Source organism: Ipomoea nil, unplaced genomic scaffold (genome assembly GCF_001879475.1).
Source record: "Ipomoea nil cultivar Tokyo-kokei standard unplaced genomic scaffold, Asagao_1.1 scaffold2144, whole genome shotgun sequence".
NCBI classification, from domain to species: Eukaryota; Viridiplantae; Streptophyta; class Magnoliopsida; order Solanales; family Convolvulaceae; genus Ipomoea; species Ipomoea nil.
Window position 1 is genome coordinate 618,286 of NW_017618572.1, and position 58,649 is coordinate 676,934.

The 58,649-nt window shown below is 33.5% G+C and overlaps 3 protein-coding genes across 4 annotated transcripts; 1 reads left to right on the forward strand and 2 right to left on the reverse strand.

The window, feature by feature from the left end:
* Window positions 1–826: 826 nt before the first annotated feature.
* On the reverse strand, window positions 827–10,186 carry LOC109148838 (60S ribosomal protein L44-like). Of its 2 annotated transcripts, none has more exons than XM_019296584.1 (4): window positions 10,080–10,186; window positions 9,156–9,335; window positions 1,181–1,255; window positions 827–1,074 (listed from the first exon to the last, which is right to left on the reverse strand). In XM_019296584.1, exons 1-4 carry the CDS (start codon window positions 10,080–10,082, stop codon window positions 1,015–1,017), a joined length of 318 nt encoding a protein of 105 aa, XP_019152129.1. In that variant the 5' UTR covers window positions 10,083–10,186; the 3' UTR covers window positions 827–1,014. The 2 variants fall into 2 exon arrangements, with proteins under 2 accessions (XP_019152129.1, XP_019152128.1); XM_019296583.1 differs by lacking the exons at window positions 827–1,074; window positions 1,181–1,255 and adding exons at window positions 8,541–8,793; window positions 8,904–8,978.
* Window positions 10,187–16,234: 6,048 nt separating this feature from the next.
* On the forward strand, window positions 16,235–28,299 carry LOC109148837 (disease resistance protein RPH8A-like). Its single transcript, XM_019296582.1, has 2 exons — window positions 16,235–19,213; window positions 28,288–28,299. The coding sequence occupies exon 1, from the start codon at window positions 16,501–16,503 to the stop codon at window positions 19,126–19,128; it is 2,628 nt and encodes an 875-aa protein (XP_019152127.1). The 5' UTR covers window positions 16,235–16,500; the 3' UTR covers window positions 19,129–19,213; window positions 28,288–28,299.
* Window positions 19,796–22,232, reverse strand: LOC109148583 (probable disease resistance RPP8-like protein 4). The gene is made up of 2 exons (XM_019296319.1): window positions 21,626–22,232; window positions 19,796–21,579 (listed from the first exon to the last, which is right to left on the reverse strand). Exons 1-2 carry the CDS (start codon window positions 22,230–22,232, stop codon window positions 19,796–19,798), a joined length of 2,391 nt encoding a protein of 796 aa, XP_019151864.1.
* Window positions 28,300–58,649: the final 30,350 nt, after the last annotated feature.

Consider the following 58,649-nt stretch of genomic DNA (forward strand, 5'->3'; position numbering starts at 1 on the left):
AGTACTATTAAACACAAAAAAAAAAAAATTAAAAATAAGTAAAAAATCAGAAAAAAAATAAACAAGAAAGAAAGAGTTGGTTTGACCAATAAATAGTAAGTAGGACAGATAAAATGGGACGGAGGGAGTAAATTTTAGATCTTAATTCTAAACTTAATACTATGAAAAAATAAATTATAAATAACTTCAATCAAGACTCGTTAAAAGAACCCGACACATAAAATGGAACAAAAGAAGTAAATAAATAAATAAACATTGGACTCTCTAAAATAGTTCGGTTGTTAGTTCTTTCAATTATTAAATCCCTTGTTATAAATTTTCATAATTTCAAAGAACTACAATGATATTAGATTTGCAGACTGAGATTTTTTGTGCCATAGCTATTAGTTCCTTGCCATCCAAAATTTCCAACTTACCATCACAAATAAACAAGTTTCATCATAAAATACTCTCAGCCAAACCTTGAAATGTGACACTATCATCCCTCACCATCTGACAATTTAATCAATTGCACACTGTCGAGTAACTTCACATTCAATCAGCAAATGAAAGATTGATTCACTTTATAGTCTATAAACTTCAAATAAAAGGGCATGGTAATTGATAGATAGTTGATCTATACTGTATACACGTAATAATAGATAGATCAATTTGTTCTTCTATACCATTTTCTTTACTCATAAATAGTTAATGCAGCACAAAGGTACATACACAGATATCTTGCATACATAGATTCTAGTTCATACAGTTAACACAAAAACAAGAACAAAAAAAACAAAACAAAACAAAAGGCAAAACCCCAAATATGATAGGGAAGCTAATTAAAGAAACAGCAATAACAAAACTATATTTAGATCTTGAAAGTTGAAACACAGATAATAACTGTCATAATAAGCAGCAAAGAACATGGGCATGGCATTCAATTTGCTACAACTAAATCCCAAGCCATGGGAAAATTCAACTGGGGTATAACCATAACAAAATAAGAACATTCGAATTGTTCTGATTTCCAAATTAGAAAAGTGATGTTCCCTTTCCCTTCTTATCCCCACCAATCTCAAAATGCTTGCATCTCTGCACAAACAAATAAACAAAAACAGCAGTGATTCATTAGTCAATATTAAAAAATGAACCAATGATGGGTCAATCAAAAACTAGACATCATAGTTTAACAACAAACCTTGATTGCATGTTGGGAAACATGCTTGCACCCTTGGCATTGCAATCTCAACACAATCTTCTTCGTGGTCTTAGCCTGGTTTGATGCAACACAGAGATACATACACAGATATCCTGCATACATTGATCCTGCATGTACCAAAGGTTTATCTTGCTTTGTAGTTTTTGGTCTAAAAATAATGTGTTACGATTGATATATTTTGTACATGTGATTAACATTTTATATGCTTGTAAATAAATTGAAAACACATAACATGTTAACTACATAAACATAAATTGCTAACAGTAAGGTTATTTTTAAGGTTATTTTGGACCAGGGTCCACAATGCAAAGTAGACTCTGGTCCATGCAAAGTAATTCCATGAATCCTTTTTTATATTTATAAAGACCTACTAATTTTACACACGCATTGCACGAATGGCTAATGTCTAATGTTTATATTAATGCAAGATTATATATGAAAAGTTCATACATAGGTAATTGAATGTCAAATTTCTTTATTTAAATATGTAATTCAAAGTATATGAATGCAACTATGCAAGATAATATAGGAGATTCATTAATTATAATTGTAACTAAAATAAATGTTTGCAACATTGTAAAATCGATAGTCTAAAAACGATAGTCTAAATAAATACTACTTTTGGTTTGAATTTTTCTAAGTCTTCTTAATTCTCTTTTAAGTAGCATTGTCATTGTCTTCATCTTCACTATTTGTCCTCATCTTTTTTCCTGATAGTATGTTATTTGCAATTGGGTTACTGGTGATAGCATAGATGACAGCGTTATGCAATGAGATTATGGAGTAAGAAGCTCTGGATTTGCCTTATGTATATGGCTGATATCTTAGTTGTACTATGAACTCTTGATCATGCAAGCGCCTATTGATATTTTGCAGTGGTAATTTTCCCCCTTACATGTTTGATGTGAAAGTATTGAATAAATATTAATATTTATTATATTTGTATTAAGGTTCATAAGTACCTCTTGTTCTATTTTCATAACTTGTTTACTTGATAGTAACAACAATAACTTTACAGGTAGTCCAAATACTGATGCTGCAACGTGTCCAATTTCATCAACAATTTCCACATCCATTTTGCACATGTGATCATTTTCAAGTTCATATATTTTTAGAATTAGTAGGAATGAGTGTAGTACTTGATTTGTGTGTGTGTGCGCGCGCTTTTTTTTAATTTTTTATTTAATTGATGCTAACCTTGGAGTTAAATTGGTTTTCACTTTGTGCATAAACCTTTTTTAAAAATAGTGATTATATCCTATATACCAAGTGTTTTTGTTGTCAAGGTTGATGCTGATTTTTCCTATAATCTAAGCAGGTTGAGTCTAGAAGATGAAATGAATTGTAAATTTATACTGGTTCTAAAATATTCAATAAACGCACAATAAGTATTTTACATACAGGATCAATGAATGGATCAACGGTGGATATTTTGAATTGTATTCATTTTCTAGGTTTGCCAAATTGATTGCAGCATTGTTGTAGTCTCGACATCTTTTCAATACATCAAGTGTGTTATGATGTTATATTGTCCTACATTAACAGTTTTAATAATTAGTTTTGAATGTAGCTACGTAAGATAATGATATAATTAACATTTACATATTCTTATCAATATAAAAGCATACCAGTCATTTATTTGGTGATCTGCTCGGGGTTCATTTAATTAACATTTACATATTCTTATCAATATAAAAGCATATCGATCAGTCCTTTAGGTGTTCTGCTCGTGGTTCATTTAGTTCAACCATTATTGTTAAATGAGTTATTGTGGTTAATGAAATCCCTAGTTTAAGCAATTGAATAAGATTAAATAAGGTAGTAAAAATTTGAACATTTTAAATATGATGTAGCCCAAAGATATTACGAGGTAGTTTTCTACTTCAATTTGTTGGGTTATTTGAATACTCTCTTTGTCAACAAATCCCCAAGTAGTTAATATGATTGGCTTCAAACTATTTTTTTATTTTGTTTATGATATTAGTAAAATACTACTCCCTCTGTCCCATTTTATGTGTTTGGTTCGGTTAACGAGGTTTGACTGAAGTTATTTTTAATCCAATTTTTCACAATATTAAGTTTAGTATTAGTAAACAAAATTTATATATTTAGAAGCTACACTAAAAGTACTATTAAACAAAAAAAAAAAAAAAAAAAAAAAAAAAAAAAAAAAAAAAAAAAAAAAAAAAACAAATTTAAAAATAAGTAAAAAAGACTAAAAAAAATAAACAAAGAAGAAAAAGTTGGTTTGACCAATGAATAGTAAGTAGGACAGATAAAATGGGACAGATGGAGTAATTGGTAAATAAATATATGACATTATTTTGTATTATAACTTTGTTATTTTTTTTTTTTTGAATGCTATAACTTTGTTATTTAATTAAAAGATAGTGTAAAAAGAAGACAATGGACAATGTAGTGAATATAATCAATTGATGAATTTGAATGTAAAGAATTTTTGTAATGTTGAAAATAAAGACAATATAACTAATGAAATTATTTCTCTTATTTAATTTATTAATAATGATTTTTTATTTTTTTTGAATAAAGGCATGGTAGACACATAATTCTAAATTAAAGAAATGTATATGTATTATTTTGTTTGTTGTAGCTACTAATTTTTTTTAATTTAATAAGAGTAATAGAGTCGAACTTAATTATGCCAAATTTGATTGGGATAAGGTTCGAACCTAAGACCTTCCTATGAAAATCAATGAGTAAGTTAAAGAATAATAAATAGTTAACGGAATACTCTGTTACTAAAGTTTATACTAACGGAGTGTATGAATATTTAGGAAAAGTAAATGATATAATAGAGGATAAAGTAGAAAAAAAAAATTAATTCCATTTTTTGTTCTAGATTTATAGGTGTCAGTCCACTTTTAGTCCTAGTATTATTATGGCATGACCAGTTTTAGTCCTTCTTCAACAAAATCGTTGAAATGTCGTTAAGACATTTCAATCTTTTTTTTATATATATAAAGTAGGTTGAACCCGATATATTTTTTTTTTGAAAAAATTCATAATTAAAGACCGAAATGTCTTGTATTTAGCGATATTTAAACTATTTTGCTGATATATGACAAAAAATGGTCATGCCATAATAATACTAGGACAAAAAATGAATGTACTAATAAAAAAAAAGAATTAAAGTGAATTTTCACCTATAAATCTATGACCAAAAATAGAATTAACTCATTAAAAAAATACTAAAATCAAAATAATCTGAACCATACATTTTATCAAATAATTTGACGGACATTTTTTAGCTCCCATTATAAGCCTAACTTTATTGGCTTTTTTTAGTTCCCAAAGTCTAACTTTATTGGCTCTTATTTATATAGTAGATGTAACGCCCATCCACCTTTGCTACACATTTTCGAAGTTTGCTACATCATTCTATACTTCTCTTCAACTTTTAGATAGCTTCTCATAGTTTGTAGAACTTTTTAGGAGCATGTACATAACACTAGAAGTAGTAAAAACTCAAAATATTCTAAAATCTTGTAGAATCCTTAAGTTTGTGTAGAGATTTAGAGAGAATTTTAGAAATTAATTAATAGCTATAAGATTAAATAAATCCTCACCATCAATTAAGGAGGTGGAATGATTATAAGTAGCCCTCAAAGAGACTCATTTGTAACAACCCCTAGAACCTAAAGAATCCCGGAATTTAACCGATACAATCTTTATCTGCCTAGCAGTAGGCAGGTCAATGCTCAGGGTCATCTGCGCAGCAATGAGCCCAGCATAAAATTAATTTATTACATTATAAAAAACCAAAAAGAGATGAAAAAATATATATTTAAATGTAGCAGTTGCCACAAAATTTATGCAAAACTATAGATATGCATCAACGGTACACTATCTGTACAAACAGAAACATGATTGAAGTTATAGGTTTTAATTTAGAATACCTAAAGAGCTTTAATAATGCTTTATTTAGCAATTTTGATTTTCATCAGAAAAAATTTCTCGTATGTTTTTAAATATTTAAACGACGACGTGACCAGCAACGCAATGCTACCTTTGGTCAGATTGTCTCACAGAACTAGAAATGTCTCACAAAAATAAAAATTGCCAAAAACAATCACGGTTGCACCCACCATCGCAATTCCAGAAAAAAAAATTCTTGCCACCGAATTACCAATCATTGAACTGATCAACTAACCGAACAACTACAATGTCCAATCATTGAACGGCTCACCATCTTCGATCAGCATTTCTCCGGCCTCACGAGAAAGACAATCGAGAAATATTTTCAATGTAAAACACAATATCAGCCAAATTAGGAAGACGAACAAGCGAAAAAATGCAAAAAAAATTTGTATTAATAAAAAAGGGAAAAAAAATCTTTTTTTATTTTTAAATTAAATACATCTCATACATTTAATAAAATCTTCTACTATAAAAAAGAGTTAATTTCATTTTTAGTCCTAAATTTATAGGTGACAGTCCACTTTTAATCATTTTTTATCAAAACATCTTTTTTTAGTCCTAGTATTATTGTGACATGATCAATTTTAATTCTCTATTTACAAAATCTTTAAAATTTATTAAATTGAATGACATTTTGATCATTTTAATACAAAGTGCGTTGACCCGTTATATTTTTTATGTTTAATTTTTTGAAAAAAAATCATAATTGAAGAACGAAATACCTTGTATTTAACCAAATTTCAATAATTTTTTTTATAAATGATCAAAATTGGTCATGTCACAATAATACTATGACCAAAAATGAATATTATGAAAAAAAAAAAAAAAAAAAAAAAAAGCTAAAAGTGAATTGCCAGTTGCCACCTATAAATCTAAGACCAAAAATGAAATTAACTCATAAATAAATAAATGTTTGAACGCATTCAAAAAAAAAAAAAAAAATGTTTGAACTCTCTAAAATAGTTCAATTCTTGATTTATTGAGCAAATATCAATTTTGGTCCCACAAGTATTTAGCAAAATGACGGTTTTGGTTCACATGTTTAATTCTTACCAATTTTCATCCACGACTATTATTTTAGTACCAAAAATCATCACGCCGATCAGCCCTCTATTTAAGACATCCCGAAATCTAAAAATTGTAAGGGCATTTTCCTCTTTTTCAACATAGGGTTCTAATTTGAGATGGAATAAATAGATTTATTTAAGCCTTAAAATCGATCACTTCGCAGTTCTCCTCCTCATCCTACCTAAATTTGTGGAGAACTACGGATTGGATAGATCTTATGGCTTAAATCCATTTATTCATGCTCAAATTGGGATCTTAATTTGAAAAGAATGAAAATACCCTTAATAATTTCATTTTTCGGCATGCCTTAAACGAAGGGGTGACTAACGTGATGAATTTTGGGTCAAAGTACCTATGAGGTCCCTATACTATAGTATTTTGTTCAATTTGATCTTTTTACCTTAATTTTGTTCAATTTAGTTCCTGTACTTTTAAAAGTGAAACACTTGAGGACAATAGCTTATATTTATGTATTTATTTTGGACATATTAATGTAATATATCAATCGTTATACCCTACACCACGGCGCGCATAGCACTGTGCGTCTCCCAAAACGACGTCGTTTTGGGAGGCGCAGTAGAAAGTTGCTGTGATTATGTATATTTGTTCATACAATTATGTATATTTGTTCATTCAATTATGTATATTTTTTATACAATTATGTACACTTTTTTTTATTCAATTATGTACATCCGAATCAGGAAATTTTTGTGTATTATGTTAAGAGTTGATGTGTATTATGTTAGAAGTTTATGTTTATTATGTATTATGTTAGATTATGTGTATTATCTTTTAAAAAACGGTATGTATATTTTGTTATACAATTATGTACATTCATGTATACAATTATGTACATTTTTGAACATGAGATTTTTTTTAAGGAGAATTAATTGCCAAACACTGGGTAGCGAAATTTCAAAAAAAAAAAAAAAAAAAAAAAAATTTGAAACAACTTCGTTTTGCATCTGGGCGCACAATGCAACGCGTGCCGTGGTGCAGGATATAAATTGCCATAATATATTGGTGGTAAAAATAATTAATTTAAAATTTTTTTAAAATAATATATGAGTTGGCATGTAAGTATGATGACATGACAGATCGCTACATCAACTATTGTCCTTAATTGTTTCAAAGTACAGGGACTAAATTGAACAAAATTAAACAAATCACTGTATCACTGTAGTACAAGGACCTAATAGATACTTTAACCTGAATTTTGACACTAAAACAATAATTGTGAATTAAAATTGATAAGAATTAAGGGCTCGTTTGGTTCGCGGAAAATATTTTAAGGGAAGTGGAATTGGAATTCCATGGAAAATAAATTACTAAGAAAATGAATTTCATTGTTTGGTTGGTGAAAAAAAAATTACTGGGAATACTAATTCTATTGTTTGGTTAGATTTGGAATTGTAAGGAATAATGAGTATAAAGACTTATATACCCCTACAAATTAATAAAAGTAATATAATTAAAAAAGAAAGTAAGGATAAAATAGGCAATCTATTCACTTTTTCTTCCCATCTTCCATGGAAAACAAAATCCTTGGTCCAACCAAGGATTTTGTTTTCCTCAAATTTGAGGAATTCATTTTCTAATGGAAAATGAATTCCATGAACCAAACACTAGAAAACGACATTTTCCTTCACTTTAAGGAAAATGTTTTTCTTTGGAAAACATTTTCCATGAACCAAACATCCCCTAAACATGTGAACTAAAACTGTCATTTTACTAATACTTGTGGGACTAAAATTGATATTTGCTCTGATTTATTCTTTCAATTCAATCCCTTTGTTGTGATAAATTTTCATAATTTCAAAGTACAATGATATTAGATTTGCAGACAGATTTTTTGTGCCATAGCTCTTCGTTCCTGGCCATCCAAAATTTCCAACTAACCATCACAAATAAACAAGTTTCATCATAAAATACTCTCAGCCATCCAAAATTTCCAACTAACCATCACAAATAAACAAGTTTCATCATAAAATACTCTCAGCCAAACCTTCAAATGTGACACTATCATACCTCACCATCTGACAACTTAATCAATTCCAATACTGTCGAGTCACTTCACGTTCAATCAGCAGATGAAAGATTGATTCACTTCATACTTCACAAAAAAGGGCATGGTAATTGATAGAGTGTTGATCTATATTGTATACAAGTAATAATGGATAGATCAATTTGTTCTTCTATACCATTTTCTTTACTCAGATAGTTAATGCTTTACAAAGGTACATACACATCTTGCATTCATAGATTCTAATTCATACAGTTTACACAAAAACAAAACAAAAAGCAAAAAATGCAAATATGATAGGGAAACTAATTAAAGAAACAGCAATAACAAAACTATATTTAGATCTTGAAAGTTGAAACACAGATAATAACTGTCATAATAAGCATCAAAGAACATGGGCATGGCATTCAATTTGCTACAACTAAATCCCAAGCCATGGGAAAATTCAACTGGGGTATAACCATAACAAAATAAGAACATTTGCATTGTTCTGATTTCCAAATTAGAAAAGGGAGGTTCCCTTTCCCTTCTTATCCCCACCAATCTCAAAATGCTTGCATCTCTGCACAAACAAACAAACAAACAAAAACAGCAGTGATTCATTAGTCAATATTAAAAAATGAACAAATGATGGGTCAATCAAAAACTAGACGTAATCGTTTAACAACAAACCTTGATTGCATGTTGGGAAACATGCTTGCACCCTTGGCATTGCAATCTCAACACAATCTTCTTCGTGGTCTTAGCCTGGTTTGTGGATCAGGATTAAAAACGTCAGAAGAGTCAGTCCATGAAAGAAATTCTTTCTTTGACTATAAAAAAAAAAGTAAATTTTTGCACCACAAGTTTACTTAAATCCATACATAGTGGATAGACATTAAACATTTCACCGAAGCAAGAATAACTGTTCTCATATAGTTTCACCTTTTTGTGGAACACTGGCTTGGTCTGTCCACCATAACCTGACTGTTTGCGATCATAACGACGCTTTCCTTGAGCAGCAAGGGAATCCTTTCCTTTCTTGTATTGAGTAACCTTGTGCAAGGTGTGCTTCTTGCACTCCTTGGACTTGCAGTATGTCTTCTTAGTCTTTGGAACGTTCACCTGCAAGAGACAAACTATAACATAAGTTTCCATAACATACCCTCTAACTAAAGGAGCTTAGTTGAAATTAGGGAAATAACAGAGGGCATGACAAAACAACTCTATACAAATACAATGCTGAATTATCACAATTCAGAAAGAAGGGAACAGGCTGAAATCCATAAATATGAGATATGCAAGAATCATAGATTGATTCAGAAAGAAGGGAACAGGCTGAAATCCATAAATATGAGATATGCAAGAATCATAGATTGCTTATTTGAGAAACAGCTTTTCCCATAAATTTGAAATGTATCAGAATAAGAGAAATCAAAAGCAAAACTGCATCCAAATACTAAAACCACCAAAAAGATGAGATATAACCCGCTATATCCTTTCAAACCCTATCTGTATACTTCATCAAACTCTAACTCTAATATTATGCAAAAATTGAGGAAAATTGAAACTTCATCTGAAAAATATGCCAAAAAATCATCAATAGCCATAGCACTATACATGAAACTCAAATCACTATATACCACACTCACAAATAATGTTTAGGTCAGAATAAAATCTCTCGTTTACACTCCATCTTCTGAATCTCTGCTCAGTCCAGATATAAAAACGAAAATAGCTAATAAAACAAATCATATCATGCATTTATAACGCCACAAGTAAAATGAAAAACACAATTCAATAGAAAAACAAAACCGGAAAAGCTATGTGCCGATCTAAAAAATTGAAGAAAGAGGGGGAGGTTATTACCATGGTTGAGGGTGGGAGAGACTAAACGAGATTGCCGTTCTGCAGACCAACTTCCGGAAACCCTCAGCCGAGACTCAAGAGAGCGGATCAGGATTTAGGGTTTGGCAGTTATATATGATTCTTTAGGGTAAAAATGTTTGGGCTGAATCGTTTCCTTATATTGGGCCGTAACATTTCTCTCGCAGTTCAAACAGTATGTTGGGCCATAACATTTCTCTCTCAGTGTCCTTTTGAAAGAATCAAACGTTTTATTTTAATTTTAATTTTTTTTATCAAAAGGTGGGAAACCACACAATCGTTATATCGTGCATCAGGGCGCACAATGCATTAGGGAAACCACACAATCGTCATTGTATCCTTAAATTGAAGATTTTTAAGGTAGCTTAAAATATGATTCCTTAGAGAAGAAATCTCATGTTTCTTGGTCTCACATGCATACACTTTTGCACAATATATACATTTTCTTTTTATGGCAATGCCCTCATTGTCTTTAATCTTTTCAAAGTAATCACATTCTGGAGATCTGGTGGTTTCAACCTCTTTCCTTTTCTTTGGAACATGTGGAGGCAAAGGCTGCTGAGACTGAGGAGTAACAGTCTCTACAGCTGGTGCTTCAAGCCTTCAACTCAGGTTGGCTTCCAGATAGACCACTAACACTTTCCATCCAAAAAGGAGAAAGTATCAGTGAATGCCTGAATGGGAAATCACTCATGAAAAATCATCAACAATTATGGACTAGGTCTTTGTCACACAGGCAACAATTACTTAAAGTTTTAAACAGACAAAATTCAGTTAATTGGACATTTCATCATGTATGCAGAATTGCACATAAATGATTTAAGGGTCACATATCCATAAACTTAATTACTTAATACTTATAATTTCACACTTATAATTTACAAAGAAATCCATAATCAGGCATTCAAGCTAAGTAGATGTATGCTACTTTATAATGCTCATCATTGTATGAATTTCAGTCACACACTCACACACATGGTGTCATGGTGACATGGGCTAGGGTTTCCACCAGAATACCAGCATGCTTAACATTTATATGGATTACAGTATTTCACACGCAGTGCCACAGTGGCTAGGGGCTAGGGCAGTAGGGCTTCCACGAAATGACAAAATCATAAAAACCAACTAAGTATCACTATATCAGAAATTTACACTCAAAGGACTAGTGACATGCAATCCGGAACTTCTCAACAAATTGACAAGTATCACTGTCCACATAATCATAGCAAATTAGAAACCCTAATCAAAGTATCAGAAATTCACACTCAAAGGACTAGTGACATGCAATCCGGAACTTCTCAACAGATTGACAAGTATCGCAGTCTACATAATCATAGCAAATTAGAAACCCTAATCAATAAGACAATAATCTATAACAAAAATGTAAATAGGGTTTAGCAATTACTTCGTTTCTAAAAAGTAATCCCTCGAGAACAGAGAGCTTCGATTCCAGCGTTCCTGGTGAGCTGTCGTAGGCTCCCAAATTAGAACCTTACAAACGTAGTAGTGGGAGTAAGGGTCGATCCCACGAGGAGTAACTAGTTTAACTTTTGTGCTCAAATTAAAGGTAGGGGGGTTTGGAATATATCGAGAATAAAGATAAATTAAAAAAGAATTTAAATAAATAAGTAATTTAACTGAACGAATAAAGCAATGAAAATAATATATCGAAACACTTATAATAAGAAACCTTGGTTAGTAAAGATCCACCACCAGAATTCAACACTGATCATTGATTAATAAAGTAATTAATATGCAATTGAATATTTGTCGTGAAATGATTTCATTTCTGTTTTCCCTTAGTTATAGATAAATAAAGCACAAGCGGTTTAATTACCCCTAACTACTAAATAATCTAAGACAAGCGCTATAGATTTAATTTAATAGCAGCAATAGGAACTAGGAAAACCGACAAACTAAATAACACAAGCACAAGCGGTTGCATTTAACTTAGGAAAATATTCGACCCGAGACCAATTATCACTAAGCCGTCAATAATTAACCTCAGTTGCTACTGAATATTAGAATAATTTGTAGCACAACATTAACTAATATAGCAAATAATTATATCAAATAAATAACTAGTAGGCCTCCCTAGCAATTAAATGATACAACTATTCAAATAATTTAGAAGAATATTTAATACTCAAATGCATAAAAATATATATAATAAAAATAAATAAATAACCTTACAGTGTAATGAACTCCGGGGCTTCAATTCACTAAACCAAACTAGAAATTAGCCGCGAATGGACATTGATAACAACCTTAAAGAATATTCGAGAGGGGAAGAATGAACATTTTACAATAGAAAACCTTAACTATTTATATATTTTCCCAATCATTTTCTACCACTCATTTTTCCTATTATTTTGCCTTATGCCTGAGTCTTCCACAATTCCAGCCATGTTATTATGATGCATGCCTGTACAAAAAGAAAAAATCAATTGTAAAGTTTAGATTTATAATATATATATATATATAAAAGTAATTATAATGTAGTACGCATTATATGCATACTATAATGCATTCTATATTATATATATTATATTATATATTATATTGTATATTATATATATATAGTATTAAGTACGTAGTATGTACTCTTATAAATTATATATTATATATATTATATATAGTATAAGAATAGATTATACTATGTATATAAAAAGAACTAATTATTAGATAATATTAAATAATTAATATAAAAATATTATAAAGATGTACCTAAAATATGAGCGTAAAATATGCCCATCAGTTCCACAATTCCACCGGTGACTGGACTAGATTCCACCACTCCACCAGACTAGCCGATTACTCGTATACTTCGACTAGGGTTTCCACCAGAATACACCAGAGTAACAGACTACAATGCTGAGTGTCTAAGAGACTGAGAGAATTAGACTATCAAAGATTCAGAGAAGTGAGAACTCGGAGAGTAAGACTCAAAGACCAGAGTGAAAGAGAGAACGATGGATGAGAGAACTCAAAGACTAGAGCGAAAGAGAGAACGAGAGAATTCTCAAATGAAATGAGGGCTCGGCTGCGCTGAACAAACATTATATATATATATATATATATATATATATATATATATATATATATATATAAAACAACCACACAACGTCGTATTACATGGGGTAAAAAAGAACCCTAGTGTATTACACGACGTCATATTGCCCCCAACCTGAACCCTCTTATCCGCCAATAGACGCAGCAACAGGTCGGATACGATCCACGCCACGGCTTCATCCGTCGAGTTTCGGGTCGGGCGGGTCAGTTTTTTCGGATATTGCACACCCCTACTTTTAATATATTAGAAATGTACCTTATATTCAAAGAAAATATATTATTTGAATATTAAAATACATTATTTTGTATGTACATTAATACACACAAAAAAAATACAGAGTATATTTTTAGTATATTAAAAATGCATTTTTTTTATGGTACTCACAATTTGCCTTGTATAGTAATTACTAGTCGTTTCTATGTGCGATGCGCAAACATATGCCCAATATTTATATTTTTTGAAATAACTAACAAATTCATACTAATTAAAATTATATGAAATCAAATTTATTTATTATAATAATCCAATATATAATATCTACAAATATTATTATCATAAAGAATATAAGAAAATATATGGTGAATACATGTGCATGGTAACAATAATGGAAAAGATAACGAAAGTTATAACGGTAGGGGTATTTTTGTCAAAAGAATTATATAATACAACCCTAAAAGCACAATGTATAAAATGATTAGTATTAAAAACATGAACATAAATGAGGGACATAACTTTGATTGAGACTTATTATGTTTTTGGATTAGTATAGGCTCAAATGAAAAGTCCAGCCCAGTTGTCTCTGGGTTGGATCTTGATGCAAATAGAGCAATCATTATACCTTGTACCACAGCGCACATAGCATTGTGCGCCCCGCGCCTCCAAAAACGACGTCGTTTTGATAAGTTATGTAGGGAGTTGATGTGATTATGTGTTTTGTTTATACAATTATGTGTATTTGTTTATGCAATTATGTGTATTTTTTATTTTTATTTTTGAATGCTACTGACTCTATTACAATGTAGTATCTGTTCAATTATTATGTATATTTGGTTATACAATTATGTATATTTTTTTTTATACAATTATGTACATCCAAAACATGAAATTTATGTGTATTATGTTAAAAGTTGATGTATATTATGTATTATGTTAGATTATGTGTATTATCTTTTTTTTTAAAAAAATATGTGTATTTTGTTATACAATTATGTACATTCATGTATACAATTATGTGTATTCTAATATAAAATTATGTACATTTTTGAACACGAGATTCTTTTTTTTTTTTTTTTAAGAAAATTAATCGCCAACACAGGGTAACGAAATTTAAAAAAAAAAATTGAAACGATGTCGTTTTGCATCAGGGCACACAATGCAATGCGCACCCTGGTGCATGATATAAATTGCCCAAATAGAGAACAGTCCGATTTGGGCCCGACGAGGCCGCCATGTCAGTATTTATTTTTGTTTTGGAGTGGAAAAGTGGCATTCGTTATTGTGCACCGCGGTAAAAAACGGTGCCGTTTCTTTAAGTAAAGAAACAGCCCGCCGTTACTATTAACGGAGTCTGCTTGTTTGGTGTATTAAATATCAACTGACACTACAGTATATCTAAACCGACACTGCAGTTATATCAAAATGATATTGTAGTTGTGGTGAAATGAAACTGCAGTGCATATAAAATGAAACTGAATAACATTTCACATATTTGAGTGTATATTGTACAATGAAGCTGTAATTATATCAAAATGATCATGTAGTTGTGTTTTAATAAAACTATAGTGTATATAAAATAAAATTAAATAACATTTTCACATATTTGAGTATTAATATCGAATTAAACTGTAGTTATATCAAAATGAAACTATAGTTGTGTTGAACTGAAACTGTAGTATATACAAAATGAAACTGAATAACAGAGTTACTTTTTGCGAAAGGGTGCGGAATGACGAAAATTGAATGCCGTTTATTTTCATTTAACAAAACGACGTCATTTTAATGCGCGGTACATAATCGATTATGTACCACGGTGCACGATATAATTTGGAAAACCAGTCTCCACTCTCCCCGCCTTAGCAGCTTCACTTCAAGAAGTAAGTAACGTTTCATTTGCACATAAACACAAACATCCTGCGCTCATTCATGATCATTTCAAGAAGTTATGTGCTTTTTAGGTTTACATTTTTTTTTTTTAATTTTTTGTTTTAACATTAATTCACCAAATGGCTTTCTGCGAACTTTTTCGTTCTCTCATCATGTTGTTTTCTGAGCAGAAGGATCAAAATCCTAAAGGTGAACTTGTCCCCACTTTCAATTGAAGGATGCCAGAGCGACAGTGATGTTTTAGAAGCAATGCTTGTCCAGGTGAAAGAGTTCAAGCGCAGTGGCAGTATATATAACCTCCTTTAAACTGATATATTTAGCATGATATGGATATTATTTTGTATTTATTTTCAGTACAGAGTTACAGTTATTAATTATGCTAATATATGCTAATAAAACTAGTATTTTTGGGAAAAAATAAATTATGGTTACAAAATATTATTGTAATTTTTTTTAAAGAAGTTGTTTGAGAGGAAAAGAATTTCATAGTATTAGGGATAAGAAAGAATAGAAATGCATCTCTTGTCACCTGCAGAAAGTCTTCTATATATGTCAGCTATTTGGTAATATTTGGTTTGATTTTGTTTAGAATTTTCTAAAGAATGAGTTTTGATAATGTAAGGTTAAGTAATGAAAATGAGGTTTCACCATATTTAATGTTATATGTTGACTTCTGCTAACAACCCTAAGAAGGAATAAAGTGAAAGGACTTAGATTTGTCATAAAAGTTTCTGAGTTCTTTTCCAGCTGAGGAATTCTTGGTTAAAAATCCAATATTTTTAGGAGATAGTAAAAAAGAAAAACTGAAAACATTTATTCTAACAATTTTAAATGCAGATAATAAGTTTTTATAAGTAAGAACAGTGAATAGATAAATTCCCATTTTGTACCTATACCTAGTTTCTTAAGCAGTGCAACATGTGAGTGTACATTTTTGACCAAGAGGAACTACCTACTATGTTTATATAATATGTTTCCAGTTGACTCAACTACTCAAGTCATTGGGGTTGAACCCATGAACTTATCCTTGCATTTCCTGGAAAAAGCTTGGTTGAAACTTCTTTGCAGAAACTCATCCCTGGAGAAATAGAAAATTGTGTTGTCCCAACTCTGGTTATGGAAGAAGCTCACAGTTGTACCAGACATAACGGTCATTTTGAGTTCAATCCCCTGCCCGTGGCCGGATCGTGTTTAGCTGTTTCATGAACAGAGTTCAGAAAGAAATAGATGGCTGATATTTTGCTTGTAGCTGCTATCAAGAAAACTGTGGAAATATCCAGCAAGCTAGCTGTTGAAGAAGGGTCTCGCCTGTTTCGATTAAGAGAGGACATCAATTGGATGGAAGGGCAATTGAGACACATGAAATCCTATCTTGAAGCTGTTGAGGCCTCCAATGGGGATGACTCTAAAGTTATAAACTTGACAAATGATATCAAGGAGCTTGCACGTGATGTGGAAGACATTCTGGAGAAGTTTGCTCCACAAATAGAATCATTTAGCTACCTCAAGACAGTTGCTTGCATTTTTCCTTACTGTAACACTGCTTATAAGTTTTCTCTGGAAATTGAAAAAATCAAGGGTAGGATCAAGAACATTGATGACAATCGAAGAACTTTTGGCATCATGGATACCAGCCGCTCTGTTGATGCTGAGAATTGGGACTTGAGAAGGTCTTATCTTCATGCTGATGAACCAGAGGTGATTGGACTAGATGATGATTGCAAGAATTTAGAGGCCAAATTGCTTGATGAAAGACAAGAGCACAGTTTCATCTCCATCATTGGTATGCCAGGTTTGGGCAAGACAACTCTTGCAAAGAAGATTTACAATCAAGTTCAACCTCATTTTGATTGTTCAGCCTTGGTCTATGTTTCCCAGGAGCCCAACATAAGGGAACTTCTCAAGGGCATAGCTAGACAAGTCGGCTTAGATCAGAATGAGGGCAGCAGCTTGGAAGTCGACCTATGTTCATTTTTGCGGGAAAAGAGGTACATAATTCTCTTCGATGACATTTGGGATAATAGATCATGGGATGCCATAAAATATGGCTTACCTTACAACGCAAAAAGTGGCAGTAGAGTTATTATTACTTCAAGAAACAATGATGTGGGTAGATATATTGGAAGTGAGTGCTCACTTTATTGCTTGCAACCTTTAGATTCTGAAAACAGTTGGAAACTGTTTTGCAAACAAATCATGATTTTTGAAACAAACCTTACTTACCCAAAAGAATTGAAGGACATTGGAGAGCAGATAGTGGGAAAATGTGGTGGTGTGCCTCTTGCTATTGTAGTAACTGCAGGTATGTTGCGTGCAAGAGAAAGAACTGAAAATGAATGGAAACAAGTACTTGTGAACATAGGTGAGGATGATAGAGATGAATGCTCAAGGCTTTGTGCTTTAAGTTATAAGGATTTACCCACTGCATTGAAATCTTGTTTCCTCTATTTCGGGCTCTTCCCCAAGGATCATGAAGTTCTAGCTTTCGATTTGATGAATATGTGGATAGCTGAGGAATTAGTAATGCAATCAAATGGGGAGCAAGAAGTAGAGGAGGTAGCAGAAAGCTTCCTCAACAAGTTACTGGCTCGAAACTTGATCCATGTTGTGGAGAGAAAATATGATGGGAGGATCAAAACTTGTCGAATGCATGGTATTTTACACAACTTGTGTGTCAGAATAGGCAGGGACAATAAATTCTGTCATTTACTTGGTGCAAAAGAATCATGGTCTTCTCTCAAAGGTTTAAGAAGAGTTGCCTGTGATACAAAGAGGACTACAGAGAATATCAACTTACATTCTCAAATTTCTAAGGTTCGTGCTCTCATGTGCTTCACAGAAAACAAAGATGATTACAGCCCTGAGAAGAAGTTTTTTAAATCTATTTCTAGCTTTAGGTATTTGCGAGTTTTAATCCTACAATTTGATAATGGATTTACTTCAGGACATTTTCCAGATGAGTTTTGGAATTTGATTCATCTAAGCTATATCAGATTTCGAGGAGTAGCTCTAGGAATTACTATGAATGTAAGCAATCTGAAAAATTTACTCACATTGGACATTCAAGATTGCGGAGCATCTCTCGATATTTTAAAGATGAAACAGCTTAGGCATCTTCTTCTGAGTGATATGGAAATGCCAATGCAGCACTATAATTGCATGTGTCATCCAGCTTCCTCAACAGAAGTGTGTTTGGAGAATCTTCAAACTCTGAAGTGGGTTAGCAGTGCAGTGCTAGAACAGATAGGAATGCATAATCTCCCCAATTTAAGAAGGCTGGGGATAGATGATCTTTCAAAAAACACATTTGAGAGGCTCTGCTGTCCCGTTCCTCCATTAGAGAAGCTTGAGGAACTTACTCTAAACATGGTTGGAATGGAGACGCTCCCACGAGAGGTTAGGGGAGAACGATGGAACCTATCCAGGTACCAAAGTCTTGTCAAACTACATGTTAACGGGCATGTGTTTGAGCTTCCCAACGTGGAGGGATTTCCGCCAAATCTCGTGAAGTTGTCTTTGCATTCCTTTAATGTCAATGAGGACCCGATGAGGACGCTTAAACAACTGCCTAAGTTAAAGATCCTCAAACTTGAATCTTATATCTGGGCTGAGTTATCAGTGATGGATTGCTCTGGAGCTGACAGCTTTCCTCAACTTGAAATGTTGCATATCCATTCTTTTCAATATCTAAAAGAGTTGATCTCTGATGATGTTGGATTGCCTAAACTGAAGAAAGTAATCATCAGGAATTGTGGGGATGTTCAGAAAATCACCGGGCGGATTCAGTCTGTGATGGGGAAGAGCCAATCTAGTGACATATTAGAAGGAGCTCAGTTGCCTATTATAGACCTGTGATATTTCATCCTTGGGACAAAAGGTAGAATCACCCACCCCAACGCCCTACACCCCGGCCCGACAGGTGTGAGACGACATGAATAGAGTACGAATAAGCTTGATTGGCTCAATATGATCAATCAATAATTGCCTATTATTGAGGGAGCTAATTTGATACTTGATAGATAGAAAAATCTAATCCTATCAACACATCTGTATTCATATATATGTGTGTGTGTGTGTGATGTGGAAGAGAGAAAACTTAATCTCTTGTATTATTCATTTATTTTAAGTTGTTATTTGATATTACACTTATCATTAGTCAAACAACAAGAGATGTGCACCAAAAATTGAAAGATGAAGAATATATTTACCTTACAAATTAACAAGAGACTAAGGTTAACTATAGGTTTATCAATATAACTTGCAGAGTTGCAGGTAAAAGAAAAGTATAGGTTTTTTAAAAATGTTGATTCGACCAATCTCAATTCCTCATAATTGTTGGATTCATTGTCTATTGGATCTCCTTAAACAGGGCTGAGGTGCTGAACCAATGGCTCATACCAATAAGGAACTGAATCCTCCCTGTGATCCTCACAACATTGGGACAATCCCTGAGGATTACTTTCTTGAGGTTTGGCATTCCTAACTCTTCATCGGAAATCAACTCTCTCAGCTTGTTAAAGAACTAAATGTGCAGCACTTGAAGCTGAGGAAAGCTTCCTGCACCAGAGAAATCCATTACAGATAACCCACCATATCCGTCTATCAGCTTGAGGAACTTCAACTTTGGTAGCCTCTTCAGAATCTTCATTGGGTCCTCATCCATCTTGGTGTAAAACAGGCACAGCTTGACGAGGTTTGGTGGGAAGGCATCCACATTTGGCAGCTTGAACAGACATCCTTTGATGCGAAGTTTGAGAAGACTATGATATCCAGAGAGGTTCAATCTAAGCATGCCCCCAATGTTGGCTGGATAAATGAAAGACAAAGAGAGTTTCTCAAGATTCTCCAATGGTGGCATTGAACTGAAGAGTTGCTCAATCTTTTGCCCGAAATGGCTGTATATTCCCAGTCTTCTTAATCTGCTGAGGCTCTGGACACCTGCAAGTTGGATGATCTCAATGCTCACCCACTCCAGAGTTCTGAGGTTTTCTAAAGAAACCGATGTGGAAGAGATGATGCTGCGATCCCGATTTGTGCCTTTGTAGCGCCAGTTTTCCATGTCAACCAGGACGTGCCTTAGCTGTTTCATCTTCCAAAAGCTGGGATGAATGCTGACTTCCCCACAACCTCGGATGTTTAAGGTCAGTAGATTCTTAAGGTTCCTTATACTGGAAGGAATGACTAGATCTGAAACTCGGAGGCGGAAGTAGGTGAGATGGATGAGATTCCAGAATTCGTTGGGGAAACATGTGAGAGTGCAGTCCCTATCGAATTCTAGGCTCAGAACTCGCAGCAGCTTAAAACTGGAAATGCATTTCAGCAGCTCCTTCTCCTTCCCATTATGTTTTTCTGCAGAGGAGCACATCAAAACACGCAGTTTTGAAGTTTCAGAGTTTGGTTTGACGTTATCTGTAATGGTCTTGGCATTGGAGGCCACTCTCCGCGCTCCTTTGGCACCCAACACGCTGCAGAACTTACTCTTCTTCCCTATCTTGACGCACAGACTACTGCGCAAAATATCATGGATTCTGCAGCTCTTGATCTTCCCGTTGTATTTGCTTCTTGAGACTTGGATCAGGTTGCGAGCAATCAGGTTGTTGAGGTATCCCTCTGCTACATCCTCAATCTCTCGTTCCTCCTCGTTACTAGGTTGTTCCACCAGCTTTTCAGCTATCCACATATTCATCAAGTCCAAAGCTTTAATTTCATAGCCCTCTGGGAACAGCCCAAAATACAGGAAACAATGTTTGAGCCTGGTGGGCAGATCCTCATAGCTCAAAGCCAACACTCTCGACCATTCATCTTCATCGTCTTGACCTATATTGTTTAGTACTTGTTTCCATTCATTTTCACTTCTTTCTCTAGCACGCAGCACACCTGCAGTTACCACGATTGCTAAAGGCACACCCCCGCATTTTTCCACTATCTGTTCTCCCACGGACTTTAGTTCTTCTGGTAAAGTTGTCATCTTTTCGAAGCTGCTGCTTGTGATTTGTTTGCTGAACAGTTCCCAGCTCTTTTCGCGATCTAGAGGCTGCAAAGTGTGAAGGGAGTGCTGCCCTCCAATGTATCTACCCACGCTGTTATTTCGCGAGGTGATGATAATCCTGCTGCCATTTTTGGCAGTGGGGATGCAATATTTGATGGCATCCCATGATTCAAAATCCCAGATTTCGTCGAAGAGAATTATGTACCTCCTTTGCTGCAGGAAAGAGTACAGGTTGGTCTCCGGGTTTTTCTTTATCTGCTCCTCCGTTAGCCCGACTTGCCTGGCTATGTCGCCAAGAAGGTCTCTGATTTTGGGGCCTTGTGAAACGTAGACCATAGCTGAACACTGGAAACAATGCTGTACGTTCTTGAAGATCTTCTTTGCAAGCGTTTGTCTTGCCTAAACCCGGCATGCCAACGATGGAGACAACCCCAAAATCGAGCCTTTGATCCCGCAATCTGGCCTCCAATTGCTCGCAGTCTTCGTCTAGCCCCCTGACCTCTGGTTCGTCAGCAAGAAGAAGATAAGCTCTCCGTGCATCCCATTTCTGTGAGCCTCTGGAGCCAGTGGTATCCATGGTGATTCCGTAAGTCTTTCGATCATCATCTATGTCCTTGATCCTCTTCTTGATGGTTTCTATCTTGACAGAGAACTTATGAACGGCGCTAAAGTTTGGGAAGATACGACATGGGAAAGAAAGGTGCGAGTCCACATGGGGAAGAAAGGTTTCGAGAGTGTCCTCAACATCGCCGGCAAGTTCTTCAATATCCTCAACCAAATTTGCAGCTCGGCGATCATGGCCTTTCCGGGCCTCCGCGATTTCCAGGTAAGATTGCATGTGTCTCAGCTGCCTTTCCATCCAGTGAATGTTCTCTCTTAAGTGCTTAAAGGCGGAGCCTTCTTCACCAACTAGATCGTTGCATACATCTATGGCTTTCATGATTGCTGCTGTAAGTAGAATTTCAGCCATCTTTTTTTTTTTTTTGGTTTTTGGTTTTTGGTTTTTGAATTAGCCCCTGCCCACAGGTCTGATGAGCTCTTGCTTGATGATTTTGGCTGAGGATTTGCTCAATTGTTATGCATGAATCAGGTGCATGAATCAGGGTTCATCTTACATTGTGAATTCTAGTCCAAAAATTATATATTGCAGTTAACAGTTTGTGATTGAAGGCGGCTTGCAATTTTCTTTGGATGCATGCATTTTTTTTACCAACCTCAATTGAAGTCAAGAAGCCTCTGCGTAGTATACAACTAACAGGTACTTTAAAATACACATTATTATATAATCTTTAGCTGTTTCAGTGTCAATATCAATTTAGTCTTTAATATTTAAATTTAAAACTTTGAAATCTCATTTGGTTATTCAATTGACTAACTTTTTTATTTGGGTAGTGGTCAAAAATTCAATTTCTAACGGTAGACTATAAGCATCTGACCGCTGTTTTTTTTTTTGATATTATATATTAGGGAAAATGGCACTTTTTCCCCCTAAGTTATATACATATAGCATTTTCCCCCCTGAATTATTCAAGTGGCTGTTTTTCCCCCTGAAATGTTAAATGGACATATTTACCCTTAAAATAAATATTTCATTTATTTTTTTCTCTAACAAATTATGACCACAAGTTGGTTCAAACCAAACAGACACTATAGAAATCAAATCGAAATATTCTAATTACAATTTAGAATCGAAATCCGATATTTAGATTTTATTAAAATCGTGAACCGGGACGGCTGGTTCATGGTCCAAACTGAAAAAAATAAAATACATTTATTGTTGAATTTAGACTATTTTAAAATAAAAAAATTAAAATTTTAAAAATAAAGACGGTTTAAAATCGCTAACCGGATCTAGAACCGCCGGTTCACGGTTCAGGATCCAGTTTTTTCAATTCATAATTTTAATGAATTGAAATTAAAATATTGGGTTCTGGATTTGAATCATAACCGGAAACTTTTAATTCGATTGCTATAGTGTCTAGTTCAATTCGAATCGAACCGTGGTCATCCCTATGTATATGCAATAATTTATTGAAAAGGAAAACTAAATAAAATGTTTACTTTAAGGGTAGAAATGTCAATAAAATATATTAGGGGGGAAAACCGCCACTTTTAAAATAATTGAGGGGGCTAATGTGCTTACATGAATAATTCAGGGGGAAAATGTGCTATAAGTATATAACTCAGGGGGAAAAAATGTCATTTTCCCTATATATTACAAGGGAAGGGGATACTCACGAGGCTTGAACTCATTACCTCCCACATACAGTGGCGGACCCAGAAATCTTCTTCAGTGGGGGCGAAAATTTTACTAACAATATATTTTGAAAAAAAAAAAAAATACTTAGAGACCTAGTCATAAATAAAAATGAAAATTTAAAAATACATCACAATAAAAAATATTTAAAACAAAATATAAAACATAATTAATTAGATAAAATAGTTCGAATAAAAAACACATTATAAATTACTCATCACACTATTAATATTAAAAAGGAAATAAAAATAAAATAGAGAATAAGTCACTATTATTCAAATAGGATAAAATATGCGTAATTGGCAAATATGCTTAAAACACACGTTCAGTTCAAGTCATTAGAATTTAGAAGGATTCAAACCCCTTCAAATATGCTAAAACACACGTTCAATCAATAGAAGGATTCGAACCCGTACCATTCCAATATTCCATAGGAAAAGGCGTATGCTCTCCCATCTGAGCTAACTACTATTCTGTTAAATTTGGCTGTTTTTTATTACTTATACTATTATCGTGTACTATATATACATACACATGTACATACAAGGGTTATATATGGGGTGGGGGTGGGGTGAGTGGGGGCACCTGCCCCTACTGCCCCCATTGTAGGTCCGCCTTTGCCCACATAGAAGGGTAACTTGATACCATTAGACCACAAGGTTCTTGGTATTTGACTACTGTTTAATGGCTAGAAATTTTAATAATTTCACTAGGATATATTGTGCTATATTTTGTTGCTAATTGAAAATGTGTTTGAAACATTAATTGTTTTGTAAAGAAAAAAAAATCCCAATAATAAGCACGTGAGAATTAAAAGATTAGGGACAACCTCAGCTAAGTTGGTCAAACTATTGGTTTAATAACCACAAAATTATAAGTTCGACCCCTATTGGGAGTGGCCTACTGGCCTCCTTACGATTTTTTCACTCATCATCCCAAAAAAAATAATAAAAGAGAATTAAAAGATTATAGTTTGGGAAAAATGTAATATTAGTCCTTCAATTGTTTCCTAATTAGTGGTTTTAGTTTTTAACTTTTTACCGTTGCAATAACACTCATAACTCTTCAAAAAAGTTGTAGCTTTAATTCTTGAAGCAACAAAACTATTAAATTATTAATATTTTACTTAATACATGAGTATTTTAGTACGAAGAGTTAAGGGTATAAGATTTAAAATCACTATCAATGAAATTGTATTTTTTTTTTCATTCTAATTTTATTAGTTTGTTCGAACGGGTAGGACTTGTGACTTTCGAGGAAAAACGCGGATGAAAAGTCTACTGCAATATATTTCCAATTTTCCACACTTCTAGAATTTCTTAGATTAAACTGGTTTACTCAGCAAAGCATTCAACCAAATGCATCCGGAGTCCAACATATTTGGTGTTTAAAAGATGAAGAGAGGCTACACAAACACACCTGTACAAAATGCACTTCTTAAAGTATTCCCTACCGATTACTATTTAAAAAGAAGACACTTTTTAAAATATTCATATTTATTATATACTTTCTCAAACATTATCAGCCCAAAGAATCTAATTGCCTCCACCATCGGAATTCGAACCTACAATTATCCAATTGAAATGATAACCGAGATGTCATCACACTATAAGATAGTTGGCAAAAAGAAGACACTTAACTATACAAAAACTACTATATCGTGTAGTGGTGAAAATGTTTGTGATAATTGTATGAGCAAGTAACATTTTTCTTTAAAATGGTTTCGGCCCAATTATAGAACTGTAAAGTTTTTGTCCACAAAAGGCAAAATTTCTTTTTTCGATTCCACACTTTAATTATGCTGCCCATGCATGGACGATGTCGTTTGTGATAATTGCAAAGACGATGTCGTTTTGCATCAAAACGCGCGTCCTACTTAAAAAAAAATCAGTTTCGATTCTCAGCAACAACATTATGTTGTTCATCTCTTAGTTTATTCATTCTGAATTTTTAGTTATTAAATTATGGATGTGTAGGTATGTAATTCTGGATTTATAGTTATGAAATTATGGATGTGTAATTATGCATGATGTAGTTATGCAATCTGGATTTTATAGTTATGAAGTTATGGATGTATAGTTATGCAATTCTGGATGTATAGTTATGTAATTCTGGATGTATAGTTATGAAGTTATGGATGTGTAGTTATGCAATTTTGGATTTATAGTTATGAAATTATGGATGTGTAGTTATGTAATTCTGGATGTATAGTTATGAAATCATGGATGTGCAGTTATGCAATTTTGATTTTTTTTTTTTTTTTTTTTTTTTAAGTTAGACGTCAAAACGACGTCGTTTTTGCATCAGTATGCACCATGCACGGTGCATACGGATGCACAACATAATGATTGCTCCTAAACGGTGAACTTGTAGGTGATATACTTGAAATGGTAGAATAAACATAAAGATGTAAGTACAAAGAGAGAGTAGTGAAATGTTGGAAAACAATAGCTTAAAATGGCATAAAATGACATATTAAGTGGCTATTTTGTGGTACAATTATCAGTGGGGTCCACTTCCGATTTGGGTCGGGTCAAAGTGGATTCGGGTTCTTCGTAGTGAGACGAAGATATTGATATATTGTACGCTCAAAACGGATAATGGGTGAATGAGATATTGATTCTCAAAGTAGACCCATTTGGGTTGGAAAATGAAGGGAAAAAGTGAGCTTTTGTCCACATTGATTTGGAAAGAGGATTTGCCCCACTATTTATACATGAGCTCTTTTTAAGCTTATTGGTAGCAATGATTCGTGCTTGGTATAGCATGTTTCGTGCTTCACTACTAAGCACTGATTCGTGCTTCAATTTCGGAAGCACTGATTCAGGTTTGTGGCCTTCGGTCAAAAACCGAACAGATTTGTAAAGGCTAATCTGTTAGCTTCTACGAGATGTGCTAACGTGTAGCACATGTCTATTCTTTATAAGAATAAAAGGATAACCAAATTAATTGTGAATTAATGCGGTTATGAACGATCGATGTGGTGAACGTGAAACACCTATTGGTGATTTCGGCGCAAGCGTTGGTATTGTACTCGAGAGTACGGTACGGTATTCACCTCAATCGAACGTTGTTGCCGAACATAAATATCAAGACGTTGATAAGTTCGGGTCTACCTCAAAGTATGTGAGGTGAGACAATACTTTGGACAAGTAAGTACCTTTTAAATAAGGTTACCCGCATGAAATTCTTACGAATTGTGGGTACATAGGAAATTTTCCTACTAATGCCTGAAATGTGGGGGTGTCTTGCCAAAGGTGTATATTGGGTTCTTAGTACACGAGTCCTATAGTTTGGATGTACATAAGAACACAATAAACTGAATCAAGAAATTCATCGTTCTTTGAAGATGTATTTTTGTGAAGGTTCAATATCGGACCTAGCACGTTGAAATGAAATTTCGACGTAGCTATGGTTGAAGGGTATGAAAGAGAACCCGAGCTCAAAGCTAGACGTAGCAAGAGAGCTAGGATTGAAAAATCCATTGGTCCAGATTTTCTGAAGTACATGCTAGAATGTGACGCGCATATTCTAACTTGTTTACTAGAAAATAAATTGGATTTTCTGACAAGGTTGTTAGAAAACGAGCCTCGAACGTATGTAGAAGTTGTGACTTCTACAGGTGGACCAACCCGAGAGAGGCTATCGAGAGTGAAGTAAATTCTATCTTAAAGAATCATACTTGGAACTGGTTGTTCTTCCTTCGGGTTGTAAAACCTCTAGATCCTAAACGGATCACTAGTCGGAAGATAAAACCGGTTGGTTATATCGAAGTAAAATGACCGGGCTTGTAATTGTAGATTACATGCAACACGAGTGCCACGATTACTTCAATATGTATTCTCTTGTGATGAGAATGAAATCCATTAGGATGATACTTCCCGAGAGCTGTTTAGCGAGACTTGGAAGTTTATCGAAATGGATGTATCGCTTTCTTAATAGACATGGAACAACCCGAGGGTTTTGTGGTTCCGTGCTATGGAAAGAAAGTGTGTAATTGGTGAGACATTGTATGGCTTGAAACAATAGCCTTAGTATTTGGCGTGTCTTGATCATACAATGATGTTTAACGAGTTTAGTATAAACAAAGGTGACAAAGGTCTACGTAATGCGTACGATAGACGAGGTTATCACTATTTATCTATACACGATAAACTCAACGTGGATAGTAACGATCACATGATCAATTCTACTAGGGTCATGTTAAATTTGAGATTTGACATGAGACGAGTGAGTTTGGCAGATTTAATCTTCGAGATTGAAATCGTGGGAAGACCGTATGGTCTCGTGTTAGCCAATCTCGCCGAGTTGATTGAATCCTTGTAAAGGAATGATAATCAAGTGGTTTGGACACCGTTAGATACTAACGTACAACTAGCCAAGAATCACGAAGATTGTACATCTCACGGAGAATACATTCAGATTATTGGTAGTTTAATTGTATCTAATGAGTTGTACTAGGACGGATATTGCCTTTGCGGTTAACGAACTCGGTAGACATACGAGTAGCCCTAGTGTTGCGCACTAGAAGGCAATAGAAGTTATGAGATACTTAAGGTATGCTCGTGACTTTGGACTGCACAACGTGGGATATCTAGCCGTACTTGGAAAGTATAGCACGGATATCAAAGGACGCTAAGTCCATCAAAGGCTACGTCTTTACGTAGGCCTGTGCAGACGGTTAAACGGAAATTCTCGAAATGAATTTGTGATAGCTAAGATCCGACGGGATCAAAGCTGAGAGCCTTACACTCGTGTCGCGAGCGAGTAGGCCGAATGGCTATGCCATTATTTCGAGAATGTTCCTAGTGGTGAACTCGTACCTCCAATTTGTGTGCATTGCGATAGTCAAGCCAAAATTGGTTAAGTACAGAGTTAAATGTGAAATGGTAAGTCTAGACTTATAAGTCGTAGATATAATACCATTAAACAATTTCTCACAACGGGGGTTATCTCTATTGACTACGTGATGTCAAAAGATAACGTAGCGGCCGCTAACTCGCTAACCTGAGGGTAAGCAAATGGTTGTTGAGAAATTGGAACGAGGAATGGGTCTAAAGCCCTTGGACTAAAAGTTCTATAGTGGACACCCAACCTAGCTGGTACCTAGGTTCAATGGGACAACTAAATTATGAAACGGAGCGTGTCACTGTGGGGGTCTCGGACTCCTACCACTCCTCGTTAGAACAGTGACTCCCGCGCAAGGTTAGCATGTTGATGCTTTAATGATTCGAATGTCGGTTGGCATGTGTGAGTATGCGGGATACTCGGAAAAGAATCACCTATGTGAGAGAGAAGTGAGGGTCGCTTCAAAGGAGAATTTATAGGCACAATTCTTCACAAACTCTTGCAGAACCAGGACGGTGACCCACGACTAAAAAGGGCACACTCATGAGAACAGAGCATGGTTGGTAGGTTCCTGTGTGAGATATGTCATCGTCTACAAAAACGGCAGTCGGTTCAAAGACATCGCGTTCTACCGTACAGCTAGTAGAGTAAACATGTCTTCACAAGGGAAGGTTCAAAGTGTATAGTGATCCCTACCTATCCTATGCAGGGATCGACCGTTGAACACAGTTGTTTCCGATTTCAAAATACCCTGAAAATCAATTTTTCATTCATGTGGGGGATTATTGGAAAAAAATAGCTTAAAATGGCATATTAAGTGGCTATTTTGTGGTACAATTATCAGTGGGGTCCACTTTCGATTTGGGTCGGGTCAAAGTGGATTCGCGTTCTTCGTAGTGAGACGAAGATATTGATATATTGTACGCTCCAAACGGATAATGGGTGAATGAGATATTGATTCTCAAAGTAGACCCATTTGAGTTGGAAAATGAAGGGAAAAAGTGAGCTTTTGTCCCACATTGGTTTGGGAAGAGGATTTGCCCCACTATTTATACATGAGCTCTTTTTAAGCTTATTGAATTGTATAGCATAAAGGCTCTTTCTCACGCGCAGGGGGGTGCAAATCAAATCTCAGAATATCATCCGAAAATTGACAGGCCTTGTGGGTAAAGTTTTGGTATCATTTTCCATTTTAGCCATGAAACAATTGTTTCACGTGCCTGATGGCCGAAACTACTACTTAGGCCGAAAGTTTGGCCTGAAACTCTTGTTTGTGACTGTTGGGATTTAATTCAGCTATTATGGGATTAATTCTTTGAATTAATTTCAATTTTAATTTTTGAATTAACACCCATGTTAATGGTTACCGTTACAAGAGTTATAGGGATGCACTTAAATGCCATAATAAAGGTTATTCACTCCTCATTCCCTATATAAGAAGGAGTTGAGCAGTAGCATTTTTAACACACAAGAAAATAACTTTTCCAAGCCTCAAAATATTTCTGCTTCTACTCCATTCTTGAAGCTGTGTTTTTGCCCGTGCTCTTGTTCGCCGGGTTCGTTCGTTTGGGTGCTCAAACGTCGAACCGTTGTACGTTTTATCATGGGAGACCTAGGCCACAACGCTCCTAGCACTTTTGGGAGGTGGCAAATAAGGTTTTAAGGAAAGAAAGGCACTTCGCCTAACTCGTACATTTCTTTCTTCCTTCTCCTTCTTTCTTGTTTGGATTATGCATTTAAGCAAAAATCCGTTCTCTCTCTTTTGATATTTTATTTGGATTGGACTCATAATCTGAGGATTATTAGTTTCAATTTTGGTTAATATATATTGGTATATCTTTTTCGTAGATATACATGTATATATAACCTTTGGATCCGTTTATATATATTTGTGTGTATATATATATTTCGGATAAATATCCAATAATATTTTATATACTTGTGTGTGTATATATAAATATTATTCTTGGGATATTAAATCGATTGTGGTTCATTATCACCAACATGAAATGGTAAAATAAACATAAAGATGTAAGTACAAAGAGAGAGTAGTGAAATGGTAAAATAAACATAAAGATGTAAGTACAAAGAGAGAAGGGAGCTCTTTCATTATTCAAATCTTACATACAACTACACATCCAATACATGACAATATATATAATACAAACGTCATAATGATAGGATTAATGACGACTGTTGCATCCATTACAGATATAACGTCCATTTATGATATATTTATAACACTCTTTATTGGACATTATTTTACCATAATCATGCCTCGTTAGAAACTTGTTAAGAAAATTCGATGGGAAAAACCTAGACAAGAAAATAGTACAAGTGATATATGTGTAATATATTAAAATATAGACATGCCTCGTTAAAAACCTCAGTAGAAAAATCACGTGGGAAAAAACCTTGCTGAGGATAAGAGTACATGTTGTACTGGTTGCCCCATTAAATACCTTACTAAGAAAACTCTATGGAAAAAACTTAGTTAAGGGAAAAAGAGTGCAACCATGAACCTTCATGGTTCAATCTTTCAATATTTACAAGAGTATAATATAAAATATTTTTCATAATCATTTGGACCAATAAATTTCTTTGTATTTTGTTGCTCCCCTGAGAACAACATTTTCCTTAACCTACATATATTAGTCTTATGGATATATTTTTTGTAGGTAGGGACTTAATGAATACAAAATTGTCAATATAATGGAGCAAATCTTCTGAACAGATATTTTATCACTTTTCTGGAGTAAAGGAATTTTATATATATAAAAAAAAACTATATATATATATATATATATATATATATATATACACACGTTTGATTATTACCAAGTATGATGACTTCATGTCTATTGAATTGGTAAAAAGACATTAATGACAAATATTTTACTGTGATTTGCTACTGCCCATTTTTTCTTATCTCATTCCTTACATACAACTACACGTCCAATACATAACAATATATATATATATATATATATATATAATACAACTAGGGGCGTTAAGCAGGGCGACCCTCATATTCGTTGCTCTTTATTCTGGCTTCGGAGGCGCCTCGCCCTCTATCTCCGTTGCTCTTTATTCTGGGTTTGGAGGCGCTTTCGACCTTTGGGGAGTTCAACTTTGCTACGGCCTACAACTTTTTGCGACCGCAAGCAGGTTGTAGTCTCTCTTCAACTAGCATTAGGGGTGGAGGTCTTCCAACACAAATCTCCTTTTTCATGTGGAGACTGTTGCGGCGTTTGTTGCCATTCCCTGATGTTATACATCGTTTTGGATTTTGCGTACCCTCCATTTGTCCTTTTTGTCTTTGTGCCTTAGCAACTCTAGATCACTGTCTATACGGCTGCGCTAAAGCTCGGTTGGTCTAGGGTCACTTTGATGGTTTATTTGGTATAGCGAGCTCCGATGTGAGTTTGATTCGAGCAAAGTGTCACGGCTGGTGGTTGCGTGCTACTCCGGGATCGTCGACACAGTTTGTGACGCGACTAATACCATGCTTAATACTGTGGTTTTTGTGGAGATCATATAATGAGGGATTGTACGATGGGTGGCCTTTTCACATATAGGAGCCATTGTTGGAAATATTCCATTCAAAGCAAGCAGCGCATAATGTGGATACATGGTCACTAATGACTTGTCACGTACAAAGGAGTGGCTGCATGGGTTGCTCATTTCCACTCCCTAATTTCTAGCTAATATGTGGATGAAATGAGCTGAAATCTCTCCTTTGTACAATATATAAAGGAGTTTGTCTTTTTGTCTAAAACACACAAAAAGATATATCTTCTTCATTCCTTCTCATACTCATTAATATATATATATATATATATATATATATATATATATATATAATATAATTCGTGTCTGCCTATTAAAGTCTGAGCAATAGTGAGGTTCGCCTACGTGATTGCTAGTGCATGCTATCCGTAGAAGGTCTGTGTAGCATGTCGAAAGCTTGCCAGGGTTCTAACTGCACCGTTACCGGGCAAATAACGCTTTTAAGGTAGTGTTATTGTAACACGGCACAGATTTCCTTTCAACCATACACCAATAGTGTCCGTGCTTCTTAAAAGGCTTCCAGATCGTGCGTTGACGTTGATGTTTTCCCTAACAGTTAAAAGCGTTATTCTGCAACAGTCAACCTTTAACATTATGGCACCTTCTGTCATACCGGATCTATCAAAATTACCACGCTTGATGGGAAAAATTACAATAGGTGGGCTAAAAGAATGCTTATTCTTTTCGAACAATTAAAGTTGGTTTACGTGCTATATTCAGTTGCACCTGAACCTACTCCAACAGTGTTCTCTCCCTTTGGTGCTACAAAAGCTAACCATGATTCTGATTACACTCCGGGTGAAGAATCGAGAGAAAGCTCTCCTGAAATAGATTATATTCCGAGTCAAGAACCGGGTATAACTCTGATGTAGTTTAGAAATGACAATGCGGCAGCCAGAGGATACCTTCTGTCTCAAATGAATGACGATTTGTTCGACATCTATGTCAAACAAGACTCGGCAAAAGTCATTTGGGAAACACTGTCAGAAAAGTACGGTTCCAATGAAACTGAAAATCAAAGTGTCAGAACGGTCTACAACAAAAGGACTAGAAAAATCAAGAAGTTCAAAGGAAGGTGTTTTACATGCAAAAAGCGAGGACACCGAGCACACCAGTGCTACCATCACAATGGCAAATCTAGCAAAAATCAATCTGACAGAGCAAGATGAGTATTGAGTCTCTTTAAATAAATAGTTATTTTGAGTAACTATATTTGCTCTAGTTCTAAGGGTTCGCATGAAGTATGGTTATCTTAGTACTGAATTCTAGTTGAGCTGTCTAGATTTTGATTACTTAGTAGTACTTATTTCTTTAGTATTTTGAATACTAATGACATTGATTGAAATAATTCGTGCATAGATATTGCTCAAACTTTTTACTAAGATTATTTGTATAAAAATAAGAGCATATATCCTAGGCTTCAATTGTAATTTAGTGAGAACATAGAAAAGTCATCATTCTTGAACACTCTGTCTAGGAAGATGGTTTTTAAGTAAACTTCGGTTTCACCACTCGACCTGGGAGTTCTTAAGAAGTAGGGCGTTGATCATGCAGGCTAGTTAGAGCGCCACTTGATCTTTACCTGAAATGAGGTTGACTTTCATATGTTGTTAAACAATCAAAGCCTTGCAATAGAAATTGTTGAATATGAGTTTTAATCTCCTCAAGTGAAGGAAAAATAAAAATAAAAAATTGTGCAAGTGGCAACTCTGAAGTCTCATTATTTAGAGATATTTCCTAATAAATATGAGCTCGAACATATTCCTTGTGTATGAGATTAATTTCTTATAAGAATATGATGTAAAATTTGTAATTATGTTGTTCAACTTCATGTAGCATGTGAACAACATCATTTCTATGGCTTACTAACAATGAACATTTGTATATATATTATTTAAACTCTTGGTTGAGTCATATTGAAATACCTATAATTCCTAGTTAAAGTGTAATTGTGATCAATTGAGATAACCAAGTTTGTTGAAATATATTCAACTGTTGAGTATGTATCAGGCAGAGTGCGAAGCTTCTATAATGCTCCACAAAGCAAATCGGCAAAACTCAGTCTACAAAGGAGCTAAAGATGGGTACCAAAGATCAGTCTGGGTAAGAGATCAAATACGTTTGACAAAAATATTTGTAAGTGTTGCATTGTGGGGGTAATAAACTCCTTATATTTTCGTCAAAAGTTTCTCTGTGGTATTGAGAATAATGATGAAAGAGAATGTTTCATGTTAAACATGAAAATCTCAAGGGATTATTTACGAGTAAACGAAGTACTCGTCAAAGTGCATGTAAGTTTGGTCAAGAGAATCAACTTACTTGAGGGCTAATTATGAGGATTAGTCGTTGACTCATTGGAAGGACTTAAAGTCCAAGTGGTAATGAATTCGTGGTGGATCCCACTTCTGTGGTCAAACGAAGCCATGAAAAGAGTTACAAAATAGTACACTAGTTGGTCATTCCGACAGTGTGTGTACTTGTGAGGTTGAGCTACAGCTCTTAATGAATTCATAACTCTTTGAGAAAGGGTGGTTTTGTTGAGACAAACCTAATGAATTCACCGCATGTGAGGTTGATCTACAGCTCTTAATGAATTCATAACTCTTTGAGAAGGGTGGTTTTGTTGAGACAAACCTAATGAATTCACCGCATAATGACATAAGTACAAAGTGCTCTTGGTGACTTATACTCAATTGGGGTGGTCTATGTTGAGGTAGACCTAAAGAGATCCCTAACTTGAGTAGAAAAGGGCTAACCGCCTCTTATGAAAGTGAATGGGGTCATCCCAAGAAGCTGAGTGGCTAAGAAACATGGTGATAACCGTGCAGTTGTGGGGGTGTCCAACACCTTCACTACCTTGTGATTCACAAACTATCACTTGCATTGCAAATAACAGTGCCTTTGATAGAAAGAAAAGTCTTACAACTGATTTATGTGTTTAACTACTGTATAAGCCTTAATGGTGGTCTATACTAAAATAGACTTGATAAAGTTAAAGGTCTATATTGAAATGGACTTGACAAGACATAAAATCTGTAATTCGATAAGACTTGTCAGAGTTAAAAGTTTATGTTGAGATAGACTTTGACAGGGTAGAAGTCCATATTGAGACAGACGTAACATTCTTTAATACTAAGAGTGTTCATAAGAAGTCAAAGAGTTGACTTTGGTAGGACCTGCTTTTTGAGTTGGTGTGTGCATTCGAGTTCAAAATTTATCTAACCGGTGAGTTCAAGATTCACATCACTCCCGGGAAGAAAATTACTCAGTGTCACTACGTGTCAGTTCAAGTTCTCAAACACTGACATTAAGATCAACTCATTTGTATTGCTCAGACATTACCTTCTTCTAGCCCCTACTTTGAATGTGTGGGGGATTGTTGGAAATATTCCATTCAAAGCAAGCAGCGCATAATGTGGATACATGGTCACTAATGACTTGTCACGTACAAAGGAGTGGCTGCATGGGTTCTCATTTCCACTCCCTAATTTCTAGCTAATATGTGGATGAAATGAGCTGAAATCTCTCCTTTGTACAGTATATAAAGGAGTTTGTCTTTTTGTCTAAAACACACAAAAAGATATATCTTCTTCTTCATTCCTTCTCATACTCATTATATAATATATGTATATATATATATATATATATATATATATATAATATGTATATATAATATATAATTCGTGTCTGCCTATTAAAGTCTGAGCAATAGTGAGGTTCGCCTACGTGATTGCTAGTGCATGCTATCCGTAGAAGGTCTGTGTAGCCTGTCGAAAGCGTGCCAAGGTTCTAACTGCACCGTTACCGGGCAAATAACGCTTTTAAGGTAGTGTTATTGTAACACGGCACAAATTTCCTTTCAAACATACACCAATAATGTCCGTGCTTCTTAAAAGGCTTCCAGATCGTGCGTTGATGTTGCTGTTTTCCCTAACAGCCATTGCCAGGATTAAGCGAGAACTACTGTTGATTTCTTTAGCGCATCCACCTCGGTTTAGAAACGCTCAGGGTACCTCTCTGGTGGCAGCTGGTCTGATTGCGAGGTTCGCGGTGTCTCCACGAAAGATGACGATCTGGGTGAAATGGCTGGCTCCTCCGTCGGGGCGTTTGAAACTAAACACAGATGCAATTGTTTTAGACAGTGGGGCAGCAGGGGGTGCCGGCCTGTATAAGGAATTCTCTGGGGCTACTGAATGTCGGACTTTGGTCTCGTTTTGACGCATCTTCAGCACTGGAGGCGGAGGTTATAGCGTTGCAGATGGCCATTAGCTGGTGTGACGCTTTTGCCACGCAGCCTAGCATGGTCGAGGTAGACTCCCTCACTCTTGCTGGGCTTATCGCTTCGGATACTTCGCGGGTTCCCTAGAGGATTAATGATGCAGTTCTTTTTGTTCGCTCTACCCTGAGCTCGTGGGGCTCAACGATTAAACATGTTTATCGGGAAGCCAATACAATTGCTGACGCTCTTGCTACCGCTGGACTTGCCCACAGCTCATCAGTGAATTTTTTCACTTTTAGTGCCTTGCCTGAAACTGCCAAATTGGCTATAATGTATGATCTTGGCTGAGCTATTCGCCACCAATAAAACATGTGTTTTTGATTTTATATATATATATATATATAATACAAATGTCATAACGATAAGATTAATGACAACCGTTACATCTGTTACAGAAATAATATCTATTTATAATATATTTATAACAAAGTCAATATAATAATGAATAGCTTAACCTCATGACAAACTAATTAGAATCCTAAATTGTCTTTTTAGTTACTAATTTCAAATTTAATCAAAATAAAGCTACATTTTTTCATCGTTTCACAAAAAAAAAAAAATAAAATAAAAATAAATCAAATAAGTGCCTCTAACATAATTGTTGAAAGTCCCTGATCACCTCATATAAATTGTCATTTTCATGCTATTGGGCAATTTTGCCATTTTCATCAATACATGCAATCAAGACTCCCTAATATTCCAGGGAAGTGTTTCTGCTCATGCATGTGAACCAACTGAGCGATGTCTTCTATTTTTTGAAGGGAAAATAACTTTATTCAAATTTAAGAAATGAATTGTTCAATATATGAAGGAACAGAAGAAAATCAAGAAACACGTTCAGAGTGAGAACTAGCGGCTCAAGCTAAAGCATGAGCGCATTTGTTCAATGATTGAGAGATAAACTCAATAGACACTGATTCAAAGTGTCGTTTCAGAACCCGATATTGATTAATAATATTGCCTGCATAGGAATTATCCGGGAGATTTTGATTAATGAACCTGCACACCATTGACAGTTCGAGCGTATGATGACATTACACCAACTTTAAGAGATGATCCAAGATAGAGGTTCCTTAATAACCATGACTTCTGCAAAATGTGGATCCTTTAGACAACGAATGGAACCACGTACTCTTTGCCGCCACAAATCCACAACCATCATAAAAAACCACAACACCATTATATCCAAGATCATCATTCTGCTGGACAGACGCATCAACCTCCACTAGCCAAGTTGAAGAAGGAATTAGTAGAATTGCTAGTTGACATTGCATGATTACTACTGCATTAGTCCATGTAAGCATTAACATTTTAAAATCAATCATATTATATGCGAACTCATTAATTTGAGTTATTTTATAGAGAGAAAACAAGTAAAGAGATTTGCTAATTGCACATTTTTTGTGTGTTTAAGCACACTTTTTTTTTTTTTTTTAATAGCTTATTTGACTCCTTTTTTTTTTTTTTTTTTTTTTTTTTTTCCATATATATTGGGACGGGGAGGGAGTGGAGAGAGATTATTTTTTATTTTTTGAATACATATTATATTTCTATTCCTTTATCCAACCAAACATTAGAATACTATTCATAAAGTTTATTTGTTCCTCAAACCAACCAGTATGATAGAATTCTCATTTATTCATTGGCTCATTGCTTATTTCATTTCATATGATATAAGATTTCTATTCCTTCAAAATTCATTTCGTAAACCAAATATACTATCACTACTTTAGTGACATTTGGCTCATGAAATAAACTAGGAATGGAATAGCATTTTATATATAGAATAGGTTTATTTTGTCATTGTTTTCATTTTTACACCATACTAGTATGCCTCCCGTGCGATGCAAAATCTATGTTATATTCTAAGTTAATATTAGTAATTGTTATAACATTTACAATAATATGATAAAAGTATATGATCTATATTGTAATATCAAATATTGTTGAGAGATAATTGTGTTTAATATATCTAATTAATAAAAAGAAATAATTATGATTGACATTTAATAATAGAAAAAGTTTAATTACAAATTATTTAAAAACTTGTTTGTAAATCACATTATTTGTGAAAGTACAACTCTGACCAGTTTCACCAAAAATTAGTAATACACCTCTTCAAGCTACGCTTTTATCTTCCTTTACAATCACTATATTGTGAGTTGCTATAGTTTTTTAATATTCAAGATCCAATTTTCTGAAATCTTCTATTAGCGTAGTGCTGAATTAAGTTTTCTATGTCAAGGATGTGTCTTTGAAGAAGCTAAAATTATCAATTTTCAAGATTATATTTTCATCCAATCAATAAAATGTCATGCTCTTGATGAAAAGCAATGGATTTTTCATCATAGCATGCAATCATGGTACAATCCAAGTTGTTCTAGAGGGTTACTACCAACTATACAAAATAAAATCAAGAATCCATAATATATAATAAAAGCCATAATAAAATCATGTCCAAGTAGCTAGTTCTCATCTAGGGGTTCAACAGTCATGGTTGCACCCTTCAAGGGCAACAAAGGAGATAGAAGCAGACATCTAAACAAATACTCATAATAATAAAACCTAAAATAAAAAATCAGTGATTCATCACAGTACAGTCTATAAAAATATCAATCACAAAATATGAAATTAAAAAATTATTCATAATATAAAGTTTTTAGGAATTAGGATAAAGATAAATAAATATGAGCTTCAAAACAAATGGAAGAGTACAATATAATGATTCTCTATAGGAATACACAACTCAAAGAAAACTTATTATATGCAGAGATTAATTAAACAATGTATATAATACATCAAAGCAAGAGCTTTAATTAACAAAATAAGTTTAAAAAGATGCATGAAAGTAACTAATATGAATATAAATACAAATATTAAAAGGAAATATAGCATCAAAGATTTGCATGAAAAAGGAAAAAGAAGATAGAAATGAAAATCAACAACCAATCACAGTATGACACAAGTGCTGAGTCTTTTTCATATAAGCCTCCAACTATGCTGATGACTCTGCAGTCTAATCCACAAAATTCAGTATGATTTTTTCCACAAAAAAAAAAAAAAAAAAAAAAAAAAACACTACAGTCTGATTTACTGTTTTGGCTTCCTGGAGAGTATAGTCAGTACAAACATTTTTATCACTCACATGCATATATTACACACTCAATAAATGAAGTACATTGAATGTCTTCGTTTCATTTCGTTGCAACTTAATAAAACTTTTTATTTAGAAATTAAACATGCTACTTCTAAACTTAAAAGGGGGAATTTATATGAAATAGGAAGTTTATTAGATAATTAGCTTAAACCAAAATCACTTGATGTACAAAAACATCAACCAATCTCAATACATTCTACAAAAATATCAATAAAAATGAAATTAAAAAACTATACATAATATAAAGTTAAAGATAAATACATTCTAAGCATCAAAATAGATGAAATAACACAATGATTCTATATAGGAATACGGAACAAAAGAAAGATCCTTTATATGCAAAGATTGAACAATATATATAATGTATAATACATCATATATAGCAAGAGCTTCAACAAAATAAATTTAAAAGGATGCATGAAAGTAAATACAGTACTAATAATATGAATACAAACATAAAACTTAAAAATTAAAGGTTGTGAAATAAAAATAGAATACCTTTTTAGATTACCCAAATAAAGGTCTTGTTTGGTAAAATAGTTAGTATAATCGTCAATTTTGACTATTTGACCACTATTAATTGTTTGACTTATGCAATTATTAAAGTAAATATTGTTTAACGAAAAAGTCAAATTAATTCAATATAAAATGTATAAATTTAATACGGTAAGTGGTTAATTTTTTTTTTGGGGGGTTCGAATATGAGCCGGAGAGATTGTTAGAATGAAGGAGAGAAAGTTGCAAACGCAAAAGAAGAATCGGAGAAGAAAATAGAGGAGAGAGAAAATTAGGGCTTTAAATTTTGACTTCACAAATGGTCAAATGCTTACATGTAGCCAAGTAGGATAATAAGAAAAAAAAAATACACATGACATATTCCAATCAGCGTAAGCCTATTGTTAACCTACTAAAAATGCTAATTGCTCTTTTTGTCCAGGTTCATGGATGAATTTGAAGCATATTTAAATTCGGTGGCTCAATTGCTATCCCCAAATAGTTCAATGACATATTTGTACATTTTCCCTATTTTTATATTAAAAAATGTTATGTTGTAATTTTAAAAATAATTTGAGTGTAAAGTCAAGAAATATGGATTAGATTAGATTTTTTTGGGGGGGATTTGGAATTATAATTGTTACATAATACAAGCGTTTGATATAAATTTGTCAAATTTTTAAAATTTTTAGTATAATTACTATACAAACCTTATTTATTTTCTTTGTAAGTGATTTGTTTTGTCGATTCATTGGATTCGCTGATGCCCGCATTTGCAATTGGATTCTTTTAAATGGGAGGTCACAAATTTACCAATCGTTATACCCTGCACCACAGCACACACAATACTGTGCGCTCCATACCTCCCAAAATGACGTTGTTTTGATAAGTTATGTAGGGAGTTGACGTGATTATGTACATTATGGTATACAATTATGTGTATTTGTTTATACAATTATGTACATTTTTTTTATACAATTATGTACATCCGGAACAGGAAATTTATGTGTATTATGTTAAAAGTTTATGTGTATTATGTATTATGTTAGATTATGTGTATTATCTTTAAAAAAAAGTATGTGTATTTTGTTATACAATTATGTGTATTCTAGTATAAAGTTATGTACATTTTTTAACATGAGATTTTTTATTTTAAAGAAAATTAACCGCTAACACAGGGTAGCGATTTTTTTTTAAAAAAAAACCTGAAACGACATCGTTTTGCTTTTGGGCGCACAATGCAATGCACACCCTGGTGCATGATATAAATATAAATTGCCCAGATTTACATTGTATAGAATTAGTACGTAGTAGTACGAATTAAAATTAAAATTAAAAAAAAAAAAAAAAAACCTCTTGGTCGTTGTAACTGTGTTGTATTCAAACAATGAAATAATCGTTTAATTTCAATGCTGGGTGGCCATATAGGCAAATTATTTCGTGGATCAGGGTCCACCTTGGTCAAATACACAGAATTTGACTTTATAATGTACAAAATTTATATTCATAATGCACAAAATTCATATTTATAATACACCTACACATAAATACGATGTAATGAACATGAATTTTTGTACATTATGAATATGAATTCTGTGCATTATGAGCATGAATTCTGCGTATTATATGTTAATGGTTTATGTGTTCTCAGTTATATATATAATATACAGAATTGATGTTCATAATGATTCATTATATCGTGTTTATGTGTTTATGTATTATGAACATGAATTCTTTGTAGTATGAACATGAATTGTGTGTATTATGAACATAAATTCTATGTATTAAACTAGGATAGACCCTTGTCCAGGATATAACAATTAGGCCATATACTCATATACGATGTGGAAGGAGTTGTTTAAAAAAAAAAAAAACTAGCACCGACAAATTCTAAAATCAATAATCCAACAACAGAGGAGATTCAAGCTCCCATAAATTTTATTTAAATTCATTTATTCATACACTAAAGAAATAGTATAGATGAACATTAATTTAATTCAAGTCCTTCCACCAGAATACTAATTTAATTATAGAAAAATGTTTCCACCACTACAATTAACATACCTAACAGCTACTCACTGAATCTTTTCAATTTTATTTTATTTTTTTTTTAAAAAATCTTTAATCTTATTTACCAATTGACACATCAAGGAATGATCGATAACTACATGGAGTAGTAATTGTAAGGGTCTTTAGCATAATTATTGATTATACTACATCCCAAATTCATGTCACTAAAAAGGCATTTGGTACTTCCTTTCAATTAAATTATTAAGAAAAATATTTATAAGGAAGTAAAACTTAATCAATATATTTGGTGTTATCATGTAAACATAAGAATTAAATTATCATTGGGAGAAAGAATTAAATTATCTAAGATGTTAGTTAAGATGTTTGGTTTGTTTAAACTTCTTTATAATGTTTTTATATTCTCTAATATATCTTTGCTATATATAAATAGATCATATTACAAACAAGATATGAATTGTAAACTCTATCAGAATATAGTAAATGAAGTTACAAAAGAAGAGACATATTCGAATTTATTTTAATTTGTTTTAAAAATGCTTATGATTCTTTATAAAGTAGTATTTGTTTATATTTTCTCAAACATTTTCAGTCCAAAGAATCTAAGTCTCACCACCGCAGTTTGAACCTATGACCATCAATTTCGAATGGTAACCGGGATGTCATCACACTACATGGTAGTGAGCCGTTATTGAAGATTATATTTGACATGGAAAACTAGTCCAGAATACTAAGTACATACCTAGATGTAATTCTTTTATAAATAGTGTTGTTGTCCTTTGTAATGGTAAGAGAGATAAATTTCTTATATTTAGAAGCAACTTTTAACCTAGGCCTGAATATGATAAATACGTAACCGAAAACATTTGGTAGATTCTCAGTCATCAAAAATAAAACTAAAAAAAAATCTTACCCCTACGTGAGATTTCTTGGATTTCTAGTTGACTTGAACTTTCCAAAGTCAAATACTACACCAGATGTGAAAATAAATTTTTCATATTTTAAAGGGAAAATTATAACCAAGGTTCAGATGACATTTAGTGATTCTTACATATGGGAGGTCATGAGATCAAGTCTCAGTGGAGGCGGTGTTAACTCTTTGTGCTTCAACGGGTTGAGAAAGTATAGGTGAACCTTAGATATTACAATTTAATAGAGTCATTAGTCCTAAAAAAAAAAAAGGAAAAATTGTAATTTATGCCCATCACAAATATGTTAATTATCAATGTTGCCCCTCAATTTTCTAAACATGACATATATTGCACTCACCTGAATTATTAGTTGTGAAAATGAGGTTACCCGCCGTCTTCCTTGTTTAAAGAGGGAAGACCACATTTTTTTCCTCCATTTTTCTTTCTTCTTTTGTTCTCCTTCCGCCCAACAACAATGTTCCCCAACCCTAAGGGCCCCCCACACCCCGGCCCGACAGAGCGGTGGGAGGTTGTAAATCATGGCGACTCAACTGAACATTAATCACAGAGGCTAGACCGGTGCTCACTGCGCACAAGGAGCCCCCCTCACTTTGAGAGGTTGCTCCCACACTGCCGCTGGTGAGACTCGATCCTTAGTCATTCTTCCAAAGTTTCACCTCTATGACCAATTGAGCTACCCATGCGGGCCAATGTTTTTCATTCTTCCTATTATGGGAGGGGCAATATATATCACATTTAAAAATTAAGAGACAATATTTACACCACTAATAATTCAGAGATGACATTGACAATTGACATATTTGTGAGCGACATAAATTACAAATTTTTCTATTTTAAATTTTCATGATTGAACTTTCCTAATTACCAAGCATGGCACCATCTAATTGTGAATAAAAAATCAACTTAAAAAAAATAATAATAAATTAAGTCGTAATAACTATCTTTTTGCATACCATATTTGGTATCCTAGTGCTTTTTAATCATTTATCTCTAATCTTATAATTATATTAGTAGTTCCTTTACCAATTATTACAAGACTTTGCAATGAGAATTGAGGGATTAAAAAATACTCCCAAGCTAAGAACATTCTCTCTATCTTGTTTTTCCAAAATAAAATGAAAATAATAAAAGGAGTTAATTTCATTTTTGGTCCAAAATTTATTAGTGACAATCTATTTTTAGTCTTTTTTTTTTTTTTTTTTTTTTTATCAGAACATCCTCATTTGGTCTTAGTATTATTCTGGTATGATCAGTTTTGGTCCTCTATCAAGAAAATTATTGAAATGCCGTTAAATACAAGGACATTTTGATCTTTTTTTATTCAAAGTAGATTGACTCGCTATAAGTTTTTTTTTTTTTTTTTGAAAAAAAAATCAAAATTGAAGATTGAAATGCTCTTATATTTGGCGAAATTTAAACTATTTTGTTAATGGAGGATAAAAAATAGTCATACCATAATAATATTAAGATCAAAAGTGAATATTTTGAAAAAAAAAAAAGAATTAAAAATTAACTTCCACATATAAATTTATGATAAAAAATTAAATTAACTCATAATAAAAGTCATGCAACTTACCTATCCCTAGACTTCATTAGGGAGAAGAAAAAATATAATCTAGACACTTTAGAATTCAAATCGAAGAGATATGGATATATGGTATTAAATGATTTCATACTTTCGTTTGAACGTTCCTTCAAGTACAAGTAAGATATTTTATATATTCTTTTTCCCAAAAGATTGAATCCCCAACCCCAAGGGGCCCCCACACCCTAATCCGACAGAGACTAGATTTTTGTTTATTGCACACAATGAGCCCTTCTCACTTTGAGAGGTTACTCCACACTGTCGCTGGTGAGACTCGATCCCTGGTCATTCTTCCCAAACTTCACCTCTAAAATATTTTATATATATATATATGTATGTATGTATTGATTTATTTGTTTAAAAATAGTTTTTTTTTTGATAATTTTTTTTGAGAATAAAAGCTTAATTCATTAAATCATCAGCAAGACAATGAATAAGAAAAGGAGGAGGGACATCAAGCCTCTCCCCGCAACCTGACTCATAAATGACCTCGATCTGTAACAACAATATCGGCGGCGCAATTCGCAGATCGCTTGACAAAACGAAAATCAACATCCATAATAGATAATGCCAATTCTTTTAAATCACCTACAATTAAACCGAAAGCAAAAAAATAAAAATAAAAATAAAGGGCTAAAGAGTGCATTAAGCAATAGTTGTGAATCGCCTCCACATCTACATCACCCAACCCGTATTTTTGAACCAACTCAAAGCTTCCCGCATGTTTAAAAAATTAATTTTAAAATAACCATCGTTTAAATGATTATTATAAAACGTTTCGACAATGCATGTGAAAATGACTAGTAAAATGACAAAATATGAATGTCATAACAAAGTCTATTTCACTCAATAATTCATTACCAAATAAAGAAAAAAAATTGCAATTTGTCACGCGGGTGCATTGAATTGGAGAAAGCATTCCAGAAGGCATATCTGTAAGATTTTCCCTAATAATATATATTATATATTAGGACCTTAATTAAGTGGTGTAAGTTGATTAGACTTATTAAGTGGTCTGGTTGAACTAAATAACTAGAAGTTATTAGTCAATCAGACTTTGTACCTAATATAATCCTAGATTGATGGGATACATGATGATTGATGATAGCACATTCAGTTACGATACTCATACTGCTCAGTAGACATCAATACACCATCTAGAGTTCTGAGTAAGGTATGAGACTACAAATAATAATAATATTATTACTTGGGCTATGGAGAGTGATTATGAATCAATTTAGTAATTTTGAAAAAACATGTTTGCTAGGCAATTGACTATTACCATTAATTTCATAATTCATTTAGTTCTTTGAATTATGATTTTAGTTCTGATTGCCCATATTTGGTTAAGTATAAATAAATGAATATTTTGTGTCAATTCATATTCTTTAGTTGGTTCATACTCTTTAGTTGTTTTATGTATTCGATCACATTAAGTGCATAATATTAAGTTTAATTATGCAATTACGGTTTGTGAGATTTTGATTTACAAATGTTAGCATATCTTTTTGGTTTGGTATTGTTTGAATTTGTAAATTCAGTTATTTCTCATGAATTTGATCTTTATGCATTAAAACATTTTGTCATGGGCTTACAGTTTAAAAATTTTAAAGTATATATTCAATACATTATTATTCAAAATGTTCGGTCCCTTTTTGATTTGCCTTCATTAGTGTTTGAATATTAAGTTTATACTTTAAAATCTCATATTGTAAATTGCTTTAAGTTATGAAATTTATCTGGAATATATGAGTTTAATGTTTAATTTTATGCATATTTGTCCTAAGCATAATATTCTGTTTTAAATTATGCAATTTTATTATGCCTTTAGCAATGCATACTTTAGGATGGAATTATATTAGTTCCTATTTAAGTTGGACTTATGCATAAACTTTAGCTGCGGTAGTGCCTGAATTTAAACACGTTTAGTCCACTAATTTAGTTCACCATTTAAGCTTTAATCATAGGTGAATCATACAGTTTACTGGTGTATACCCTACAGTTTAAGGTTCATACCTTCAAACAGTTATACATTAAGTATATATGAATCGGGGAGGCATACTAGTTTTAATGGCCATGACTAAAAAACATCTTGTGCCACTAGTCTCCTTAAATTGATACTCTATCTAAAGAATTGGTTTTGAGTGAGGCTTAGTCTCTAACCACCTTTAATTTCTTTGGAGTATATTTACATTTTCCCATCACAATCTAGTATAATCCGTTTGTCAAAATATTTTAAGTGTTCCTTGCCAATGTGATTTGATTTCGGTTCATTAAAGAATAATCATAGCATCTTTAATTTACTGAAGTCTCTTACGTTTTCATTCTTGGTTAATTAAGAAAATGCTACAGCATATTCAGCTACCTAAGATTGTGAGGTTTCAACCACATAAAGTTTAGGCAAATAATTGATAACTGTCTAGTGATCTTATAATTTTAATTTGGTTTGGGAGTAGCCACAGCATCCTTAATCTGTTAAAATTATATATTAAGCGGTTTATTTTGATCACATAAAGTTTTGGACATATCATTTGTGATTAATTGTATGTAATATGATGGAATTTAACCCACAGGCAATTTTGTTATATTTGTATAATTAATTAGGATGAAATACTGGACTACGGTAATAATTTAGCCCACAGGCAATTATGTACCGGAATGTAGTTGAGTAGTTTTATCAGCGATGATAGAAATAAATCAATTGATTTACTTTATTGTTATTCGTAAATAATTTCCAATTCTATCATGAAGTTTAATTTTATGATGTAAACTTTAGATCATATTTCTTAATTTGCCCACGGGGATTAAGGAAAGGAACATGATTTCTTAAGTTTTATCATAATGGTTGTAATGAATCTTATTGAATAAAACTTTAGCCTATATGCAAGTTTTATGTCACTTGATTCTTAATTCATTTGATAATTGTTTCATCATAAAGAAAATTTTCAGTTGGATCTAATTGAGTAAAACTTTAGCCCACAGGTAAGCTTTATGTCACTAGATTCTTCTGGCTATTTAGTAATTGAGATTTAATATTATCATAAGGGTTTAATTGGATTTAATAGAATTAAAACTTTAACCCACCGGTGAGTTTTATGTCAATAAATCCTTCGACCCATTAGATAATGATTTTATCACAATTTCATAGAATTTATAAATTTAGTTCAATTATAATTCTAAGTTTCATGGTTTACATTGGCAAAACATGTTTTTAGTCACTTCCCAAAATTTAGCCGCTTTTATTAATTGATCCACAAATCTTGCTCGGTTCTTCGGACTAACTTAGGTGATTTGACATACCACTTTTGGATTCCAATAATAATAAAATGTATCTTTTGAGCCAAATTCTAACTTGGTTTTAGAATGTGTATTTTGTTTTTTTAGTGTGTCCAACTATGGTGGAGAGTTATATCCTCATTATTTAGTTGGACTTTAATTGGAAACAAAAATTGATTATTTAGTATGTCCAACTAATGGTGGGAAATTATGTCTTCATTTGTTAGTTGGTCAAATCAATTATGAGTATGTATATTATTAAGTTCATTTTATTAATTTCGCTGAAGAATATCTTAATCACTGGGGGTAATCATTTAGAAAAAGATAATTAAGATACTCTACTAAAGATTATGGATTTAATTATTGTCTGCATACATCTCAAATTGGATTGTATGTTATACAATAAGTCCATAAGATTCCACAAGTATTAATTTTGTATTTGTTTAAAATTTCAAATTTATGGACTTAGACCTTTGGTTTATTGTCTAAGTTATTGTAATGCTTCTGTGACTTGACTATCTTTGGCTATTTTGATGAGTGGGAGCGACAGACGTGTCAACTGCAAGCTCTTAGCTGTTAGAGGTAGTGCTTATGTTAACTTATTAAGAAGTCATAGAATATAGTTATCATTATGGTAACATTAAGAGATCTCTACTTAAGGCATGCTTCTAAGGTTCTAGAGATCATACAGTGTACTCTTTGTACAATTTGGATGGTTTTTCTTTTTAGTTGAGGACATATATTATTTAATTTGAGAAACATCCCTTAAGGTACCAAGAATAAACATAGGGTTTGTTCATAAAGGACCTAAGTAGGAGAATTAAAATGCGTGTGACCATAATGGATACTATTTTGATTAAATAGAGGACATATCACTATGATTCGTGTGTTTTGTTCTTTGATGATGGTTGTACTTGTACTTGCACAAGTGGGAGAATGTAAGATTTTCCCTAATAATATATATTATATATTAGGGCCTTAATTAAGTGGTGCAAGTTTACTAGGCTTATTAAGTGGTCTGGTTGGACTAAATAACTAGAAGTTGTTAGTCAACCAGACTCTGTGCCTAATATAATCCTAGATTGATGTGATACCGGATGATTGATGATAGCACATTCAGTTACGGTACGCATACTGCTCAGTAGACGCCAATACACCATCTAGGGTTCTGAGTCAGGTATGAGACAAATAATGGTTAATGGTCTACAGTTAAGAGGCAACACAACAAGAACACCAACTGTGGCTAGAGATCAACATGACTACCCTTCCGCTCTTATATGAGGTCAGATATCTTGTATACTATTATTCAGTATTAGTTAGACTATTTAATTTAGATCTAACATAACTTCATATCAATCGTTATGCTGTGCATCCGTATGCACGTCGTTTTTGGAGTAACGGTGCCGTTAGTGGCACCGTTTCACTCCACCAATCAATTTTTTTTTTTTTAAACACAAAAGCTTCAATTCATCGTTTCCTCTCCATAACACTTCCCTCCACTACAGAAGTACAGAGCACTTTCTTCTCCAACACGATTCGCTCCACCTGCTCCGATTCTCGCCATTTTCATTAGCTTTTCTTCGACATTCTCTCGGGTTTGCTCACTTTCTTCGTCGTCATTGTCGCCGTCCTCAATCATCATTGTTGCAGAGCGCTTCTTCTCTACAACCGATCTCTACTTCTTTTTGAGATAGATATTATGCATTTTACATTGTTACATTATTGATTTATAGAAAATAAGCATGAATTTTCAATATACATTTTTGTAATTTCAGACTAGGGTTTTGCACTGTTTAAAAAATGTATGAATGTGTAGTTATATGATTATGAATGTGTATGTTTATGATTATGAATGTGTATGTTTATCATTATGACCATATCAGTCTCATCTTTGGTGCTTTATGAGCTTGTACTTATGCAGTTCTGAATATATGATTATGAATGTGTATGTTTATCATTATGAATGTATTGATCATAGCTTATGAATGTGTAGTTATTAAGTTATGGTTGTTTAGTTTTGAAATTATGGATGTGTAGTTATGCAATTCTAGATGTATAGCTATTAGTTTATGGATGTGTAGTTTAACAATTTTGAATGTGGTATACTTATGAGTTTATGGATTTGTAGTTATAAGATTCTGGATGTATAGTAGTGAGTTTATGGATTTCTATTCATACAAATATGAACGGGGTATAGTTATGAGTTTATGGATATGTAGTTATACAATTCTGGAAGTATAGTTGTGCGTTTATGGATTTGTATTTATGCAAATTTGGATATAGTACTCTGTGCACCTTATGTCTGCTGATATATATATAACCAAAATGCCTTCAAGTCTTTTTTTAACATAACTTTGTATGATTTTTATTGGCACAAATGGAACCCTCAAATCCACGAGATGAAACTACACTTGGACAATTTGTCAAGACAGTTCGGAAGAAAAAAACCAGAGCAATACTAAACTCACAGAATGCTGAGCTCTCCCCTCCACAAAACGAGGGATGTCACAGTGGAGATTGTGCAGAGCCTTCAACAAGGCAAAAATCAGAAGCACTCAAGAGAAAGAGGGCAGAACCAGCAAAAAGAGAAGAAGTACAAAACCCAGACTCAGATTACTTCAGCATAAGGATGGGTCTCAAACTAATGTTTGACCTTGTCCTTCGCCTATCACAAGATCAAAAGGATGCTGTTGTTGATATTGGTTTTGGTGGCTTGCTACATCTGCAATTCGATCTCCAGCAATTATTCACAATTGGTTTAGTACCTTCTAAGAAGATTTGATATTTTCAAGGGAGACTTTGTATTGGAGGGTGATATTCTCCATGTCGATGAAGAGGACATTGAATACACATTTGGGATCCCTTGAGGAAAGAGGGAAGTTGAAAAGGGGACAGGGTCTGAGGAAAATTCAACACATGCATATAATAAACTCCTGACTGCCTGGAGGAAGAGGTGAAATGTCCAAACAGGGTCACCCATAACAACCAAAATGCCTGATGAGATAGTGAAAAGAGGTGACCATGGTGATGATTTCAAGAGAGACTTTGTGGTGTTCACTGTTTCCTGCATGCTCCGAGGAAACACTGGAAGAAATACCAACTACAGAGTTCTTAAGTCATTTATCAACATCCGGGCAATTTCAAGACTGAATTGGTGCCAATACACATACAAGTCTCTGATTGATTCGGTTGAGATTTACATGGAAAATCCTTCAAGATCCTTTGCAGGGCCAATGGCATTCATCCTGGTAAGTTCCTATTATACATAAAGTGTCTTTAATTTAATTGAATGCATTTTATGAAATTCTGGATGTATAGTTATTAATTTTTGGATGTGTAATTATGCAAATATGGATGTATAACTATACTTATGCAATTATGAAATTATAGTTATGCAATTATGGATATGTAGTTATGTAAATATTGGTGTGTATTTTTTCAATTATGAAATTATAGTTTTGCAGTTATGGATTTATAGTTATGCAATTATGGAATTATAGTTATGCAATTATGGATGTGTGGTTATGCAATTATGGATGTGTGGTTTTGCAATTATGGAATTATAGTTTTGCAATTATGGAATTATAGTTATGCAATTATGAATGTGTAGTTATGCAATTCTGGATGTGTAGTTATGCAATTCTGGAAGTGTAGTTTTGCAATTATGGAATTATTTTTATGCAATTATGGATGTGTAGTCATGCAATTTTGAATGTGTAGTTGTGCAATTATGGAATTATAGATATCAAATCATGGATGTGTAGTTATGCAATTCTTTATCATGCTCTTCTGTAATTTTTGTAGCTGTTCTACTCCGACCGGGTGGTGTTCAAAGGCATGGTTGTCAACCGAACGTTCCATGCAATAAAGGTTTGGACAAAGGTGCTTGTACGTAAGAGGGTATCAGCTGAACTAAAGTCAGAGGGGTTTGGAAAGGGGAAAGTTATCCCTAGAATTCAAAGGCCTACCACCACTGCAACAACATCATCACCCAGACCAGCACCTCCTGTTGATGCAATACCCAGGCCAGTACCCAGCCCTGTTGCTACACTAACCATTCCAACTCCATCTGTGCCACTCTCTAATGTTAACAGAGTGACACATGTGCTTCAGAGGCTTACCACAGATGTACTAGAATTTGGTCAAATCATGTCTGATATCGGAAAGCAAGGGGCACCAATTGAGATTATGAAGAAGGCTTTTTCGGGAATCTTCACAATGCTGAGTGCTGCAAACACGATTCAACCCACTTCTAGCCCAACTACCTCACAACTAGATGACATATTCTTTGGAAGTGATAGCTTCACGGCAGCGGTTGATTCTTTGGTGGAGGCCTTTGAAAATACAAGAAAAGATATGGAACTAGAACCCCCGTCATTTGAGCTACTTGGACGCTCTACTCCAACTCCACCACAATCTCAAGAGCAACCTTTGGACACCCTGGTGCAGAAAATTGCGAGGAGTGCAGGAGTATCAACCTTGAAGGAGAAGGAAGCAACTCCATCACTAATTAGAGTTCCATTTAAAAAATCCACCACTCCTACTACACCTGCTGCCCAAGTTGCTGCTGAGATTGGTGACTTTGATAGGTAAATTAATGCTTTCTTATGTAAGTTTAAACTATGAATATGATGTTCGATTGATCAATATTTATGAATATGAAGTTTGATTATTATGAATATGTTATTATTCAACTATTGACATTGATTGTTAAAATTATGGATATATAGTTCTCAAATTATGAATATATAGTTTACAGATTATGGATGTGTAGTTATGCAATTCTGGATCTGTACTTATGAAGTTATGAGTTTGTAGTTATGCAATCCTAGATGTATAGTTATTAGTTTATGAATGTGTATTTATGAATATATGGTATCATAACTGCCTGTGTTTTTTGTAAACAACAGTGCATGCAAGAGAGTGAATCTGATGTCGAAGATGTCACCGTGAGGAAAAGACCTGTGCAGAAATTCAGAAACATCCCACTTTATTTGCAGTCGCCATACTGGGCGAAAAATAAAGGCTCCATACATAATGCAACTGCCAAAGAAAATGTCATTTCAAACTATGCATTCTTGGAAGCCTCAAATGAGCACCCCAGGAGGGTATGTTTCCATCCACATATTTTACATGAATTTTATTTATTTATTTATTTATGTTATTTTATTTATTTATTTTTGTGTTGTAGAGAGATATTGTTCAATTACGGTGACTACTACTTATCAAGAGATGACTTTGCCACTCTAAGCAATGGTGAGATACTCAGCAGCTTCTTAGATGTCTGGTCCTTGCGTTTTACATTGCTAAAAACATCCCGTGCAGTTGGGGACACAAAGCGAGTCTACTTCTCCACACTAGTACATGTAAGTGTTTTTTTTTTTTTTTTTTTTTTTTTTTTTTTTTTGACTTGCAAACACCTATTTTAAAAATTTGAATTTACATTAAGAGTCATATAACAGTAATTACACTAAAAGTAGTTCTGAATATTTATTTGTGCAATTATGGATGTGTAGTTATGCGATTCTGAATGTGTAGTTATGAAATTCTGGTTTTATAGTTTTGTAATTCTGGAATTATAGTTTTGCAATTATGGATCTATAGTTCTGCAATTCTGGAAGTGTAGTTATGTAATTCTGTATGTATAACTTTAACATTTTCAAAGTATAGTATATGAATTATGAATACTCATTCCGGCATTTGTGTATACAGCTGTAGATTGATCCAAACGACCAGTGGATGAAGAATATCCCAACTGACATAAAGAAACAGAATTTCAATAAACGATTAAGATATAAAATATCCAGCTTTGGGAACCTAGATATCAGTGACGCAGAGTTAGTAAGTTCTATTACCCATGTCCAATTTAACTTTATCATGTCTAAAAAATATTAACATTGCTTTAACTTTGAATTGGAATTAGATATTTTTCGCAGTTCATCGCCATGGTCACTACTTTTTTGTCTGCATCAACATAAAAGAACATAAAGTACAGATCATAGACAATAAGGAGTTACTAGTTGATGTTTTAGAGAGTGACAAATATGGCGATTGTCCATACTTGTTGGTAAAATTGAAAAAAAAAAAAAAAAAAAAACCTTGAACTTCTTATCATTACCTATATATTGACTTTAAAGCATTATCAACACTAAACTAATTTTTTGTCCAGATTGAAGCATTCACCGATTACTTTAAAGCCGAATGCTACTCCTTATATGTGAGCTTGCAAAATGTTGAAATAGAGTTCCTTAAGTTGGACTGGGCAAACACTGAAAATGTCACCGATTGTGGAATATAAGTACTCAGACATATGGAGACATACCAAGGGAGTCTACAAAATTGGCAGCCAGAATTCAAGAAGAACATGCGCTCTTGAATGTAAGAGTACAATAAATATATTACTTTCAAAATACATTAAAAAAATGCAGAAAACTAATTACTTAATGTTCTTTATTTACAGGCAAACTTCATATACAAATTGAGAGTGAAATATGTTCCCAATCTCATAAGTGGAGGATGAACACAGTTAGAGGGGATGTTCTAAAAGCGGCCAAAGGTGTCTCCAGGAAGAAGTGAATGAACATATATCTTCGACATGTTGACTGTATTCTAAAAATGTGAAACTTTTTGTGTTCTACATTAACAATGTGACTTGACTATGTGAATGCATGACGCTAAAACTGAATACCAATTTTTGCACTTCTGATCTATGCAATTCTATTTTTTTTTTGCACATATCAAATCCAGAATTGCATGACTACACATACGTAACTTCATAACTGTAGATCCATAATTGCATAACTACAAATCCATAAGTTAATAACTGTATATCCATAATTGCATAACTACAAATCCATAACTATATAACTATACATCAATAATTTAGTAACTACAAAGTCCATCACTATGAAAACTACACATCCAAAATTGCATTACTACACATCCATAATTGCATAACTATAATTTCATAATTGCAAAACTACACATCCATAATTGATAACTATAAATCCATAATTGCATAACTATAAATCCAGAATTGCATAACTACACATCCATAATTGCATAACTACACATCCATAATTGCATAACTATAATTCCATAATTGCATAACTACACATCCATAATTGCATAACTACACACCCATAACTGCATAACTATAATTCCATAATTGCATAACTGTAAATCCATAATTGCAAAACTATATATCCAGAATTACAAAACTATAAATGCAGAATTTCATAAGTTCAACGATAACAACTTGTATTAACAAGCTCTCAATCTACACCAACATTTTCATCTAAACCCTTACTAAACTGAACAAAATCTGAACTCGAAGAACTTGGATGTACGAGGTATCCATCCCCAGGAAGCTTGGATATGCCTTCCAAAACCAAATATTGAACAGCACTCTTCGTACTCAACGCAACTTTATTTGCAGCACTCCTTCTCCCCCTTGCAGGACTGTACTTCTTTTCAATAACACTACTCCTCCTTTTATTACACTCACCTTTCAATCTCCGGCTTGAAGGATTTTGTACACCAGCACTTGAAGATGAAACACCACACTCTTCAATATGCACATACCAATCTCAGCTTCAACCTTTTTCTTTGCATCGTCAACAACTTCATCACAAAATTTTCTAGCTACACTACTATCTTGACTAGAAACAACTAATCTTTGAAATTTCCTACTAATATCAAAAACCCAAATTGAAGGAGGGACACCAACATTATAAACCATAGAATCAATGTTGACATTCCTACCATCAATAACCTTTTTAGTCCATCTTTTAAGGATATATTTGTCAGGGATACTAGAAACACAATGTACATGAAGAATGCGTAGACAATGACAGCATAGAATTCCCAACTCAGAAATCAACTTGCAACTGCAAGAAATGTCCAAGTTCGCTGGGTTAAAACTAACTTCATGCCTTATAATGTATATATCTGGCCGCCACACGTGATACTTGTGTTGACGGCAATCATTCAACACCATTTCTTGATGACAAGCACTGCCTTTCATAAGTTGTTCCTCAAACAAAAAATATATCTCAATAGTATATACCTCTCTAGCATGTGAAAGAAGTTTCACGTGCTCCATCATCATAGCGGGTACCCCTTGAGCACAACGAAAATCTTCACCATTCTCTTTACTTCTCCATTCAGAAATTACGCTTACAAGCGATGAATAGAAATCACAAAGACCAGCTGTCTTAGACAGCCTTCTAGAAATCGAATGATTTGTAGTTTCACTGCTTTGTGACGACAAAATGCCCCCAGAAAAATAATCCTTGTTAAATGCTGGACACCGCTTCTCCCTACAGTCATAAAGCTTTTCTAACCAAGTATTCTTGTGACATTTATAGTCAGTCACCAACCTGAAAATGATAAGACACAATCACTAATTAATGTTTATGAATCATAATAAAAAACAATATCACCACATCTTTAAAACATGCTCAGAACTCTACTGCTATATATCCATAATTGATATACTATATATCAATAATTGATTTACTATACATCCATAATCCATATACTAGATTTCCAGGGACCACCAGTAAGTTCAACTACTATACATCCATAATTGCTATACTATACATCCATAATTGGTAGACTATACATCCATAATAAATATACTAAATGATCAGAAAGCCTAATAGTATATATATATATATATATATATATATATATATATATATATATATATGAAATATAATCCAATAATATTATAAATATGCTATATAATTCAGTAGAAATCATTAATTACTAACATACCTTGTCCAATAAAATTGAAACTCAGCTTCGGTCTCTGTATATTTCAACACATAGTTAAACATATCCAAGAAATCCTTATTATTCCTTAACGTCTTGATATGCTTCTTTGAATTCTCACCAATATGCCATATGCAAAGATGATGACGTGATGTTGGAAACACTTGAGAAATAGCAGCAGTCATAGCTGCACATTGATCTGTCATGATAGACTGTGAACACTTGCTACCCATAGATGTTAAAAACGCTTTAAACAACTACACAAACGATCTATCCTCTCGTTCATCAAAAACCCGCATCCAAACATTACATTCATGCAATGATGATTCATCCCTACGAAAGGGCCACAAATCATATCATATTTGTTGTTGCGATATGTCGTATCATGCACTAACAAATCCCCAAACACCTCATAATCTCGTCTCATTTGACCATCTCTCAAAAAAAAAAAAAAAAAACTGCACAATCTTGCATCCAAATCAAGTTCAGAATCAAAGAAAAAATCAGACTCGGTAGACTGCCTCCTCCTAAATATTTCAATTAAAGAGTTCGAATCAGTTCCATCCAATCGCTTGACTGTATCAGCAGCCATTGAATTATAAACATATCTATTGGTGAAACCAACTAATAGAGACCCCCCTGATTGATGTTTTAGGAACCTAATACCATCCGCCAGTGCAACCCCACTGTTCTTCAAACCTTGTAAATATAAGAGCTAATTATCTCCAACACTTCTATGTGAACAAAGCAGATGATTCTTGTTGAACACATATAACTCATGATTGTGCACTTTCTCATGTTTTGTAACTATCCACAACCCATCATGACCCACATCAAACTGAACAAATGTTTCACACCCTATCCTTGTGTCAATTTTTGAATAAGCCTTAACCCCACTATTTGCCTTATAACCAGCCTTAGAACAACAAAAGTTCTTCATTTGAATTGTGTTAGTAGATCCCTTGTAACGTTGATGACCCTTCCTCACACTAAAACCAACTCTATATGCATAATTGTTATACAACTCATAAGACTCATCACCATTACTTACTACCGAACCAACCAAATCTTGATCAACTGCAAATATAACACAATAATAACCATTTCCCCTAAAATATAATTCCTAACCAGAATTTGCTAATTAAAAGGTAGACAACTATGAATAAACCTGGAATTGAAGAAGAGCCATCTATGTCTAAATCTGCTTGATCTGAACTCACTAAACCATCCACAATGCCTTCACTAACTGCATTATATAAACATTGTGAACATTATTTCAAACACTTCATCAAACAGCAAAAACAGAGTACCTACAAATTATGAATATACCGTTAAGAAATTCTGGATATATAGGTATGTTATTATGGATATATAGTTATGCTATCCTGGATACGTAGACGCAACAAAATGTCAAAACGGAGTACCCACGAATTCTGAATATATAGTTATGCAATTCTGGATATATACTTATGAAATTGTAGATGTGTAATTATACAATTCTGGATGTACATATATATAAAATTATGTATTTGTAGTTATGTAATTCTAGAATTGTAGTTATACAATTATGGATATTTACTTATGAAATTGTGTATAAATATTTACAAAACCAACAAACTCATATTCATTGTACCGCAATCAAACTAAATGGCATATTCTAAACACAAACATCAATCAAACATACTGCTAACAACAATTTTATCGCAATGAATCACAAAACCATACAAAAATGCAAAAGGAACAAATGCAAAAACAATCGCAAAATGCAAAGCACCTTGAATCGAATGCACGACACCAACTGCAGAATCTGTCTGCTCTGTTGCCTCCTCCATCTAACACTCAATACGCAAAATTAGAATGCAATTCCGATAACGATTGCGATTGCGAATGCGCAGATCTTGAATGCCAATTCCACAATGCGTAACTGCCAAAAACCGAATTGGAAACTTGGAAAAGAAACAATTGCGAATGGAAACAAACGGCGTTAACGGAAATATTTTTTTTTTAGGATAGAAGACCGCATCATTACTCTAAAACGACGTCGTTTGCATCCGTATGCACCATGCATAGTGTATACGGATGCACATCATAATTTGCCACTTCATATACTGTGGACCATGTGGTTTAGAACGAAATGTAAATATCACGAATTTCTTTTTTTCGAAAATTAAATCTTGATACT

What these genes read in the sequence shown, in the direction of transcription:
- LOC109148837 (XM_019296582.1), top strand. Translation starts at nt 16,501, where the DNA reads ATGGCTGATATTTTGCTTGTAGCTGCTATCAAGAAAACTGTGGAAATA.
- LOC109148583 (XM_019296319.1), bottom strand. Translation starts at nt 22,232, where the DNA reads ATGGCTGAAATTCTACTTACAGCAGCAATCATGAAAGCCATAGATGTA. An exon ending in CAAAGAAGATCTTCAAGAAC is followed by an intron (nt 21,580 to 21,625) that starts GTACAGCATTGT and finishes ACGTTTCACAAG; the next exon opens with GCCCCAAAATCAGAGACCTT.
- LOC109148838 (XM_019296584.1), bottom strand. An exon ending in AGCCAGTGTTCCACAAAAAG is followed by an intron (nt 1,256 to 9,155) that starts GTGAAACTATAT and finishes GCATCAAACCAG; the next exon opens with GCTAAGACCACGAAGAAGAT. An exon ending in TTTCCCAACATGCAATCAAG is followed by an intron (nt 1,075 to 1,180) that starts GTTTGTTGTTAA and finishes TTGTTTGTGCAG; the next exon opens with AGATGCAAGCATTTTGAGAT.